The sequence below is a fragment of the Lolium perenne genome, chromosome 5, assembly GCF_019359855.2.
Source record: "Lolium perenne isolate Kyuss_39 chromosome 5, Kyuss_2.0, whole genome shotgun sequence".
Classification (NCBI taxonomy): Eukaryota; Viridiplantae; Streptophyta; class Magnoliopsida; order Poales; family Poaceae; genus Lolium; species Lolium perenne.
The window spans coordinates 250581338-250653426 of record NC_067248.2 but is presented as its reverse complement, the minus strand read 5'-3'; the positions used below and the strand labels follow the sequence as shown (position 1 = coordinate 250653426).

General features: G+C 45.7%; 1 protein-coding gene across 14 annotated transcripts; it reads right to left on the bottom strand.

Annotated features, from left to right (window-relative positions):
• Window positions 1-21505: 21505 nt before the first annotated feature.
• LOC127321589 (uncharacterized) lies at window positions 21506-46919 on the bottom strand. Of its 14 annotated transcripts, none has more exons than XR_011745767.1 (7): window positions 43770-46919; window positions 29226-29508; window positions 28301-29132; window positions 28024-28172; window positions 27038-27136; window positions 24170-24217; window positions 23182-24051 (listed from the first exon to the last, which is right to left on the bottom strand). XR_011745767.1 is itself a non-coding variant. In XM_071820423.1 (5 exons), exons 1-4 carry the CDS (start codon window positions 43856-43858, stop codon window positions 27085-27087), a joined length of 330 nt encoding a protein of 109 aa, XP_071676524.1. In that variant the 5' UTR covers window positions 43859-46911; the 3' UTR covers window positions 24648-26950; window positions 27038-27084. The 14 variants fall into 14 exon arrangements, 1 of the variants encoding a protein (XP_071676524.1); XR_011745762.1 differs by lacking the exons at window positions 23182-24051; window positions 24170-24217 and adding an exon at window positions 24648-26950 and having other exon boundaries at window positions 43770-43836; window positions 46117-46919; XR_011745766.1 differs by lacking the exons at window positions 23182-24051; window positions 24170-24217 and adding an exon at window positions 21506-22618 and having other exon boundaries at window positions 43770-46918.
• Window positions 46920-72089: the final 25170 nt, after the last annotated feature.

Here is a 72089-nt window from a genome sequence, read left to right as displayed (position 1 = left end):
GAATACACCCGATGGGTGGACTATGATGCACTCAACGATCAGTTTGTGAACACTGATTTCTCCCTAGGATCATCATCGGATTCAGATTACCAGCCAACGGGGAGACCTTATGTTCCAGGGTCTATCAGGAGGATGACACGTTCGACCGGATGGAAGCCTGGGATGTACCGGGAGTGAAGATCGACTAGAGTCCACCAAGGGAGGCGCGGCTATAATACACAAGTACCACGTGTATTATAGTTTGTAATATTTGTATGAATTTGTACATATACTTTAATAAGTGAGTTTGCATACTCACATCGACTTGAGTATTGTAATAAGACCACTTAAGTATGTATATACAGGGTATATGTTTTGTATGATTTGGATTTGCTTCTTGATTTCCATTGCGTGACTAGTTCTGTGCACAAAGTTGAGCTCAGAAAACTTGCGCATGGAGTAATTATGAGTATCATCTGGTGTTGCAGAACTAGGGGGTTATGTCGGGAACGCTAGGAGACGAGACTGAAGCGCAGCGCATGGAGCGCGAAGCAAAACAAAAGGAAGAGGCTGAGGGTGCAGCCAGAGATCAGTTTCCACCACCACCACCACCCATGACGCAGCAAAATTTTATCCAGTACATGCAGCTGGTGGAGGAGCGACAGCGTGTAACACTGGAGCAGCAGAACAAATTCTTTCAGGATTTGTTGCAGCAGAACCGGGTAGAGACCCGAGAATCGGGGAGTCACCTTAGCGGACTTCCGAACACCAAGCCCATATCTTTTGCATACGCGCCCGAGCCGATGGACGCGGAAGATTGGCTGATGGATACTGAGCGAAAGCTCAACACCGTTGGATGTAACGACCAAGAGAAGGTTCGTTATGCTACCCATCTGCTATGTGGACCCGCCGCATCATGGTGGGATAATATTGTAGCCGTTTATCCGGCGGGAAAGGTATTCACCTGGGAGGAATTCGCAAGGAAGTTCAGGGAATCCAATGTCCCTGAAAGTATTGTGGAGCTCAAACGTCGAGAATTTGAAAATCTCGAGCAGAAGGACAAGGCAATCCTGACCTATGTCAGGGAGTTCTCAAAGCTGTCCCGGTACGCTGTTGAAGAAGTCAACACCGAGGACAAGAAAAAGAAGAGGTTTCTGAAGGGGTTAAGTCCCCAGTTCAAGGTACAGCTACGTATGATGAGAGCAACGGAATTCCAAGAGTTGGTGGATGCAGCCATCACTCTTGAAGATGACTTCAAACAACTACAAGAAGAGAAGAGGAAGAAGGCCAAGTTTGAGCCTAAGAGGTTTGTTAGTAACAAGCCCAATACCAGCTTGAGTTTCAAGCCACGGTACAACAACAACAACAACAACAACCAGAGGAGGAACCAAGGATATCAGTCTGCAAACCAGATTATATGCCATTCCTGTGGATTCAAAGGACATGTCGCGAAAGATTGTAAGAAGCCAAAGATTATATGCTTTGGTTGTCGCCAGGAGGGGCACATGCTGAAGGACTGCCCCAAGAGAAACACTGGAGGAGGTCAATCTGGAGGAGGAGGAAATCGAGGAAACACCGGAGGGAGCTGGAAGAATAAGAAGCCCTTTGGCAAGCTGAACTGCACTAGTCTGGAGGAGGTGGTCAACTCCGATCAGGCGGTGATAGGTACGCTCCAGATACTCACTCATCCTGGCAAAGTACTTTTTGATACTGGTGCAACTACATCATTCATTTCTCAACAATTCATCATCAAACATGGGATTAGTTGCACTAAGTTAGATACACCCATAACCATACTTTCTGCGGGGGGAACGATAGTAGTAACCCATGCCAAACAAAAACAAGTCATTATGATCAATAAGTGCGCGTTTGACGCGGACCTGTTCATTTTACCGATGAAGGACATTGATGTCATTCTTGGTATGAACTGGTTAGAAGCTAATGGAGCATTGATCGACTGTGTAAACAAGACGGTGTCATTAAAAAGTCCTGATGGAAGTAGAATGATCTACCAAGGCGACAAACATACACAGATTGAAGTTGAGCTACAATTTGAACAGCATGAAGGAGGTGAAATTAGAAGATATACCTGTAGTAAATGAATTCCAGGATGTGTTTCCTGCGGAATTACCTGGTATGCCACCAGATAGGGAGATAGAATTCACTATCGACCTAATCCCAGGAACAGCTCCGATTGCTAAGGTACCATACAAGATGGGGCCCAAGGAGTTGAAAGAGCTTAAGGAGCAACTGGATGACTTAGAACAAAAAGGATTCATTCAAGAAAGTGTTTCACCATGGGGATCACCTGTGATCTTCGTAGATAAAAGGGATGGAGGAAGAAGGATGTGCGGAGACTACAGGAATCTGAACAACATCACAATCAAGAACAAGTATCCACTTCCAAGAATACAGGATCTATTTGATGAAGTTAGAGGAGCGGGAGTCTTTTCCAAGATTGATCTAAGATCCGGTTATCACCAGATAAAGATCAAGAAAGAAGACGTTCCGAAAACTGCTTTTGTTTCAAGATACGGACATCATGAATATCTTGTAGTGCCATTTGGATTAACCAATGCCCCAGCAATTTTCATGAATCTCATGAATAAGATTTTCATGCCATGTCTAGACAAGTTCGTCATCGTATTTATCGATGATATCTTGATCTATTCCAAGGATAAAGCTGAACATGCTAAACATCTAAGGATAGTGTTGCAAACACTAAGAGAACATCAACTCTATGCCAAGTTTAGCAAGTGTGAATTTTGGCTAGATCAAGTGGAATTTCTTGGCCATGTCATTAGTAAAGATGGAATAGCTGTTAACCCGAGCAAGGTAGCAGCAGTTCTAGAATGGGAAGCACCCAAGACTGTCAAAGAGATCCGAGGATTCCTCGGAATGGCAGAATATTATCGGAGATTCATTGAAGGATTCTCTAAGATAGCAGGACCAATGACTAAGTTGCTAAGGAAGAACACACCATTCGTGTGGTCAGAGGAGTGTGAAAAGAGCTTTCAAACTCTAAAAGAGAAACTCACCACGGCACCGGTGTTCGCAGTTCCAGAAGTTGGCAAGGACTACACCGTGTACTGTGACGCATCCAAGCATGGATTGGGTTGCGTACTCATGCAAGATCGGAAAGTGATATCTTATGGATCGAGGCAACTCAGACCTCATGAAGTGAATTATCCAACACATGACTTGGAATTAGCCGCAGTTGTATTTGCACTCAAAACATGGAGACATTTTCTCTACGGAGCTAAGTGTGAGCTCTATACAGATCATAAAAGCCTCAAATATTTCTTCACTCAGAAGGAACTCAACATGAGACAGAAAAGATGGCTAGAATTGATTAAGGATTATAACCTGACAATCAATTACACTCCAGGGAAGGCTAATGTTGTAGCAGATGCCCTAAGTAGGAAGAGTACCGGAGGAGTGGAACAAGAAATATCACCGGAGTTGAGGAAGGAAATAAGTCAAGCCCAAATACAACTTTGGGAGAAGGAAGCCCATGAAGGACTATCAGCTTTGCAAATAGCCGATGAGTTGAATGTTAACCTGAAAAATGAGATAATGATGGGTCAGCTGGATGATCCATTCATCGTGGAGGAGATGAGAAGGATAGATGAAGGAAGACCATCAGAATTTCACCGTGGAGAATCTGGATCATTATGGTTCCAGAAGAGAATTTGTGTTCCGGATGTTGCTGAAATCAAGGAAGTAATACTCCGGGAAGCCCATCAAACACCATACTCCATACATCCGGGGAGTACGAAGATGTACATGGATCTAAAGGAACTATTCTGGTGGAATAACATGAAGAGGGAGATAGCACAATATGTGGCAGAATGCCATACCTGCCAAAGAGTGAAAGCAGAACACCAGAGTCCGGCAGGGAAGTTACAACCTTTACCTATTCCAGAGTGGAAATGGGAGGAGATAGGAATGGATTTCATCACCGGACTACCCATGACTAATAAAAAGAAGGACATGATCTGGGTAATCGTGGACCGGTTGACGAAAAGTGCACACTTTTTAGCGGTAAATCAGCAAGATAAATGAGAGAAACTTATCGATCTTTACATCAAAGAGATCGTGAGTAAGCATGGAGTGCCTAAGAAGATAGTATCGGATCGAGGATCCGTGTTCACATCAGCATTTTGGAAGCAACTTCATGAAGCTTTAGGATCCAAATTGGACTATAGTACCGCTTATCATCCCCAGATTGGTGGACAAACAGAGAGAACAAATCAAATCCTAGAGGATATGCTAAGGGCTTGTGCCCTAGATTTCGGAGGATCATGGGAGGAGCACTTACCACTAGCAGAGTTTTCATATAACAATAGTTACCAAAGCAGCATCAAGATGGCACCATTTGAAGCTCTGTAGGGAAGGAAGTGTAGATCACCGATTTGTTGGTATGAAGCCGGAGCAAGCAAAGAGTTCAACCCTGATTATGTCAAGGAAAAACAACAAATCATTGACATTATCAGAGACAGGCTCAAGATAGCCCAAAGTCGGCAAAAGAGTTATGCTGATCAAAAGAGGAGAACATGGGAACCACAAGTTGGAGACATGGTTTATCTTAAGGTAAGCCCGATGAAAGGACTCCAGAGGTTTGGAGTAAAAGGAAAACTCAGTCCTAGATACATCGGACCTTTCAAGATACTGAGTCAGAACCGAGGTTTAGCCTTTGAATTGGATCTACCGGGAAGGCTAGCACAAGTTCACAATGTATTCCATGTGTCGCAACTCAGGAAATGCTTAAAGACCCCAGATGAGCCAATATCACATGCTGAGCTCGAGTTACAACCAGATTTGACTTACATCGAGAAGCCAGCTAAGATTCTCGAGGAGAGCTGGAAACAACTCAGAAATAAAGCTATCAAGTACTGCAAGATACAATGGAAGCATCATCCCGAGAGGGAAGCCACCTGGGAAAAGGAAGAAGACCTGAGGAAAACATACCCCGAACTGTTCAGGTATTACAACCACAACTTCGGGACGAAGTTTTCTTTAAGGGGGAAAGGCTGTAATGTCCCAGGTTTAGAGACGATCGAGGGGTAGATTTTAGAAAGAGATGTGCATTGCATAGTAAATTCAGGGGAAATTTTGCGCTTTTAAACAAAAACTGCATCGAAGAGGGACAAGTTTCTCTCTCGACACCTTACAGGGTTAGGGTTTCGAGAGTGCGACAAACTTGCTTCTTATCTAACTAAACTAGGGTTTTGAGAAGAGAGGGGAGAGTTTGCATCATAACTTAAGTTGCATGATTGAATTCAAACTTAAGTTGAATTTGAATTTCAAATTCAAACATCAAATAATTATCTCATAAATTCAATTGTGAGGAAATTTAGCAAGTAAATTATAAATAATAAACAATATGATCAATTAAAGTAAAGTAAAGCTCATTAGAGAAAACTTTGAGCTTTATTGATCATCACACAAATTACATTGTCATTACAATATTCATAATGAAAATAAATGAATATTACAACACATTACAAGAATTGGGAAATTGTAAAATAAAAGAAAATAAAAAGAAAAATACAAGTATGAATCCATCCTAAATACTACAATGTGAATATCATCTAATCTTGGGCTTGAAGATCATCTTGCCTATTTGATCATCATTTTGAACCTGCACATAAACATAACAAACACAAGTTATGCCAAGTGGCATAGCCACTTGGCAGGTCAGAAATCAAAGGAAAATTATGAAATGAGCCGATAAGATCAAAGTGGCCGAGCTGATCCATGCCACAGCCAAGTTCCAGGTCCAGGTGCACAGCACATGCCTACACACACACACAGCCTGCTCACAGGGCTGTGTGCATGCAGCACACACACACAGTGAGTCACCAAAGTGACAAGCAAGAGCTGTCGACCAGGGATGCAGGGGAGCACCACATATAAACTTTTCACAGCCAAACCCTAGCCATTCTGTCGACAGAACTTCCCAGGGTAAGATCATCAAGAACAGATAGAACAGGAAGAACACCAAGCTTCCCAAACAACCAATCTATCCATAACAGTTCCACTAGAACTGTTGTAGAACAAGGCACAAGCAGGAAATCAAGCACAGGCTAACCAGGAGGAGCAGGGCAAGCTCACATCACAATCCTGAAGCCAAATCCTCTACACCAACCACCATTTTCTAGGAGCTGGAGTGAGGTATAAACAGATCAACCTGAGCAAAACCCTGGTTTGCTCATAAATAAGCATTTGCATATGTCACAGAAGCCAAAACGGGTAGAATACCCAGATTGCATCATCATCTGGCTACCAAGTCAGTTGGTGCAAGCAAAAATGGGTGAAGCCAATAGGAAATCACCAAGGGAACACTGGCTAGACCAAAACAGTGGCATAACCAAGGCAATCCAGCAAGGAAATGATCCTATCTATTCAACCAAAGTCACCTAGCACCTAAAACCTAGCACACCATCAGATAGATAGACAATATGTGTCTATTCTTGTTTGTCAACATCAAAGATCACTGGAAATCCAACAAGGAATTACCCAGTGATGCATTCACTAAGCCATAGCAAGCCAACAAGGGTGGGAGCTACCTAAACAGCAATGAATTGCTGTCAAGGTCACCTCAACCACTGAACCCGCCCAAACTAATAAGCCATGCACAGTTATCATCACCCTGATGGGTTCAAAAGGAGGGCTAGGGTACCCAACCAAGTGGTGGCATCCATCTAGCCCCTCAAACTCAATGAAATGATCATTACCGCAAGCGATTCACATCACTTATCCATTTTAGTATATCCAGGTTATACTGATAAGTGAATCATATAAGGAATCAAAGCACCGAGTCTTGCAATGATCCAATGGATCATTGCAAGCATCAAGAATCGCTTGAGCCAGCAAAAGCCTGCATCAGTACAGATTTTGGTGTCACACAGACACAAAGATGAGCAGAAGAGAGGCACAGTCATAACACAGCAGCTTTTACAAGCAACTGATGATCATATGATCATCAGAAGCTTGCTAGAGCATGCTAAGACATGCTAGAGCCAAGCCTAGCAACCACACATTTAACCAGATCAACTATATAGCCACATCTCATAAATAATTGCATCACAGATAAGTAAATAACTTAAATACAATTGTATCCAGAAGCACACCATTAAGGGATGGTGTTATTTAGTCAACAGCCATGCTCAATTGAGCATTTCCAAGATTCACAGCCCTATACACATCACACCCAGGCAACGGCACTTGCATAATGCAAGGATCATGCATCATGATCAAGCCAGGGGCAAGGAAATGCACACACAGAGAGGCGGGATCCATATAGCAAGAGCAGGAACAATTTAATAGAGCATAAGCATCACAATTTTCTCTTGAGCAAGAGCTCAAGAGTTACAACAGCAAGATATAGGGAAGAGCAGCACACACAGAAGCAGCATATGCACAACAAGAAGATGCGCATGGCGCAGACATCACATCGCCTAGGATCCATGGCAACGAGAGAGCACAAAGAAAGATACACGCATTCACGGCAAGCACAAAGGCGAGCACATAGGTGTAGAAGCAGCAGCACAATCGGGTGGATGCCAGGGCATCCGGAGGAAGGAGAAGAGGTAGAACAGTAGCGAGAGGAGAAGGAGGAGCACATACTGGGAGGAGGTGGTCGACACGACCACGGCGGCCACGGCGGCGCACGCGCCAGGCACACAACGGCACCAGGCCTGGCCAAGCCAAGCCACGGCGACCACCACAAAGACCCCAACAGCACCACGCGCCCAGGGGAGCGCCAGGAGGAAGGTCCACGGCATCTCCAAAGCGCGGTGGCGGCGGACGCCAAAAGCCAGGCGCACGGGAGAGTCGATGGCGAGCGAACGAGGACGCACGCGTCAGATCGACGCGGACCACCATGTCCGCCGTCGAGAGGCGGTCCAGATCCGCACCATCTCGTCGCCGGCGATGGCCGGAGACGGCCAGATTAAAGCGGCGACGGCGGAGGCGATTTCGGCGTCGCGGGAGCCGAAAGGGGGATTAGGGTTAGGACACAGCGAGAAGACGACGCGACTGGGTCGGTTGGACCGAGCCCAGTGGGCTGGTCCAACCTAACCAGCTCGGCCGCCTGACAGGTGGGCCCGAGGGGTATTTTGGACATTTCCAAAATACCCATTTAAATGAGAATTTCCAAGAATTTTATAAAATAAAATACAGCTCTAAAAAAATAAGTAAAAATATGAAAATTAATCAGCATAAAATTCTCTATCTAAATAAAATATCAAAGAGAATTTTTGAAGACAAAGAAGAATAAGTCTTAATTTGATGATTTAAATAATGATTTAAAAGACACATATTATTTTCAATAATGAAAATAAGTCCATAAATGCATTTGGACTTTAAAAACACCTTGACAACATTTCAAGGTTGTATTTTACTTTAAATCAAGTATCCCCAAATTATTCTTAGTATTAACCTCTTACATGAAATAATAACGACATCGGAAGGGGGGAACAAACCCTAAAAATGGAATCATGCATAATTGCCTCTTTAACCATTGCCCTTATCGGACAATGATGCTATTTTTCAGAAACAGAGGACAAGGGTCAGTCCACACCTTCCAACTGCAAAACTTTGCAGTGTTCAGGCAAGTTCATCACTTGCTCATGTCATTTGAGTATTTCTATCAAATTACTTGCAAAGTATTATGGTTATCACTATTGCATAAAAACCAAAACCACTACTTTCATAACTATGAATATGACTATGTGGTGGGCAATGGAACCATGGATAGTGTTGATATGGTGGAGGTTCCATTGCAAAGGTTAATATCCATCTAGGATTAAACAACAAATGTCGCCAGTGATTCTTGTGCCGTAATACCCGTGTTAACCATAAGATCTGGAGTGGGACGGAGTAGTCAAAAGTGTTTCCACCTCTCGTACATCAACGGATGCGCTTACCGTAGACACTTGACCCAGGTTGGGCAAGCGGTGGGGTGGGGATCCCATTCTAATTCCCCACGGTAAGTGGTCTATGATGGGTTGCAGCTGCCGGCGAAGGAGTTTGGTTAACGAGTCCCAAACTGTTGTCGTGGTCGGGGTCCATCCTTAATTGGTATAAGAGGACCGACGAGGACCCAGGGTCGGGGTATGCAACAAAAGGGTGGGTGTGCGAGGTAGCGGAGGAACATGATTGGCTAGACCTTATACCGGGCCTCACACCGAAGGAAGTGTGGACGGGAAAGCTGCCCGGTTGGCATCAAGGTTAAGATCTCTTATGGGTAAAGCAACACACCTCTGCAGAGTGTAAAGAACTGTGACCTGTCACTCCCTGTTCCGGGATGAGGAACTACGAACGCGGCCGGAAAGGAGCTCCATGAAGTTCTAGTAAACCGGTGAAGGCTGACGGACATAGCTTTTTGAAATAAAAGCAATCTCTTGAAGAAATGTTTACCAAAACCTGCATTGGTATTAGACTTTCTAGTCTAATATCGTAGCTAGAGCATGAAACACCTCTTATCTATAATGAACTTGTTGAGTACGCTCGTACTCATACCACTCTTAAATCCCATGCTTAGATTGTCTGAATCGTCTGGAGGAGGACTACGACAACAATGAAGGAGCCGAGATCATCGGCTACGAGGAACCAGACCTCTCAGGAGGTGTTGAAGGCGTAGACTACATCATCGTCTACGGATCCGGGGAGGCTTCCGGAGGAGAACAAGCCTAGAGATATCCGATAGTAGTAGTAACCGAGCAGCCCGAACTCTTAGTATTTAGCTGCTCGAGGAAATAAATGTTTAGTTTAATGCGACTCTTATATTGTAAATTAAGTTGGGTTCGCCTCGAACCTAGGAGTATTCCTCTCCGGACCCAAGAGGAGCTCCAAGATGACATGTGTATGATAGTTGTAATAATCAATGAATGAGTTATGGACCCTGCTATGTTCTGTTGTACTACTCTGAGGGATGTAATATTTGCGGAATGGTACTTCGTGAATGTTATATCAACGACTGGCATACTACAACATGCAGTGGTATGCAGGGTCACCACAGTTGGTATCAGAGCAAAAGCTTTGACCTTAGGTTGGAACCTAGTAAATGGGACCAAACGTTAGGAGTCAAATAGGATTAGTAAAGAATTATCTAAAAATATGGTGTATATTCACTTGAGAATACAACAATCATATCTTTTAGTGCGATAATTCTTTATTATTTCTATTATGATGCATTATTACTAATCTTATAATCTTTCTATTTCTACAGCCAACATGGCAAGTTCACGACCGGGAAGAAACGTGAAAGTTATGGATTCCACACTGAACGAATACCAAGGAGGACTTGCTGATATCCTACGAGCCATGTTACTGGAATTTGGGTGCGATCCCCAGATTCCAGTAAAGAAATACATGTTCTATGATGGTCCGGTGTTGGCCAAGTGCAGGGTAGGACTGCGACTTCCCGAATCTTTGGGAATGAGCGTAGTCATGCCAGCTGGAGAAGCTAGGACAACCAATACAGCCTACCATATAGCTGTTATGAGAGCCATAACCGACATACGGGAACATAAGACAAAAGAGCTTATGGATTCCGAGTTCTCCCATATTCCTCATAATCAGGAGGAAGAAGATCCCATGCTCAACCACTACAAATATGCTAAACGCAAACCCATAGCAGCGGCAAAATATATGGATAATAGCCGTAACCTCATATCATTACTCTTTCAGTTGAACCATCATCTGATAGGAGCAATTGATACGATGCTTGAGGAATTCACTGAACCCAAGGAGGAGAGTAGGGGGAAAGAACCTATGGAGAATGTAGTGCACACACCAGTTTATTCAGCCGGTGACTACATCGATATTGATCCACTTGCACGTGAACCTACACCTGCTACACCTGGGAACTATCTGGGTAGTTCCTATGGGGGATACGAAGGCGGAGAGGAATCCGGAAACAACCAGCGTTCCGAGACTCCTATCGAGAATTCCAGGGGTTGGCGTTGGGGAGATGATACTGGAACTCATAGTACTTCTGTGTATTATGATGGTGAGATAAATGATGACGCAACAACCCCCGAGCAGGCTATCCTAGTAATGAAGGAGTGGATGGAGTATATCCGACACAAGTTGAGTCGGGTATGAGTTTTGGTAACCCTTATGGTGGGGCTACAGGAGAATACACCCGATGGGTGGACTATGATGCACTCAACGATCAGTTTGTGAACACTGATTTCTCCCTAGGATCATCATCGGATTCAGATTACCAGCCAACGGGGAGACCTTATGTTCCAGGGTCTATCAGGAGGACGACACGTTCGACCGGATGGAAGCCTGGGATGTACCGGGAGTGAAGATCGACTAGAGTCCACCAAGGGAGGCGCGGCTATAATACACAAGTACCACGTGTATTATAGTTTGTAATAGTTGTCTTCATTTGTACATATACTTTAATAAGTGAGTTTGCATACTCACATCGACTTGAGTATTGTAATAAGACCACTTAAGTATGTATATACAGGGTATATGTTTTGTATGATTTGGATTTGCTTCTTGATTTCCATTGCGTGACTAGTTCTGTGCACAAAGTTGAGCTCAGAAAACTTGCGCATGGAGTAATTATGAGTATCATCTGGTGTTACAGAACTACGGGGTTATGTCGGGAACGCTAGGAGACGAGACTGAAGCGCAGCGCATGGAGCGCGAAGCAAAACAAAAGGAAGAGGCTGAGGGTGCAGCCAGAGATCAGTTTCCACCACCACCACCACCCATGACGCAGCAAAATTTTATCCAGTACATGCAGCTGGTGGAGGAGCGACAGCGTGTAACACTGGAGCAGCAGAACAAATTCTTTCAGGATTTGTTGCAGCAGAACCGGGTAGAGAGACCCGAGAATCAGGGAGTCACCTTAGCAGACTTCCAGAACACCAAGCCCATATCTTTTGCATACGCGCCCGAGCCGATGGACGCGGAAGATTGGCTGATGGATACTGAGCGAAAGCTCAACACCGTTGGATGTAACGACCAAGAGAAGGTTCGTTATGCTACCCATCTGCTATGTGGACCCGCCGCATCATGGTGGGATAATATTGTAGCCGTTTATCCGGCGGGAAAGGTATTCACCTGGGAGGAATTCGCAAGGAAGTTCAGGGAATCCAATGTCCCTGAAAGTATTGTGGAGCTCAAACGTCGAGAATTTGAAAATCTCGAGCAGAAGGACAAGGCAATCCTGACCTATGTCAGGGAGTTCTCAAAGCTGTCCCGGTACGCTGTTGAAGAAGTCAACACCGAGGACAAGAAAAAGAAGAGGTTTCTGAAGGGGTTAAGTCCCCAGTTCAAGGTACAGCTACGTATGATGAGAGCAACGGAATTCCAAGAGTTCGTGGATGCAGCCATCACTCTTGAAGATGACTTCAAACAACTACAAGAAGAGAAGAGGAAGAAGGCCAAGTTTGAGCCTAAGAGGTTTGTTAGTAACAAGCCCAATACCAGCTTGAGTTTCAAGCCACGGTACAACAACAACAACAACAACAACAACAACAACAACAACAACAACAACAACCAGAGGAGGAACCAAGGATATCAGTCTGCAAACCAGATTATATGCCATTCCTGTGGATTCAAAGGACATGTCGCGAAAGATTGTAAGAAGCCAAAGATTATATGCTTTGGTTGTCGCCAGGAGGGGCACATCTTTGAAGGACTGCCCCAAGAGAAACACTGGAGGAGGTCAATCTGGAGGAGGAGGAAATCGAGGAAACACCGGAGGGAGCTGGAAGAATAAGAAGCCCTTTGGCAAGCTGAACTGCACTAGTCTGGAGGAGGTGGTCAACTCCGATCAGGCGGTGATAGGTACGCTCCAGATACTCACTCATCCTGGCAAAGTACTTTTTGATACTGGTGCAACTACATCATTCATTTCTCAACAATTCATCATCAAACATGGGATTAGTTGCACTAAGTTAGATACACCCATAACCATACTTTCTGCGGGGGGAACGATAGTAGTAACCCATGCCAAACAAAAACAAGTCATTATGATCAATAAGTGCGCGTTTGACGCGGACTTTATTCATTTTACCGATGAAGGACATTGATGTCATTCTTGGTATGAACTGGTTAGAAGCTAATGGAGCATTGATCGACTGTGTAAACAAGACGGTGTCATTAAAAAGTCCTGATGGAAGTAGAATGATCTACCAAGGCGACAAACATACACAGATTGAAGTTGAGCTACAGCTGAACAGCATGAAGGAGGTGAAATTAGAAGATATACCTGTAGTAAATGAATTCCAGGATGTGTTTCCTGCGGAATTACCTGGTATGCCACCAGATAGGGAGATAGAATTCACTATCGACCTAATCCCAGGAACAGCTCCGATTGCTAAGGCACCATACAAGATGGGGCCCAAGGAGTTGAAAGAGCTTAAGGAGCAACTGGATGACTTAGAACAAAAAGGATTCATTCAAGAAAGTGTTTCACCATGGGGATCACCTGTGATCTTCGTAGATAAAAGGGATGGAGGAAGAAGGATGTGCGGAGACTACAGGAATCTGAACAACGTCACAATCAAGAACAAGTATCCACTTCCAAGAATACAGGATCTATTTGATCAAGTTAGAGGAGCGGGAGTCTTTTCCAAGATTGATCTAAGATCCGGTTATCACCAGATAAAGATCAAGAAAGAAGACGTTCCGAAAACTGCTTTTTTTTCAAGATACGGACATCATGAATATCTTGTAGTGCCATTTGGATTAACCAATGCCCCAGCAATTTTCATGAATCTCATGAATAAGATTTTCATGCCATGTCTAGACAAGTTCGTCATCGTATTTATCGATGATATCTTGATCTATTCCAAGGATAAAGCTGAACATGCTGAACATCTAAGGATAGTGTTGCAAACACTAAGAGAACATCAACTCTATGCCAAGTTTAGCAAGTGTGAATTTTGGCTAGATCAAGTGGAATTTCTTGGCCATGTCATTAGTAAAGATGGAATAGCTGTTAACCCGAGCAAGGTAGCAGCAGTTCTAGAATGGGAAGCACCCAAGACTGTCAAAGAGATCCGAGGATTCCTCAGAATGGCAGGATATTATCGGAGATTCATTGAAGGATTCTCTAAGATAGCAGGACCAATGACTAAGTTGCTAAGGAAGAACACACCATTCGTGTGGTCAGAGGAGTGTGAAAAGAGCTTTCAAACTCTAAAAGAGAAACTCACCACGGCACCGGTGTTCGCAGTTCCAGAAGTTGGCAAGGACTACACCGTGTACTGTGACGCATCCAAGCATGGATTGGGTTGCGTACTCATGCAAGATCGGAAAGTGATATCTTATGGATCGAGGCAACTCAGACCTCATGAAGTGAATTATCCAACACATGACTTGGAATTAGCCGCAGTTGTATTTGCACTCAAAACATGGAGACATTTTCTCTACGGAGCTAAGTGTGAGCTCTATACAGATCATAAAAGCCTCAAATATTTCTTCACTCAGAAGGAACTCAACATGAGACAGAAAAGATGGCTAGAATTGATTAAGGATTATGACCTGACAATCAATTACACTCCAGGGAAGGCTAATGTTGTAGCAGATGCCCTAAGTAGGAAGAGTACCGGAGGAGTGGAACAAGAAATATCACCGGAGTTGAGGAAGGAAATAAGTCAAGCCCAAATACAACCTTGGGGGAAGGAAGCCCATGAAGGACTATCGGCTTTGCAAATAGCCGATGAGTTGAATGTTAACCTGAAAAATGAGATAATGATGGGTCAGCTGGATGATCCATTCATCGTGGAGGAGATGAGAAGGATAGATGAAGGAAGACCATCAGAATTTCACCGTGGAGAATCTGGATCATTATGGTTCCAGAAGAGAATTTGTGTTCCGGATGTTGCTGAAATCAAGGAAGTAATACTCCGGGAAGCCCATCAAACACCATACTCCATACATCGGGGAGTACGAAGATGTACATGGATCTAAAGGAACTATTCTGGTGGAATAACATGAAGAGGGAGATAGCACAATATGTGGCAGAATGCCATACCTGCCAAAGAGTGAAAGCAGAACACCAGAGTCCGGCAGGGAAGTTACAACCTTTACCTATTCCAGAGTGGAAATGGGAGGAGATAGGAATGGATTTCATCACCGGACTACCCATGACTAATAAAAAGAAGGACATGATCTGGGTAATCGTGGACCGGTTGACGAAAAGTGCACACTTTTTAGCGGTAAATCAGCAAGATAAAGGAGAGAAACTTATCGATCTTTACATCAAAGAGATCGTGAGTAAGCATGGAGTGCCTAAGAAGATAGTATCGGATCGAGGATCCGTGTTCACATCAGCATTTTGGAAGCAACTTCATGAAGCTTTAGGATCCAAATTGGACTATAGTACCGCTTATCATCCCCAGACCGGTGGACAAACAGAGAGAACAAATCAAATCCTAGAGGATATGCTAAGGGCTTGTGCCCTAGATTTCGGAGGATCATGGGAGGAGCACTTACCACTAGCAGAGTTTTCATATAACAATAGTTACCAAAGCAGCATCAAGATGGCACCATTTGAAGCTCTGTAGGGAAGGAAGTGTAGATCACCGATTTGTTGGTATGAAGCCGGAGCAAGCAAAGAGTTCAACCCTGATTATGTCAAGGAAAAACAACAAATCATTGACATTATCAGAGACAGGCTCAAGATAGCCCAAAGTCGGCAAAAGAGTTATGCTGATCAAAAGAGGAGAACATGGGAACCACAAGTTGGAGACATGGTTTATCTTAAGGTAAGCCCGATGAAAGGACTCCAGAGGTTTGGAGTAAAAGGAAAACTCAGTCCTAGATACATCGGACCTTTCAAGATACTGAGTCAGAACCGAGGTTTAGCCTTTGAATTGGATCTACCGGGAAGGCTAGCACAAGTTCACAATGTATTCCATGTGTCGCAACTCAGGAAATGCTTAAAGACCCCAGATGAGCCAATATCACATGCCGAGCTCGAGTTACAACCAGATTTGACTTACATCGAGAAGCCGCCTAAGATTCTCGAGGAGAGCTGGAAACAACTCAGAAATAAAGCTATCAAGTACCGCAAGATACAATGGAAGCATCATCCCGAGAGGGAAGCCACAGGAAAAGGAAGAAGACTGAGGAAAACATACCCGAACTGTTCAGTATTACAACCACAACTTCGGGACGAAGTTTTCTTTAAGGGGGAAAGGCTGTAATGTCCCAGGTTTAGAGACGATCGAGGGGTAGATTTTAGAAAGGGATGTGCATTGCATAGTAAATTACGGGAAATTTCGCGCTTTTAAATAAAAGCGCATCGAAGAGGGACAAGTTTCTCTCTCGACACCTTACAGGGTTAGGGTTTCGAGAGTGCGACAAACTTGCTTCTTATCTAACTAAACTAGGGTTTTGAGAAGAGAGGGGAGAGTTTGCATCATAACTTAAGTTGCATGATTGAATTCAAACTTAAGTTGAATTTGAATTTCAAATTCAAACATCAAATAATTATCTCATAAATTCAATTGTGAGGAAATTTAGCAAGTAAATTATAAATAATAAACAATATGATCAATTAAAGTAAAGTAAAGCTCATTAGAGAAAACTTTGAGCTTTATTGATCATCACACAAATTACATTGTCATTACAATATTCATAATGAAAATAAATGAATATTACAACACATTACAAGAATTGGGAAATTGTAAAATAAAAGAAAATAAAAAGAAAAATACAAGTATGAATCCATCCTAAATACTACAATGTGAATATCATCTAATCTTGGGCTTGAAGATCATCTTGCCTATTTGATCATCATTTTGAACACTGCACATAAACATAACAAACACAAGTTATGCCAAGTGGCATAGCCACTTGGCGGTCGAAAATCAAAGGAAAATTATGAAATGAGCCGATAAGATCAAAGTGGCCGAGCTGATCCATGCCACGGCCAAGTTCCAGGTCCAGTGCACAAGACATGCCTACACACACACAGCTCACAGTGTGTGCATGCAAGACACACACACGGTGAGTCACCAAAGTGACAAGCAAGAGCTGTCGACCAGGGATGCAGGGGAGCACCACATATAAACTTTTCACAGCCAAACCCTAGCCATTCTGTCGACAGAACTTCCCAGGGTAAGATCATCAAGAACAGATAGAACAGGAAGAACACCAAGCTTCCCAAACAACCAATCTATCCATAACAGTTCCACTAGAACTGTTGTAGAACAAGGCACAAGCAGGAAATCAAGCACAGGCTAACCAGGAGGAGCAGGGCAAGCTCACATCACAATCGAAGCCAAATCCTCTACACCAACCACCATTTTCTAGGAGCCTGGAGTGAGGTATAAACAGATCAACCCGAGCAAAACCCTGGTTTGCTCATAAATAAGCATTTGCATATGTCACAGTAAGCCAAAACGGGTAGAATACCCATATTGCATCATCATCTGGCTACCAAGTCAGTTGGTGCAAGCAAAAATGGGTGAAGCCAATAGGAAATCACCAAGGGAACACTGGCTAGACCAAAACAGTGGCATAACCAAGGCAATCCAGCAAGGAAATGATCCTATCTATTCAACCAAAGTCACCTAGCACCTAAAACCTAGCACACCATCGGATAGATAGACAATATGTGTCTATTCTTGTTTGTCAACATCAAAGATCACGGAAATCCAACAAGGAATTACCCGGTGATGCATTCACTAAGCCATAGCAAGCCAACAAGGGTGGGAGCTACCTAAACGACAATGAATTGCTGTCAAGGTCACCTCAACCACCGAACCCGCCCAAACTAATAAGCCATGCACAGTTATCATCACCCGAGATGGGTTCAAAAGGAGGGCTAGGGTACCCAACCAAGTGGTGGCATCCATCTAGCCCTGCCAAACTCAATGAAATGATCATTCTTTACGCAGCGATTCACATCACTTATCCATTTTAGTAAATCCGGGTAATACGAGATAAGTGAATCATATAAGGAATCAAAGCACCGAGTCTTGCGGTGATCCAATGGATCATTGCAAGCATCGACAATCGCTTGAGCAAGCAAAAGCATGCATCGGTCTGATTTTGGTGTCACACAGACACAAAGATGAGCGAGAAGAGAGGCACAATCATAACACGGCAGCTTTTACAAGCAAGCGATGATCATATGATCATCGAAGCTTGCTAGAGCATGCTAAGACATGCTAGAGCCAAGCCTAGCAACCACACATTTAACCAGATCAACTATATAGCCACATCTCATAAATAATTGCATCACGAGATAAGTAAATAAATTAAATACAATTGTATCCGAAGCACACCAATAAGGGATGGTGTTATTTAGTCAACAGCCATGCTCAATTGAGCATTTCCAAGATTCACACCCTATACACATCACACCCAGCACGGCACTTGCATAATGCAAGGATCATGCATCATGATCAAGCCGGGGGCAAGGAAATGCACACACACGGAGAGGCAGGATCCATATAGCAACAGCGGGAACAATTTAATAGAGCATAAGCATCACAATTTTCTCTTGAGCAAGAGCTCAAGAGTTACAACAACAAGATATAGGGAAGAGCAAAGACACACACGAAGCGACATATGCACAACGACGGCATGCGCATGGCGGCGACACATCACATCGGCTAGGATCCATGGCAACGACGAGAGAGCACGGCGGCATACACGCATTCACGGCAAGCACGGCAGAGCACATAGGTGTAGAAGCAAGCACAATCGTGTGGATGCCGGGGCATCCGAGAGGAAGGAGAAGAGGTAGAACAGGTAGCGAGAGGAGAAGGAGGAGCACATGCGGGAGGAGGTGGTCGACACGACCACGGCGGCCATGGCGGCGCACGCCGGGGCACACAACGGCACCAGGCACGGCCAAGCCAAGCCACGGCGACCACCACGGCACCCGGCGCAGCACCACGCGCCCAGGGGAGCGCCAGGAGGAAGGTCCACGGCATCTCCAAAGCGCGGTGGCGGCGGACGCCAAAAGCCAGGCGCACGGGAGAGTCGATGGCGAGCGAACGAGGACGCACGCGTCAGATCGACGCGGACCACCATGTCCGCCGTCGAGAGGCGGTCCAGATCCGCACCATCTCGTCGCCGGCGATGGCCGGAGACGACGGATTAAAGCGGCGACGGCGGAGGCGATTTCGGCGTCGCGGGAGCCGAAAGGGGGATTAGTGTTAGGACACAGCGAGAAGACGACGAGACTGGGTCGGTTGGACCGAGCCCAGTGGGCTGGTCCAACCTAACCAGCTCGGCCGCCTGACAGGTGGGCCCGAGGGGCATTTTGGACATTTCCAAAATACCCATTTAAATGAGAATTTCCAAGAATTTTATAAAATAAAATACAGCTCTAAAAAAATAAGTAAAAATATGAAAATTAATCAGCATAAAATTCTCTATCTAAATAAAATATCAAAGAGAATTTTTGAAGACAAAGAAGAATAAGTCTTAATTTGATGATTTAAATAATGATTTAAATCACACATATTATTTTCAATAATGAAAATAAGTCCATAAATGCATTTGGACTTTAAAAACACCTTGACAACATTTCAAGGTTGTATTTTACTTTAAATCAAGTATCCCCAAATTATTCTTAGTATTAACCTCTTACATGAAATAATAACGACATCGGAAGGGGGGAACAAACCCTAAAAATGGAATCATGCATAATTGCCTCTTTAACCATTGCCCTTATCGGACAATGATGCTATTTTTCGAAACAGAGAGGACAAGGGTCAGTCCACACCTTCCAACCGCAAAACTTTGCGGTGTTCGCAAGTTCATCACTTGCTCATGTCATTTGAGTATTTCTATCAAATTACTTGCAAAGTATTATGGTTATCACTATTGCATAAAAACCAAAACCACTACTTTCATAACTATGAATATGACTATGTGGTGGGCAATGGAACCATGGATAGTGTTGATATGGTGGAGGTTCCATTGCAAAGGTTAATATCCATCTAGGATTAAACAACAAATGTCGCCAGTGATTCTTGTGCCGTAATACCCGTGTTAACCATAAGATCTGGAGTGGGACGGAGTAGTCAAAAGTGTTTCCACCTCTCGTACATCAACGGATGCGCTTACCGTAGACACTTGACCCCAGGTTGGGCAAGCGGTGGGGTGGGGATCCCATTCTAATTCCCCACGGTAAGTGGTCTATGATGGGTTGTACTGCCGTGAAGGAGTTTGGTTAACGAGTCCCAAAGCATTGTCGTGGTCGGGGTCCATCCTTAATTGGTATAAGAGGACCGACGAGGACCCAGGGTCGGGGTATGCAACAAAAGGGTGGGTGTGCGAGGTAGCGGAGGAACATGATTGGCTAGACCTTATACCGGGCCTCACACCGAAGGAAGTGTGGACGGGAAAGCTGCCCGGTTGGCATCAAGGTTAAGATCTCTTATGGGTAAAGCAACACACCTCTGCGAGTGTAAAGAATCGTGACTGTCACTCCCTGTTCCGGGATGAGGAACTACGAACGCGGCCGGAAAGGAGCTCCATGAAGTTCTAGTAAACCGGTGAAGGCTGACGGACATAGTTTTTTGAAATAAAAGCAATCTCTTGAAGAAATGTTTACCAAAACCTGCATTGGTATTAGACTTTCTGGTCTAATATCGTAGCTAGAGCATGAAACACCTCTTATCTATAATGAACTTGTTGAGTACGCTCGTACTCATACCACTCTTAAATCCCATGCTTAGATTGTCTGAATCGTCTGGAGGAGGACTACGACAACAATGAAGGAGCCGAGATCATCGGCTACGAGGAACCAGACCTCTCAGGAGGTGTTGAAGGCGTAGACTACATCATCGTCTACGGATCCGGGGAGGCTTCCGGAGGAGAACAAGCCTAGAGATATCCGATAGTAGTAGTAACCGAGCAGCCCGAACTCTTAGTATTTAGCTGCTCGAGGAAATAAATGTTTAGTTTAATGCGACTCTTATATTGTAAATTAAGTTGGGTTCGCCTCGAACCTAGGAGTATTCCTCTCCGGACCCAAGAGGAGCTCCAAGATGACATGTGTATGATAGTTGTAATAATCAATGAATGAGTTATGGACCCTGCTATGTTCAGTTGTACTACTCTGAGGGATGTAATATTTGCGGAATGGTACTTCGTGAATGTTATATCAACGACTGGCATACTACAACATGCAGTGGGATGCAGGGTCACCACATAACTGCAGGCAGACAAGAATGTACAAAGCATCCAAATGTCAAGTACAGATGTAGTTACGATAGAAGATCAAACTACCCGCAAGAAATTCAAGAAGGTTGAGAATGGGAACAAAATCACTGATGAGGTACTCTAATGGCCTTATTTTAAGCTACTCCCTCCAATCCGTATTCATTATCGCTTATATGGATGTATCACAATTAATATGAATCGGAGAGAGTAATATTTTTTAGCAATGTTTTTTAGACAAAGAAAGTTTGCATTATAAAAGTCTATCTTACAGGTAGAAGACGAAGATAACTTCACCCATGTAAAAAGGTACTATAATGTGAAAAACATATTTATATAGTATTATCTTTGGGACAAAAAATGGTATATATATTATATTCAAAATTACAGTGCTCAATCTTGCAGGTAAAAGAGGAAGCTAATGACAAAATCAACAATATAAATGTTGATTCTACCTCTCAAGATAAAGTAGAACGTAAAAAATATAAGAAGGTAACTGATGAGCACATCTTTTATCTAACTTAATTTGTATATACGTTTGGACACTAACAATATTTTATAATTACAGAGAAACAACATCACTCATGTTCAGAATGAGAAGAATAGCATCACCGCAAATGAATATGCTGTAGAGTCAAATGGGAAGAGCAAAACAAAGAAGAAAACACGTGATTGCAGAAGCAACAACAACGAAACTTCGGAATGCGAGAATATGTTACCACTGCAACCCAGTCAGGATAGACCCAAGAGGGCAAGGAAAGCACCCGAAAGATTAACATACTAGCTAATCAATGCAATTACTTAGTCATTCAGCATATTAAGTGCTAATATTATATTTTGCTCTATTGTAAACTTATATTGGATTAAATACTTATACTTTGCTATGTTCAGGAAATCTTAGGCATTATATATATACCTAAATATTTAGTATTGATTATTATAAGCTCTACAAGACCATAGATTTTGAATTTTAAAAATGTCTACATGCAGGCATACAACTTGAAGTGTGCGAATATGAATTAATGGGCATCTTAAGCTGTACTTATGCAAACTCCGTCGGTATTATGTCTTGCTTTCAACAATATACTTAAACTTTCAAACCCTTAGAATTTTGTAAAGCCTTTCAATGTGAGTTGCATTATGTACCTCATTCAGTGTTAAAAACATTTATTAATCCTGATAATACAATTAAGAGCTATTTCAGATAAAAAAACATAATTATGAATGGTTTGTATATTAACTTGATTAAACACACTATGAACTACATAGTAATCAGAACAAAGAAACATGTCCTGTTGAGGTTAAAGCAAAGAAGAAAAGGTAAGCACGCACCGCTGCTGATTATACAAGTGCAGACGTTCTCGCTGCCGCTGGCAAACCGTGGTATTGCTCACTTCTCTTCATCTATGAAATAGCTTGTACAAAGACGCAGAGGTAGCCGCCATCATTGGAACCACACGTTGAGGTCCTACATGCCGTTGAGAAGGAGAGATTAGTGCCTAAGAGGAGTTATATTTGGATAATTCGTTTGATGATGCACAGGTCCTCATCAACATGGCCACACTGTACGAGGAATGCATATTTGAGGACTAATCTGAAGTAGGATTTGGAAAGAGTTCAAAGCTTCTCAGAGAGAGAGAGACACGATTTGGTTTGCACCAAGAAGATATGATATATTCCCCTCTGACCCACGAAGGTGATGTCAGTGACATATGAGATAGGGTAAAATAATATTATTTTAAGAATATGTCCCAAAAGGTTATGCCCATGGTTCTTGCTTAGTTAGATTATACAGTGGAGTTCTTTTTCGACTTTGGGAGTTAATTGGTGTCGGGATTCTAACAAAACTTACAACCACCAAACATACCTAAGATAATATATCACGAAATTTGTATTCAAAATATATCGAGAAATTAATACGTATATATAGACAACACCACATGTATGAAAATTTTCATCTATTAATTAATATACATGCAAAACATGAACTACCAGGACACCTAAACAAGCAGGACACGTGAACAAGCAGGAGACCAAAAAAAGTATTATATTATATCTTCATCCCCGAGCCCTGCTCCAGTGCTCCCCCCTAAACGAAGTTGAAGTGTCATAGTTTTTTTTTTCTGTGTTGGGTCCGCCGAATCTCATATATATCCAACCCATGTATATCCGTATGTATTGATAAGGTATGTGTACCTCACGTAAGAAAAATAAAAAGAGGTCACGTGACCAGTTAATGATCTCATCCGCCTAAGTACCGTCCACGTTGTTTAAAAATGAGTTACAACACAACACGAGCCATACGAGCCTATACAGGGCTGTACAGATGGTGGATCTACACTGAAATTACGATTGTACCCCCGCTTACGAACAAGTATAGAAAAATCTCCACTGTTGTTGTGTTTAATGCACCCAGAATATTTTCAGGGGAGGAGCACCGGAGCAGAAGTGCTTCATCCCCACGTCCAACCTTTCCAGAGATCTTGCCTATATTATATATTCATCCCCACGTCCAACCTTTCCAGAGATCTTGCCTCCCTGATCAGCTCAGGAGAGATTACCTCCAACCTCTTGGACCAACTACGGTTACCTTCATGCGGCTAGGTTATTACAACGACTGCAACCTATTCGCCATCTGAGTTCTGAAGATTGATCTCCAAACCGATCTACAAAATTGACCTCCAAAAAAGGTACTCAGAACGTCATCTTTTCCTTTTCTAAAACTTCAATCTCTCGAGAGATTACCTCCAAGGCTCCAACCACATCTTCAGGTAGCTCTCTGCATGTGCTAGGTCATTAGAGCGATTGCAACAGAGTTTGACAGTTCAAGATTGACCTCCAAACCCATCTCCAATCAAAGAAGGTAGGTCAATTTTCATCCTCAGATTCTTACAACAATTCCTAATCAAATAAGGAACTTAGAAGGTCACTTTTTGTCTAAAAAATCTTCCAAAACTTTAACAAAATTCGTTTTGGGTATCTGTAATTACACTTGCGTATCAAGCTCCCAAGAGATTACCTCCAACCACATCTTCAGGTAACTCGGCAATAGTCTCACACCAAACCCCTGCATATGCTAGGTCATTATAGTGATTGCAACAGATTTGCTATTTGAGATTTCAAGACTGACGTCAAAACCCATCTCCAGTCAAACAAGGTATACTTTGAAGGTTAAACTTTTATCTTCAAAATCTCGCGACAACAACCTACAGGCACTACGTAATTATAACAATTGTAACAAAGCTGTGATTTAAGTTTTCAATATTGACCCGCCTTAAAAAAAATTGTACAGTCTTGGTTTGACCATTTTGCATTGTCTATAGATTACAAAATTTTGGAGCTACAAATCCTATTTAACAGTAATTATATATGATTTCAGTGTCACGCATAGTTTTTTAAATGAAGAGGAAAGGTGAACCACATAGCAAGGAATGTAAAAAGGCCTCCAAGAAGCTCAAAACTGATCAAATATCCATACCAACAAGGTAACATTCTGCTTCTAATAATGTATCTTGAATATATATGGCTTACGTGCAAGTGAGTTCATTCAATACACTTGGTACATGTAAGTTGGTACAATAATTACCTAGACATGCCTGAGTTTTTAAGGATTACTTTTGCCAATCCAGAGAAACAATCCGATCGGCAAGATTAAATAGGATACAAAAAATTAAAGATAAGAAATCAGGAACACATTCCGTGATTTCTGGAGACGTGCAACAGTGCAATGTGATGCCAAACGAACAAACTTCAAGCCAGGACAGGTAACAGATGCTACACCAGAAAATATGTATTATGCGAGTGTCTATAATTTGGTATCCATGCATCGCTCTATAATCTACAGTAATGAACATGATTATAAATACAAAGTTGTAACAGGTCATCAAAAAGGAGTGACATGCAAATTTGGAACTTGGGAAAACCAACTTCCAAGTGTGAACGATGCGGTGCAATTTTCTGGTATGAAGAAAGAACTTCAGGAAGAGGAAGAAACACTCCGACTTTTGGAATATGCTGGCAACAAGGCAAGGTACACTTGCCAGATTTGAAGGAGCCGCCATCATACCTAATGAAATTGATGAGAAAAGAGAAAGGAAGGAGATCAAAGAACTACATGAAAAATATCAGATTGTACAACTCTATGTTTGCTTTCACACATCGATGGGAGGAAAGGTTGACAAAGAAATAAACAATGGGAATGGACCTTATGTATTCAAAATGAATGGGCCAAATCATCATCGGATTGGTACTCTGCTACCAGAAGAAGAAGGAGAAAACCCACCCAGACCACGCTGGGCACAACTTTACATTTATGACACGGAAAACGAGGTAAAGAACAGGATACAAGCATCAACATCTTCAGAGGAAACAAGGAAGTTGATAGATCCCCACATTGTTGAAGGCCTCAAGAATATGTTGGATAAAGAAAATATACTAGCAAAAACATTCCGAATGGCAAGGGACAGGTTCAAAGAAGGAGAATATCATGACGTGAAATTAAAAATAATAAATAAGCGTCAGAGAGATGGAAAAAAATATAACATGCCATCAGCATCTGAAGTGGCAGCACTAATTGTCAATGATACATCCGAAGATAGACAAGAACGTGACATCGTTGTTCAGTATAAAGATATGAGACCCAAAAGAATATCTGAGAACCATCCAAAATTCATGGCTATGCAGTACCCATTACTATTTCCCTATGGAGAAGATGGATACAGAGAGAAAATTCCATACATATTAAAAGAAGGTGCGACATGCAAGAGAAAGCATGTTACAATGCTCGAATACTATGCATATCGACTACAACAGAGAATCTAAAAGTCAATGCACTTGCTATAATGTGAAAAACTTACATTGCAATTTATAGTCGATGCCTTTGCATGTATTTTACAGTTCAGGCTCAACTGGATTAGAAGAAATCAAGGAAACCTAAGAACAGAACTATATGATGGCTTGCAGGACGCAGTTGAAAGGGGAGATACCAGTGCTGAACAGGTAGGAAAGAGAATACTGCTTCCATCCACTGTCACAGATAGCCCGAGGTACAAAACACAAAACTACCAAGATGCCATGGCAATATGTACATGGGCTGGATATCCAGACATATTTGTGACCTTTACATGCAACGCAGCTTGGCCGGAGATTCAATCTATGCTACAGGATTTAGGCCAAACAGCATCAGACAGACCTAACATTGTTGATCGAGTATTCCACATAAAACTCAAGGAATTCATGAGAGACATAAAGGAAAGGGAATACTTTGGAAAAACACTCGTAAGTAATGCCATGCACACTTATTCTCAAGTAATAATTACTATTCTATTACTAAATAGATTGACATTTATTTATTTAACTGGCAGTTATATACACAATAGAGTTCCAAAAGAGAGGCCTCCCGCACGCCCACATAGTCATATTCCTTCATAAGAAAGAAAAGAACAGATGCCCTGAACCTGAGGAGGTAGATAAGATAACATGTGCTGAAATCCCGGACAAGGAAACTGATCCAAAAGGATATGCAGCTGTTGAGAACTTCATGATGCATGGACCATGTGGGCAAGCAAATCCAAATTCACCATGCATGGTCGATAACAAGTGCATAAGAAAATTTCCAAAACAAAATAACAGAAATACAACCATTGATGAAGATGGATACCCGATGTATAGAAGACGCGAAGATGGAAGATACATACAAAAGGGAGAGGTCAAGTTGGACAACAGATACGTGGTACCATACAATAGAGATTTACTGGTCAAGTATCAAGCTCACATAAACGTTGAGGTGTGCAACAGATCGCTGTCAATAAAATATCTTTTCAAATACATAAACAAAGGTAATGACCAAGCAACAACCATGATAGAAAATGATGAGATAAAAAGATACCTTGAGTGCACATACATGTCAGCATATGATGCATGCTGGAGGATATTTCAATATGAAATGCACTTCCGAGAACCCTGTGTTGAAAGGCTTCCTTTCCATCTGGAGAATGAGCAACAAGTTATCTTCTCAGACTCTACAGACCTTACAAAGATTGTAAGCAAGGAAAGGACAGGAATCACTAAATTTACACAATGGATGCAAACAAACAAGGAGTGTGAAGAAGCAAGAGAATTAACATATGCACAGTTCCCATCAAAATGGGTCTGGAAGAGGGCACAATTAAAATGCACCAAGCGGAAAAAAGGAAGATCTGATGGAAGAATTTATTATGCGCATCCAGCAAGTGGTGAAAAATACTACATGAGAATGCTCCTTAACGTCGTTAAAGGGTGCACATCTTTCGAACAAATAAGAACTGTAAATGGAGTTGTCCACAAATCATACAAGTCGGCTTGTGAAGCATTAGGATTTCTAGATGACGACAAAGAGTGGATAGACTGCATTAACGAGGCATCCAATTGGGCGATCGGAAACCAGCTACGACAACTTTTCACAACCATCTTATGTCACTGTGAAGTTACAAATCCAAAGATTATGTGGCAATCATGTTGGGAAATTCTAAGTGAAGACATGGAATACAAACAGAAAAAATCTTGAACTATCCTACACTTCAACTAACTGATAAACAGAAGCAAGGCTACGCATTGGTAGAAATGGAGAAGCAAATGAGACAGGATGGAAAAACACTTAAGGAATACCCTGGAATCGAACTGCCAAACTCTTCAATTCTAAAAGAACTTGGAAATAGGCTGCTCAATGAAGAAATGAACTACAACAAGAATGCCCTGAAGGATGAACATTGTAGGATCTTTAATAATCTAAACTTAGAACAACAACAGGCCTTTCAAACAATAATCAAATCAGTAGACAAGAATTCAGGAAATCAAATATTTGTAGATGGATATGGTGGTACAAGAAAGACTTACCTCTGGAAAGCAATAACAACAAAATTGCGTTCCGAGGGCAAGATAGTACTGGCAGTGGCATCATGCGGGATTGCAGCATTGCTTCTACAGGGTGGTAGGACAGCACACTCAAGGTTCCACATACCTCTTATCCTTACAGAGGAGTCAACCTGTGACATCAAACAACGATCAGACTTAGCAGAATTAATAACTAAAACATCACTTATTCTATGGGATGAGGCTCCCATGGCAAACAAGATATGTTTTGAAGCACTAGACAGAAGCCTAAGGGATATACTAAGGAATACGAATGAGAACAGCGGCAAGAAGCCATTTGGTGGCATGACCGTTGTTCTAGGAGGGGACTTCCGCCAGATTCTTCCGGTTCTGCCAAAGGGAAGAAGACACAATATAGTCAGTGCATCAATCAAAAGGTCTTACCTTTGGAACCACTTTCAAATCTTGAAGCTTACATAGAACATGCGACTCAATAGCATGACAGATAATGAGACTGAGAAGAAAAAAAATCGCACAATTTGCAGACTGGATTTTAAATATTGGCGATAGAACAACAACATCATCAGAAGGTGAGGATTGGATAAAAATACCAAAAGACATACTATTGAACAAAGGACATGACCCAAAGGAAACGCTCGTGGAAAGCATATATCCAAATTTAAGACAAAGATATCGAGATCAAGAATTTTTGGAAGAAAGAGCAATCTTATATCCAAGAAATGAAACAGTAAGGGATATCAATGAGTACATAATGGATTGTCTAGAAGGGGAGGACACGATTTATAGAAGTTGCGACACAGTATGCAAAGCTACAACTTTAAATGATGATACGGACGATATGATGTGTACAAAAGAGTTTCTAAACGGGCTAAAGTTTCCTGGAATCCCAAATCACGAAATAAGACTAAAAATAGGACTACCAGTGATGCTCATGCGTAATATCAACCAGAGTGCCGGATTATGCAATGGTACACGGATGACAATTACTCAGCTTGGAAAAAGATTCATCGAAGCCCAGATAATAACAGGAACACATGTTGGTGACAAGGTATATATTCCAAGAATAATCATGTCGCCAACTGAATCACCGTGGCCATTCTCTGTCTGTTTTGCTATGACAATAAACAAGAGTCAGGGGCAATCTCTAAAAAAGGTAGGGTTGTATCTACAGAAACAAGTTTTCACGCATGGACAATTATACGTACCATGCTCAAGAGTCACACAAAGAGATGGATTGCGGATAATGATTGACGACGAAGAAAGCAATGAGGATGACAAAGTGAAGAACATAGTGTTGTTGCCTGCCAAAACCCACCGGCGAGCAGCGACGAGCAACACGAAGAGCCGGGAGGCTCCCAGAACTGCTGGTGGGCCCTGGTCCCTCGGGCAACGGCCCGCAAAACTCTGGCACACGTCCTGGCTGTTGCGAGGGCGTGCCACCTGACCTATACCTGGTCAGGAAGGTGATGGATTGCTTCAATTACTTTCCTGCATGGCAGACACGTAAACATTAAATCCGAGCCTCGATCGGCTCTCAGGTTACCCTGTGAATCGGCTCAAGGAGCCGATCGACCCATGGTTCGTATTGGATCTACGATAACATGGGGGTCCTGCTTTATCAAAACCAAGTTAAATCGACCTACGACAGTCTAGGGTTTTCACCGCGTAATCGGAACGTCCTACACGTAGTTGAGCCTGGCAGATACGAAAGATAACAGAAAACTAGTCCTAGAAAAGGCCTAAAAACCAACATAGGGTCGATTCTCGGAACAACTCCTCTAGGATCGGCAAACCATACCTTACGCACTACTGGATCATTCAACCCGTTTGCAAGGCCTAACCATGCGGATATCAAACTAATCCTTGGAGAACAAGGAACAACCATAACAGATCAGATCTACTAAATAAAGACCAAGCAAGCTGCTACCTTGTGCAAAGGCAGCTAGATATGTAGGGGTAGCCTAACTAAGCAAACATATCAAAAAAGTATCGATGTTAGCCCCAACACATCCATGATAACGGTGTTACTCGCCATCAACAAGGCTTCAGTACGAGCAACACAAAATAACGAATAAACTGATACTGCCCAGATCGCATCTTGCGATCTGGGCAGCATGGCGCTTACCCGGAAGAAACCCTCGAAACAAGGGGTGGCGATGCGCCTAGATTGTGTTTGTTGTGAACGTGATCGTCCTTTTCCTCAATAACCCTAGGTACATATTTATAGTCCGTGGACTTTCTATCTTTGGAATAAACCTAACTGTGTACGAACTAATCTCTATCTCTTAATTCTAACTGAGACGTAATCTACCATAATGTACAGATACACGGGCAATCTAGCCCAAACTCTCGCAGGAGGCCGATTCAGAAACACTTTATGTGCATATCCTCTAAGCCCATCTCAATCACGGCCCAACTCCCAATGTGGCTAAAATCCGGCTATAACACATGCCCCCCTGGTTTTGGCAATAATAATTCCAAAACCACTCTGTTTTTCTTCATCGGGTTACGCGTTGCAGAGCAGAACCGCTACAGTGCCCTTCCATCATGATGCCTTGCCTTCTCAACTTCTCCGTACTGCACGATTTGACAGTTTTGGCACCGCACCCTCGGAAATCGCCACAGCATTGAATCATCTTCCACTATATCCCCTTTATTTAACCGCATCCGAGCAGTTCGCCTCCTCATCCTCTTGCTCCACATTAGCAATCAAAACTCCCCTCCTCTGCAACCATGGACTCCTCCTCTGCCTCTTCGGGTCTCTCCTTCCAATCTTCCTCCTCCCGTGAGCCGACGCCGGAGTACGACCCGATAGCGGCGTACGAGGCCCTCGCCCCACCGCATTGGGACGAGGCGGATTGGGATTTCTCCGTCTAGCCAGAGGATGACGAATCCTTGACCGACGGGGAAGATGACCTCCAGTTCCTCATCGACGGGGAGTTGGAGGAAGAGAGCGACGATGACGCCTTCTCCTGGGGCGAGGACATCTCCTCCGACGAAGAGGACGAAGCGGAGGACGACACCTCCTCCGACGAGTACCCGCCGGTGAAGCGCTTCCGCGCCGGGTCGGAGGACGACGATGACGACGACGAAGAAGAAGAAGAAGCCCCTGCCGGCGGCTTCAACAGCAGCGACGAGGACATCACCGGCAGCAGCGCCGATGGCAGCAAGGACGGCGATGACGAGGGCAGCGACGGCAGTGACGGCGTCGGCCCCTAGACTAGGGACTACTAGAATAGGGCTAGTAGTAGTACATTAGGTAGCAGATCTTCCTTTTGTGAGCAATCGGCTCTTCTTGTAAAAAAAAAAACCCTCTTCATCAATGAAGAATGCTTCCATGTCTAATTTTTCCGATTGTCAAAGTAGGTCAACGCACAAAGAGCCGATAGCAACGCATCAGTCTTTTACCATAAAACGCCAGTAAGGCCAGACTTCAAACGGTAACCTGCGACCCTCGTCTAAAGGACCAAACTCAGATCCCCAATTGCTCATCGAACAGATTCGACTCGCGGCGACGCGAATCCTAGATCCCCAACCGCGCAGATTCATATCCGCCAGCAAATCAGATGGCGGAATCGTCCAACGCCAACGCAACGATCTGCAGTCTCGAAGGTAATCTTTAATCGCCCCTCGCCATCCGAGCATATGGATAGAATTAATAGTAAACAACTGAATTAAAGCATTAGTTCACAATTAATTTTAGGTACCAGACATTCTGTTGCCGCATCCTTCTCTTCCAAACTCTCTTTGTCTTGGCCCCCGGACTGTCGAGAGTCCTGCCCATCTGATTTCTTGCGAGGCCAATAGGATTCCCTTCGTGAACCAGAACTTAGATTTAACTTCTTGGGTCGACTGCTTACGAGCCTGGCCTAACCCTCCTGAAGATTGGGTTTCCTGGTACAGTAGAGTATCCAAAACTCACCAATCCAAATGGGAAACCACAGGAATAGCCGATGCTCTGTCCTTATCATTGTCTCCCCTTGAGAAGCACGAAAATCTTCTAAAAACCATCGGCTACTTACGGTCCGACGCCCGCTTGCTTCATGTTTGGCCACGGCCCCATGACACCAACTCTGCTAGATGTGGTAATGATCACCGGCCTAGACGTCACATCCCCCACCCCTCTGCTTTTATCTTGCCAAGGGTTCCTTTCAAACTCTCTTCCAAAACAGAGTGCACAAACCGGTGCTTACCTTCGACGCCACATGAAAAATAAAGGCCACATATGAGAGAAAGAACACACACTTTCCCGAATTTCTGGTTGGAACACTTTATATTCTCGTGGCCCTTCACTTGCTCAGACCAAGAATTATCTTCCCTTGGCCTATGAACTTGCCAGAGGCACCCACCTTGGCATCGGCAAAGCTGTTCCTTGGAGAGGTCTATCGATATCTCCAACTAATGTCTCACAAATTATCTTCCCAACAGTCAAAAACAGAGGTCCCCGGTGGTTTATTCATCTATGGGCTCACCAGTATTTCCAGAACCATATCCCAAACTTCCCACTTTTGGCCACTTGCACCTTTCCGTGATGCTAACGGAAGCAGATCCGATGCACTAGCTACGGCCAAGCCTTGTATAGCCTTCCAGGTAGTAAACTGATCCCCAAGGAAGCGTCAAAGTGGTTCAGGATTTTCTTCCAAGGCCTGGACAATCCTCTCTTCTTCCCTTACACGGAATCTAAAATTTTTGAAAATCCAGTCTCCTTCAAAGCTAGACAGCTTTGCCGATGACACCAAGACCGGCAATTGTATTCCACCATGATCCGTCCGCTTCCTTCCAGCTTGGCATGAGCACATCAAATGTAATAATCAAACCTGGTTATGAGTCCTATCGGCCGGTCGTAACGGCCGTGATAGCTTGGTCTTGGGCGGTGTCTCCTCACTTCTTCCTCCATCACTTAACAGAGCGAGCTGATTTGCCCGATATCCTCACCGGTCAGAGGTGTTACTCTTTCTTTGATGCTCTAGCCATCCCAATCCCCAATAACCTCTCTTTCACCTCATCAACCGATGGTTTTGAGACCTGGTGGTCCATGTGGAAAACTCATGCCTTCAGGAGAGCTCTGGGACCGTTCTTTGAGACAACTCGATGCCGAATATGATATCCCCACGTAATGTACTACCACTCGCAAATTTTCTTGAAGTGGCTTACAATGATTTTTATAACCTTGCTCTGTCTCCTTGCGACAACAAGATGGTCCTAACCTACACATGATGATGGCTCCCCCTTTGAATTCCTCCCACCGGCTCCGGTGGTCCTCTTCTCGCAAAGCTCGCCACCCTTGAAAAAGGTCGTGATGCGAGAACCGGCCGATTTCACCAGAATCGGCTTCCAAGAGCAAAGTCTCTTCCGGCCACGCCCCGCGCCCCAATCAAGGCGAGAATGGCGGTGAAGAAAGTAGCCGCCAGAAAACTTTGAAGCGCAGGAACCCTTCTCCGTATCAAGAGAGCTTGCACGTACGTTGATCCATGCAATCGACCGGTTTCATCTATCCTTATGGGCTTCGCAAGCATACTTTTGCTTACTAACTCTTCTTTTATAGGCCTCCACCGAAGACAACTCCGGCGAGGAAACACAATCCAGTAGGGGATTCGAGCTCGGGCAACTACGGGAAAATCACCACGCAGAGCCGCCGGATTTGCCACCATCGGCTTCCGGGAAAAGACCGGTTCTGAACTCCGTTGCCCCCAAGCTCCAATCAGAGCGGGGCAGGGCGGTCAACGCACAAAGAGCCGATGCATCAAGAGGGCTCGAAAGGAACTGCAAGCCCCTTCATCAAACCAAAAGGCCTCAAATGTAATTACCCTCCATACTCTCCCCGGCTCATCTTTCATGCTAATCCATTGCTGCTCGCATCGGCTAACCACCTCCTTTGCAGACTGATGACACTTCTAGTGGGGGAGCCGAGGAAGTATTGATGTCCTTCACAAACCTGGATCTAGCAATCCCTATAGGTGCTGTTGACAAGGTCGCCAATTTGGCCAAGCCCCCAGCAGAAACACAAGAGCCGATTACCTCATCATCGGCTGTCCCCTGGTCTCAGGAGAGGTATACTCCTTTCGTTTGGCTTACCCTTCCCTTTTCTTTGCATCTTGACGCTGTTTATGTTTGTCAGGGTTGTGACCTCTCGGGCTTGCTAACGTTCGACCCTGAATCCATCGAACCAGCTCCTTCTACGGCATGCGATGAACCACGACCCAGCGCCGTCCAACGTCAATTCCAGCGTCTCAAGGCCCTGCTTTCCTCCTCGATCGAGACGTTGGTCGAAGACCCCGAGGAAGTGAAGAGTGTTCTTGAAGAAATCCAGCACCACCTCCCGGTAACATTGCAGGTGAAACTACGGCGGTTGTGACTGTCGCCTACAGGTCAAGGGTGAAGTTAGCTCGTCAGAGAATCGATTTACGCCACGCCCAACTTCCGTTGAAAACCGATATTGCAGACAAATGTCAGCGGCTCAACGAGAAAAAGGCGGCCTTAGATGCCAAAACTGACACCTCTGTCAGCACCGCCGAACTTGAGACCTTGCGAAAGGAATTGGAGGACCTTGAATAGAGGGACCGGGCAACCAAACAGCTTATTTCTGATAAGGAAGCTCTTATTGCCCGCTCCCAAGAAGAAGTAGAAGGCCTCAAAGCTCAACTGAAAACTGATCTGGCAGAAATACGTGACCTGCACAAGCAGCTAGTGACGGGCAAGGACGAAGATGATGAGGCCGAGATCGCCGAGGTGGATCGTGTCCGTGCCGACGCCCTCCGTGCCTTCGAGGCATTCCTTCCATAGAGCCTATCCATGTAACCCGATAAGCGCTCGTAACAGCTTGTACCTCTAGAGTCGATGGCTGCGCATCGGCTTTTTTTTAATCTAAAGTCGATGTCTGTGAATCGGCTGTACTTTATGTCCTGTTGCTTTGTATATTTTTTCTAAAGTCGACGTCTGTGCATCGGCTATGCTTTGTATATATATTTTTTTACCGGCCGATTTCATGCATCGGCCCCCATATTTCACTGTCCGTCATCCCACATACTTGGGAAATATTTCTTGAGATGCTGACCATTGACAGCCACTGGGAACTTCACACCGCTCAGCTCCTCAAGCATGTATGCGTTACCCTTTAAAACTTGGTCGACCCTGTACGGCCCGTGCCAATTTGGAGACCATTTACCATACACTGCATCCTTAGTCCCCAATGGCAATACAGCTTCCCATACCAGATCACCAACGTGGAACTCCTTTGGTCTCACCTTCTTATTATATGCGCGAGCTACCTTGGCTTTGTTCTCTTTAATTTTCTCAAGCGACCAAAGTCTAAGTTCCGTTAGATCCTCAATACTATCACTCATCAGGGTTGCATATTCTTCAGTTGTTAGATCATTCTGAAACGTAACGCGTCTCGACCCAGTAGTGATTTCCCAGGGCAATACGGCTTCTTGTCCATAGACCAGATGGTATGGCGAGGTTTTTATCGCTCTATGACATGACATGCGATAAGCCCACAAAGCCTCTGACAAAACCTCGTGCCAACGTCTAGGGTGCTCGTCGACTTTCCTCTTAATCAGCTTGATAAGGCTCTGGTTGGACGCTTGACTTGCCCATTTGCTTGAGCATAGTATGGAGATGATCGGATCAACTTAATTCCCATGTCCTCGCAGAACTTTCTAAACTCGCGAGAAATGAAGACCGAACCTCCATCGGTCGTGATCGTCTGGGGAATCCCGAATCTATGAATGACATGTTCCTTCACGAAATTGATAACATCTTGTGATGCCACTTGACTTCATAGGGACGGCTTCCACCCATTTAGTGAAATAATCAGTAATGGCCAAAATCCAATTATGGTCTTTGCTCGATGGAGGATTGATTTTGCCGATCATATCCATACCCCAACCTCGAAATGGCCAAGGCTTGATGATGGGGTTCATTGTCGATGCGGCTACCGTCACGAATTTTCCCAAACATCGACACGCTTGACACCCTTTATAGTACTTAAAGCAATCCTCAAGCATGGTGGGCCAATAAAACCCCGATCGCTGATCAACCATTTCATCTTATGAGCCGATTGGTGAGTTCCACAGCGCCTTCGTGTACCTCGTGTAAGAGCCGATTTGACTCGGCGGTCCCGGACATTTGAGAAGTAACCCTTCCAAAGTCCTGTAGAACATGTCATCTCCTATAAGGACATATTTCATGGCCTTGTACCTTATCCGTTTAGGTGCCCCCCGAGCCGGATCTTTCAAGTAATTGAAGATATCGGCTCTCCAGTCATGCGGTTCCAGGAACTGTACACGAACATCGGCTCCACCGCTACGTCCTTGTAGCACGACGCCATCTGTGCGAGATCGTTGGCCTCGGTATTTTGCGACCTCGGGATCCAAGCGAAGTTTATGTACCTAAATTGTGCCATCACTCACGGCATTGCATCCATAAAGGGAAGAGCGACTCGCTCTCGCATTTGTATTCTTCCGTGAGTGGGAAATCACCAATTTTGAGTCTCCAAAAAGTTCCACCGTCGCCCCGCCTCCAAAAGCAACTCCATTCCCTTGCGTATTGCCTCATACTCAGCGACATTGTTGGTGCAAGGGGTAGGTAGCCTGATGGAGAAGGAATATGTTGCCCCCCGGGGCGACACGAGTAGAATGCCGATGCCGCAACCATCATCACAAGCCGATCCATCGAAAAACATGGCCCATGCACGCACGAGAGCAGTGCTTGCTATATCGTTGTTGATTCGTTCGGCAATAAGATCGGCCAACGCTTGTCCCTTGATCGCTTTCGCAACCGGAGATCAAATTCCGATAATGCAAACATCCACTTACCGAGTCGGCCTTTCAACACAGAGCCGACAAGATATGTTTGATGACATCGATTTGCATATGATGACAATTTCCGGCGACGGCGGGATGTGACGAAGCTTGGTGCGGGTAAAAAATAGGCGAGGCACAACTTCTCGATCTCGGGGTACCTAGTTTACGCATCCAACATCCTTCTGGCCGAGGTAGAAAGCAACTCTCTCAGGACCATCATAAAGTTGCACCACCACCGAGGCGATGGAAGTGTCGCCATCGACAAGTAAATATAGAATGGTCTGTCTTCTTTGGGGTGGAACCAACACAGTGGCTTCGTTAGATACTCTTTAATCTCGTCAAATGCTCGCTGTTGCTCTGCCCCCAATGAAACTCCTCATCGATTTAATTTTTACCGGTCCATGAACGGCTCGATTCGCCCGACAGTTGGAGATGAACCTTCGACGAAGTTGATTTTGCCGATGAGACATCGGAGTTCCTTCTTCGTGGTAGGTGGTTTCATTGTTAAATCGCCTCCGACTTTTCGTGCCGATCTCAATCCCGCGTTCATGAACCAAGAAACCCAAGAATTGACCGGCCGTTACACCAAAAGCACACTTCTTTGGATTCATTCTTAGCCCGAATTTTCTAGTTCGGTCCGGGATGCGTCGCAGATCCTCCAAGTGTCCTTTTCAAAGCAGACTTGACTACCACGTCATCAATGTAAATCTCCACCAACTTGCCGATCAGATCATGAAAGATGTAATTCATGGCTCTTTGGTATGTTGCGCGGCATTTTCGGTCCAAATGTCATGACTACATATTCAAACAAGCCCACTGAACCTGGTACTCTGAATGCGGTCTTGTGTATATCTTCTGGAGCCATAAAAATTTGGTTGTAACCGCATTGCCATCCATGAAACTTAAAACCTTATGACCAGCAATTTGCATTGATCAATGTATACGCTACCGCATTGGATATTCATCCTTTGGAGTGGCTCTATTGAGATCCCGAAAATCTATGGCGACGCGCCATCGGCCGTCCTTTTCTGTACGAGGCACGATACTAGAAATCCACTCAACGTACTGCATGGCACGATGAATCCGGCGTTCAACATTTTCTCGATCTCTTTCTTGACTTCTTCTAAAATTTCGGCCTTCATTTGTCGTGCTCGTGTTGGAACGGCCGAAATCCTTTCTTAAGAGGGAGTCGATGCTCAATGATGCTCTGTCTAACCCGGGCATCTCTGTGTAATCCCGAGCAAAGCAATGCGGGTATTCTTTCAACAGAGCTATCATCGTGCCCCTCGGATGTGGATCTAGCTTTTTCTTTGATAAATGTTGGTCGCGGCTTATCCCCAGGACCAATGTCAATCTCTTCTAGCTCATCACCGATGTAAATCCATACCCTAGCTTTCCGTCGCTCGCTAGATCGATGTGAACACACAGCAAAACGTATGGGGAGGATAATTTGGGCCGATTCTTTGGAATCGGCCCCCTTTTGATTGTATTGCTCAATGAAGGTTTACAACTTATTTGTGCTCTACTACGGGAGGGAGTCTCCCTACTACAACTACGTGACATGCTTGAGGTGAGATCATTGCTTTTTATGTTTTGGGACCGATCGCAGGGATCGGCCTTGCCACGTACGTCTATTGACTTTGCTCTTGCTACTCTGTCAGGCCGGTGGATAAGACCAGCCTCACCCCGTTTTTTGTAGCTTCGATGCGCTCACAGCCGTCCAAACTGACTCCAGAGATCGGCTCTTGGTCGTCTGCGTCCCAAATATTCATGCCGGCTATTGAGATCTCGATCGAGTCATCTGCATGAACGACCTCCACTTCATCTCCATCCCACCAGTATCGGGCATTGGTGCATTGTGAATGGAATGCGGCGATTGGCGTGAATCCAATCCCTCCCTAGCAGACGGCGTAGGTGCTTTTCTTTGTCGACGATGAAGAATGATGTAGGGATGGTTTTTCGGCCCACGGTTAGATCCACGTTCAGAACGCCTTGCGTTTCTGATGCTTGGCCGTTGAAGTCGCTTAGTGTGACGTTGGTTTTGATCAGATCTGCGTTAGAGCATCCCAAACGCCGTAGCATGGAGTATGGCATTATATTGACTGCCGCTCCCGTGTCAACCAACATCTTGCTGACAGGCTGCCCGTTGATATAACCTCTTAGGTACAGGGCCTTCAAATGTTTGTAGCTCTTCTCTCGTGGCTTTTCAAAGATAACTGGCCGTGGGCGCAGTCAAAGCTGTGCCACCTGCGCCTTCGATTCTTGGAGCACAAAACTACGACGGAAGAATGAACACCATATTTGTGCCGGCCGATGCCTTCGCATCGGTTTTTATTTGTTTGGGGCGCCATTCTTTCTTACGTGGACGCATCTCCGTGTCCAAGGTTCGCTGAATTTTCACAGCCCGATCGGGCCGCGCCTTCCTTACCGTGTGCAGGTATTGCGCCTCGGCTTCCTCCAAGCTACGTAGCCGCTGAACCCTACGCTTTTGGGAGTGACTGAGTCCATCAGGGCACCACCTTGGCCGGTGGTATCTATCTTCTTCTTCATCTTCTGACTCCTCGAAATCTTCCATTCGAGATGACTCAGCTCGTCTGTTCTGAGATAGGAGAGGCCCTAGACGTTTGAATACTGAAACCTCACCTGTGTCCTCCTTCTGCTGTCTACATTCCGGGCAGTTGTTGATTGTAGGCAATCGGCTCATACCTGAATCCCAGCAGTGCTTAAAGAAAGGACAATCCCAGTGTCTGTCCATGTCTTCCTACTCTCTTGACTTCCCCTTAGCGCGACGCTCATACCCTTCGTCGTCTCTATCATACCGACGATATTTTCCATTGTCTACATCAGACCGACGATATCTTTCGTCATCTATATCGTACCGCCGGCGTCGATCGTACTGATGCTCATATTTGTTAAGGAGATGCTCGGAGAGCGGTCGTTGATACCGCACGTTTCTCACTTGTTCCTCGGTGATGTACCGTCTGTCATCATATCGGGGCCGGTCGCGTGGGCCGGCCTCCTCCTTTTCCTTGCCACGGGGGTGACCGCTTTCTTCTTTATCCCTGCTATGGTGGTATACGAGCCCCGCCATGTTAACACCGAATGAGAAATCTAGGCGACGCCTCGTGGAGTGATTGTGCTCCACCATGTTGACGCCGAGAAACGGTTGCGTGTCCACCTTCATGGCAAATCGACCAAAGATCAAACGGCCTTGTTCTATCGCCGTTTGGATCTGCCGACGCAACTCTTTGCGGTCATTGGTGATATGGGTGAACGAGTGATGCCACTTGCGGTACGGTCTCCGTTCATCTCTTGCGCCGTAGGGATTTTATGGCCTTCGGGTAACTTCACTGCTTTTCCTTAAGCAATAAGTCAAATATTTGCTCGGCTTTGCTTACATCGAAGTCGAACCCTTTTGCGAGGCCCTTGTTGTTTCACCCATTTGCGGGACACGGGATCTGCCCCCGAGCCCATTCGGCCACGGCTACTTCCTGGTCTTACGGAGAGTCCCCAACTTCTTCGCCTCGACCAGGCCTATCGGGCGTTTGAACTTGTCTTGGTACAATTACGGGTGGCGCCGCTCATACAATGTTAATTTCTCGAGCCATGTGCGCCGGTGAATTGTATTGCACTTGGAAAGCCGGATCCTTGATCGCGGCTGCGAGACCCAACACCGCCGGATCAATCGCTTCTTTCTCGGTTAAACGAGCCGAATAACATCGGTTCTTGAGCGATCTGAAACGCCTCGGATATATTCCGACACCGTTTCTCCACGCTTCGCCGCACTGCGCGCTGATCGGCAATGTCGACCTCGGTAGCTTCGAGTGATATTGAATATGAAATTGCTCTTCCATTTGCTTCCACGTCCGATCGAATCTGGTGGCAACGAGGTGTACCACCCAAAAGCTGGTCCTGTGAGAGATTGCGCAAAAAACCTTACACGTAACGGGTCCGATCTTGAAATCATGCCCAATCGTGCCAAATATCGGCTCACATGCTCAATTGAGCTGGACCCTTCGATCCATTGAACTTTGAGAACTCGGGGAGCCGATACTTGGGCGGCGGTGGAATCAAATCGTAATCGTTGGGGTACGGCTTGGAATAGCCGATTGTTCTCCTCTTTGGCAGGATGCCGAACTGGTCTCTCAAGATTGTACTGATTTGTTCCACGGTATTAGCTGCAGGGGCTGAGCTTTCATGACTCGTTCCGGTGGCATATTTAGCTAGCCACGCCTGTTTATCGGCGTCCACTCCAGAAATCCCTCATGTTGCAATCTGGTTCGTGCGCGCCAAGTTATTGCAGTCCGGCACGTATGTGCACACGTATCCATGTGGGATCTCTTTAGGCGGCTCTTGCGAGGCGGTAATCGCCGGGATCGCCTCCAATCTTGTAGACGACGTATGCTTGAGTGAACCGTGACTCTGGAGCTGCAAGCGCGAATGGCATGTGGTCAGTTTGGAACGGTATCTCTCCCTGGTGAGTTCCTAGGGCAGGCCACGACGGAGAATCTTGATGCTTCATGATTTCTGAACCACGCGAACCGCGATGCGCTCGAGCGTTTACCGGGCTCTCGTAATGACGGTGTAGAGAATGAGCCACCATGTAATTAACTTCTGGCGCGAGCTGCGGGTGCGTTCTTCGAAGGGGTAGACAGATCTACTTCATCGAGAACGCCCTCAGGTGAGAACCCTTTCCACCTAATGCCATGTGTACGGGTCCTCTCGAAAGAGCCGATGAGATCGGCTTCGAAGACAGCTTTAATCTCATCATATTTCTTCTTGTGCTCCTCAGGCAGTCCTTCGTACGTGATTGGTGCCTCCGCCATCTCAGCTGCAGATGTCGATGCGATTCTTTGTAGAATGTCCCACCGGCGTGCGAGAATGTGTTGCCTGCCAAAACCCACCGGCGAGCAGCGGCGAGCAACACGAAGAGCCGGAGGCTCCCGAAGCTGCTGGTGGGCCCTGGTCCCTCGGGCAACGGCCCGCAAAACTCCGGCACACGTCCTGGGCATTGCGAGGGCGTGCCACCCGACCTATACCTGGTCGGAAGGTGATGGATTGCTTCAATTACTTTCTGCATGGCAGACACTTAAACATTAAATCCGAGCCTCGATCGGCTCTCAGGTTACCCTGTGAATCGGCTCAAGGAGCCGATCGACCCATGGTTCGTATTGGATCTACGATAACATGGGGGTCCTTCTTTATCAAAACCAAGTTAAATCGACCTACGACAGTCTAGGGTTTTCACCGCGTAATCGGAACGTCCTACACGTAGTTGAGCACAGCGTATACGAAAGATAACAGAAAACTAGTCCTAGAAAAGGCCTAAAAACCAACATAGGGTCGATTCTCGGAACAACTCCTCTAGGATCGGCAAACCATACCTTACGCACTACTGGATCATTCAACCCGTTTGCAAGGCCTAACCATGCGGATATCAAACTAATCCTTGGAGAACAAGGAACAACCATAACAGATCAGATCTACTAAATAAAGACCAAGCAAGCTGCTACCTTTACACCTAAGATAGGTGCAAAGGCAGCTAGATATGTAGGGGTAGCCTAACTAAGCAAACATATCAAAAAAGTATCGATGTTAGCCCCAACACATCCATGATAACGGTGTTACTCGCCATCAACAAGGCTTCAGTACGAGCAACACAAAACAACGACTAAGCGATATCGCCAGATCGCAAGATGCGATCTGGGCAGCATGGCGCTTACCCGGAAGAAACCCTCGAAACAAGGGGTGGCGATGCGCCTAGATTGTATTTGTTGTGAACGTGATCGTCCTTTTCCTCAATAACCCTAGGTACATATTTATAGTCCGTGGACTTTCTATCTTTGGAATAAACCTAACTGTGTACGAACTAAACTCTATCTCTTAATTCTAACTGAGACGTAATCTACCATAATGTACAGATACACGGGCAATCTAGCCCAAACTCTCGCAGGAGGCCGATTCAGAAACACTTTATGTGCATATCCTCTAAGCCCATCTCAATCACTGCCCAACTCCCAATGTGGCTAAAATCCGGCTATAACAAGTGTACAAAGAAATATTTTGAGGTATGGAAACTATGATATCATACATACATACGCAAGAAACTTATTAAAATTAAAATGCCACCGTCAAAAAACCATGGTACATGAAAATATGAGTATTTCATTCACTTCCATATTGCCTAAATTACCATTTAATTGTATTTCAATGCCTGACAGGATTGATCTATTCTGCTATTCTACAACACCGAATTGTTGCAAAAATACTACAACCACTTGGTGCCCATACAGATATTAGTAGTAAGTTCTACGTCAATTCATATGTTTATGACACAGAAACAAAATTATTTACAGTATTAATGTATTTAAGAATACTTATGATTATATTGCACCACTTATCTCCTATTTTCAATTCCAATTTCTATCAAACTTTAATTGGGTCTACATATGGGGAAGGGGGGGTGCCTAACACTGCCGAGGCCGGTCCCAAGCCCGGGAAAAAGTGGAGGGGGCACAATATAGTATTTACGGTGGGAAAATTTACATCGCCTTACCATCGGATTGGAAAAAAATAAATCTCATACAATTCAAACAATTCGATGCTGCCCAACCATAATTTCATACAATTGAAACATTTCAATGATAATAGAGAAGCTAACACACAAAATCCATACTACCAAAATTACTTCAAATCCGAATTATGGCTTCAGTACAATGAACAGACAACCACCTCAGACCTAACGTCAAACCCCAAATAACAGCCACACGCAGGGGCACCCTACAAGCAATTGCTCGCGCGCGCCCACGACAATCAGAGGCAACAAAATCCAACAAGTCATCTAACTGTGTGCCTCTTCGCACACCTCGAATCTGAGGAGTCATCAAACGACAATCAGGAAAAAGCAAAAGAGGATCTCCAATAAAAAAATTGCTGAGAACTTACCGCATGTCCGTGAAGTTCATATGGATGGAAGAGTTCTGCCTATACAATGGGGAATCAAGTTCTAGATCTGATGGAGAACGACGGCGCATTTAGATACAGACAAAGAAAACAAGGAAAGACTGAGAGACACCCTGCAGATTATAATATTGTACGGCCACTCTTTTGCTTGGTCGGTCAAGGCTGAGGCCAAAATAAATTGGCAAACCTACTTAAGAAATAGTAATAAGCAGCGAAAAGTGTTTTGGCTCTCGACATGGCTTTTGAGTCGTTGTATAGTCGGTGTATAGTCGCCGAGTCGTTTTCTAAAAATCACGGCGACTCGCGACTATACAGCGACTTATGGCGACTATACATCATTTTTGGTCGACTATACATGAGTTGCAACCTCAGGCGACTCACTTTTGAGTCGCGACTCAAAAACCATGCCCGTGTGCTCTCGCCATTTTTTATAAGTTATTAAAAAATCTGAAAATAATTTTGGGGATTGTCAGTGATACATCTCATAATCATGCAAAATCTCAATCCAAAATTATTTTTATTTTGTGCTAGATAAAAATGGAGATTTCAAAATGACTACTCATATCTACACTTTTTGTCATTTTTGTGTAGCTCGGAATATAAAGTATTTCAAGTTCATATTTTACACATTTGCGAGATACATCATTGACTATATGCAGGTTTATTTTCTGAATTTTTTGAAACTCATAAATATGATTTTCATTTTTTTAAACAACCAATATCACTGGTGCCCATGTGCACCAGATCTCTGTCCAATAAGGAGCGACTCCATTTTTCACTTGCTTCTCTTCACTATTATAAAACATTTTAGCTATTTAAGTGTGTAGAATGCGACATGTACTCTATTAAAATATACTACCTCCATCCCAAAGCTTAGCGTTTATATTATTTTTACAAAGTGAAACTATGTCAAGTTTGATAAAGTTTTTACCAAAAATCATTAACATCTAAAATACATAATCAATATCATGGAGGTAGTAGCAACAAAAAATATACATTCCCTAATATCACAATATACAATGTTTATATCATTATAAACTTCATTTTTGCTATTTCACGTTAGTGTAAAAATTAATTGATTAAAAAGTTAAGCGTAAATTAGGAAATATCACACATAATTACTTTTTGAAAACATATATAAAATATATTAATGACATTAATTGTTCCCAAAATCTTTATCTAATTCCACGACTATAAACCTTACAATATTATCTAATGGCACTAAAGGGGGCTATACAATATTTACGATGTAATAGCCAAAAAAAGTTAACATTATTATTTTCAAACCAATATCAATAATGTTGCCCGAAACAAATAGTCAACATTCATAAATGGTTATAACTCCATACATGATTACAAATATGAACTGACAGTCGTTGTAAGACTCAACTTAGCACGGGCTACCTTGCTAGTTCAGGATTAACAAGGCCACGATCTAAGCGCTCATAAATAGGAGTGGAAGAATAACGCTTATTTGTCCAAGTATAAGCATGGTTACTAAAGCCTAGATCAAAGAAGCCACAATTTTTAACAAGGGAACGGAAAGCATGCATACGAGTGGAGTTAACATAAGGGGAATTCTTGTCCATATCATATAGCAGCTCATTCATATCACCCATACATAGCACGTGTTTGCCCGGATTATCATACACAAAAATGGCAATTTGATCCCATATGGTACTAGTCTGCCTATGATATGGAGGGAAATGCATAGGGACTCCCGGGTGCCACACACCCCTATAGTTGGAAAAATAAAAAGATAAATTAAAAAAAGTTTAAAAAAATTCAAACTTTTTTGGGAATCAAAGATGACCAGGTATTGTACTTGAAACAAAATATTTCTCTAGGTAATTACTTTTATTGTATCCTGGGTTAAAAAAAGAAACTCGAGACGCCCCATGACCAGATACTATTCACTATATATTTGTAATAATTTTGTCTTTTTTGCCCTGGAGACCATGGGAATAATTTCGTTTCCAAACATATTTTTTACGAGTACAAACTTGATCATTCTTGGTTTCCAGGAAAATTCAATTTTTTTTTAACTTCTTAAAATTACTATAATTTTTTTAGTCTATATGGGTGCGTTTCACCCGGGAGCCAAAAATCCGCTTGCATGATAGGGATCCCTATAGATACAAACTAAACCGAATTCCTCTTTAGTAGGGATATGTACAACCGAAGCTAAAATAATATGAAAATTTGCAACTTGAACAGAAACACAAAGCTCGTCATTCCACATAAGCCAGAGCCCACCCGATCTTCCCCGAGAAGGCACAACAACACAATCAGCCATATCAAAACGTGGAATCAGATAAGAGGATTTCACCTTAGAAGATTTTATCTCGGAAACAAAGGCTACCTGCCCCTTTGTGGAGTAGATGAGCTTGGCAAGGTAGCACATCTTCGTACTGTCAAGGCCCCTGCCCTTGCCTTGACAGTTCATCCTATGGCTTTCATGACGCCGGTGATGCCTTTCGACCTAGTGCCGTTGCATCGTCGTCCATACTTTCTCGTCCCCTATCTTCCTGCAGAGCCAATTTGTTGCCGTTGTTACCGTCACAGCTGCCACAATTTGATCCTTTGGCGTCAGCAGGTTGATGACTGTTTCGGCTAGGAGTTCTTCCAGCAGAACAAGAAATCCGAGCAGGTCGAGCCTGGCCTCGCTGTCGCAGCTCTGATCTTGCTCACTGAAGAGGAGGCTGACGCGCGCCAGGGGAACCGAGAATCCCAAATAGTCGGTCGATTCGATTTGTACAGGAGAGGATCTGACGAGAACAAGGCTGAAGGAGCTGATGGTGGAGTGAATCAGAGGATGGATCGAGCTAGGGGATGCTGGGCACGAAGTGGTAGTCGGCGGCGGTGGCGGTAAAGGAGGCAGCGGCGGCGTAGAACTAGCTTTGTACCTTACTACTATCCTCAACAGGGGAGCACAAGTTTGGTGGAAAGGAAGATACGGATCTGGATTGAGCTGAATCTGGGGAAGATGAGAGGAGTGAAGGCAGCTTGAGAAAGAATTGAGAGGGAGATTAGAACGGCATCACGCCAGTCGCCGCCAATCGCCAAAGTCGCCACGGAGGGTGCTGTAATCTGTCCTAAATGCCCGGAAATTCAATTTGGCTCCCGGGTGCGTATGCTCCCTCTACCAAGAAAATATATTTTGAAGTGTCGAAAAATTTTGACAAAAAATTCTACATGTACATCTCCATAGTATATGTGCGTACGCCAAGTTTCGAGAAAACCCGATATTTTTTGTGATCTATATAGAAAAGAGAAAATTTATATTGTGACAAGTCTTATTTTAAGCACCTAAATTTGTCTTTTTACACACGCCACAAGACAAGTCGACTTTTCATGAAACAACTTCGTGGGCGTGTAGCACGCGAAGATGTACGTGCGAATTTTTTGTTTCAAATTTTTTGATGTTTCAAAATATATCTAAGATGCATTTAAAAATAAAGGGATCATATGATCCCATGTTCCCAAACACCACTCCACCTAAATGCCATTCAATAAAACTTTCAACCAAACCTAGTCCATGAAAAAACTTTCAGCTAAATCTGTTCCCTAGAAGTCGTGCCAGTGGCATTTTAAGGGTTTGAGCACTTTTAAGGGACCCCCTAGAATTTCTCTAATGTTAGATGTGACTAATTCTCAGTCGACAATTGGTTCTTAGTTAGATGATGCCTCATGTTTCAACTCATCATTGGCATGAGTCACAAAACAAACTAACGGTTAGGAGGCATTTTTTCTGGTTGCAACTAAAAACTAAAAAATCTCAGTTGTAAATCAACTTGCAACTCTTTTGGTATAGGACTCAACTAAGAAATAGGTGAGAACTAGCAAAACCGTTTAATGTTTATATATCTTACGGTCCAATTGACTGAGATTTAACTAATTCTCGAATGATCGATTATTAGCAAATCTGATTTCAGTACGATAGCAACACACTTATTTTATGATAGTGACCAAAAAAAAAATTGAAGGAGCCATGGCTTTCAATTTTGCCTTGGGAACTCTCTGATTGTCAGTGTAGAGGACGCTATAATCGACGAGATTGGAAATGGCATTAATGGTGTTAAATCGCCGTAGCGCGAGAGCACGACACGCTGACCATCAGCCTTTGTCTTCTTATGTTCCTGTATATGGGGGCTCTTCTTGTTTTCTGATAGGGGACTAGTACACTACAGGCTACAGCTCAGCTGCACTTCACTTCACCAGTACTAGTACTTTCGTGTAATTTCATCAGAACTTTCAACCAGATCGATCTAGGCCATGGAAAAAATTTCAGGTAAATCTGATCCCTAGGAGCCGTGTGAGTAGCGTTGGCAAAACATAGACACCTAATTAGCATTTGCTAGTTTATAAAGGACTCGTCACAAACCTTGTGTAGGCGGAAATAAGCAGAGGAGGTCAAAACGTTTCGTGATGTCCGTACAGGTGGGCTCTGGCAACGCGGGGGGCGATTCAAATTTCGAACGCTCCTCGCCGGAACTGCCGGCGGCGAGAAAGGCTTATGGCGGTGGCGAGCTGCTGTCCGCGCCGTCTCCAGGGGAGGGGATGGGCCGGGGAAGATTCTGGACGCTGGCTCCGCTCGTGGAGGACTGGGAGTCCGACGAGGGGGGGGGGGGGGGGGGGGGGGGGTGTCCGAGGACGAGGTGGTGGCGTCTGGGTCAGATCCGGAGCTTGGGAGCTCGTAGAGACGACCGTCGCCGGTTGCCACCCTCGACGGTTTTGTCCAGCGCGCGGCGGAGCTTGCGGGCTCCTTCCGCCATCGGAGAAGGATGGCCTTTGCGCCGGGGGGCAGAGGCTCGAGGTTCTACTCAGCATCGTCGCAATGCTTCCCGTGTTTGGGAGATGGGGAGGGCTCGGGCAGGAGTGGTGGCAGCAGGCGCAGGTTTCGTCCTGGGGAGGAGAGTCCGGAGCGGCCCAGCGGCAGCAGCGTTGTCGCGGTGGAGGGAGCCGGTCGCCTCCCAGTTGGGGGATTCACTCTCTGGCGGCGTGGTGGTTGGGGCTGGGCCAGGAGCTGGTGGGCCTGAGCCTCCTGGGCCGCTGGGGTCTGAGCAGGGGTTTCGGCCCGCACGTCCACGTGGCTTGAGGGGCTGGCTGGGCCAGGCCGGTGGCCCGGGTCGCCTGGTGCGGTTGTTGGGCCGTGTGGCCTAGCCCGTAGCCTACGCTACAAGTGGCGTCTGGGCGGAGGTAGCAGGCAGGAGGGCGGTGGTGGTGGTTTCCGCTACGCCGACGAACAGGGGCCGCGCGGGTCGTCGCGTGGCCGGGAAGAGTGGAGCTCGCCGCCGCCGTGGTGGCGCGAGCAGCAGCGGTGGGAAGAGGAGCAGAGGGACCGGTTCAAGCATGCATAGGTGGGTGCGGGACAGGGTGAGAGAGATGCCGGCGCTGGTCAGGGAGACCGCGGCGGGCAGGGGCAGCGGCAGACACAGAAGAACAGGGGCAAGAAGCCGGTGGCGGCGACGGGCCCGTTGCAACCAAAGGGCAAGGCAAAGACCACAGTGCAACGAGCAGGGGCTCCGGCCGGTGGAGAATGCTTCAAGTGCGGCAGGGGTGGCCATTTCCAGACCGAGTGCACCTTTGAGCCGCTCTGCGTGCTATGCAGTGGAGAGGGCCACTCCTCAGCTAGTTGTCCGACCAGGGGAAGGTCGTTCAAGCTGTAGACCATGGGTCAAGCTATCACCGGGTGACATAGGCATCCCCAATGGGCTTGCCGAAGATGGTACCCGGGGTTTACTGAAGGCCCATGACTCGAAGAATATGAAGCCCGGAAGCCCAATTAAGTCTCGACATATTTGGAAAGATAGAATTGTATTAGGAATAAGAACTTGTAACTATTACGGGACGAACTCAAAGAGTCTCCCGATCTTTGTAAACTTGTACATCACGAAACCCTCGGCTCCGCCTCCTATATAAGGGGGAGTCAAGGGACGGAGAAAGGATTGATTCATTGTCAACATAACCCTAGCTTTCTAGCAGTCGAGTACTTTTCCGGCTGAAACCCTCGAGATCTACTTGCCCTCTACTTCCGCTAAAACCCTAGTCTACAATCCGTAGGCATTGACAAGTTAATACCTTGTCAATTAGCGCCGTCTGTGGGAATTAGAGGCGACAAGGAGCTGATCTCGATGGCACGTTCAACATCGTCGACATCTTCGGTGGCAAGCAATGCGATGGACGGAGGTAAACAGATCGAAACTGATCTCGTTGATTTTGTTCCTCACCCTCCCGCCCGTTTGGATGCATATGCCTATCTGGAAGAGCCAATGGAGATGAAGTTTGGGAGTTTCTACTTTTGCGTCGGGAGAGAAGGATCACGTCGTTTAGCGGCACCGATCCGTTCGGGACCGCTAGCGGTTGGTTCTGATTTCTCGGGATCATCATCGTCAACAAAATCAAGCGGGAAAACCTCGTCGACAAGCAGCGTCACGCCCGCCGTCGGCGGAGATCTCGCCAATCTATTCGGCGGGATGTCTTTCGGGTCGTTCACGGATTCCGATCTGGACAGCGACTCGGAAAGCATCGACAGCTTCAGCTTCATCGACAAATCTACCCTTATTCGGGAGGTCTTCGCCGATCGTTACGACGGTGTCACCGACCCAGAAGAGGACCACTCAAGGCCAACATACCATCAAGTATACGTGATTGGCGAGTCCAGTCATCCGGAGAACGAAACATCAGAGGCTTTCGATGATTTGGGAAATCCATACGTCGACCCCGCTGATCTCACGCGAGGTTTAGGCACCAAATATGTCGGGACTACACCACGCCAGAAGTTTCAACTACCGCAAGCAGCTTGGGACAGAGCGACAACAGCCTTGAACGGTACAAATCTGTTGACCACTGCCGCTACGGTGGAGGAGTTGCAAGCGTACCAATATAGGCTCGCGCGTGCTAGTCGAGAACTGGAGAAGCAAAGGGTGATATTTGAGCAAAGAAAAGCGGCAGCTTCCGCGTCGAGTAGGCGAAGAGCTGAGCTGAGTCGATAATCAGGAACTTCGGGAGATAATCACAGGGAAGCCCATAATAGAGGAAGATCTCGGCTGCAGCATATACCTGAGAACGAGAGGGAGCATCTGGTCCAAAACCTCGACATGTCTTTTATGTCGATAGACACAAGAGGAAACATTATTCCCAAAACACCGGAAGCTGGATACATTGTGACTCAGGCTTACATACTGGCATCCAGGCCACCTCCCGGAGATCCAAGAGAAGCGTTGTACAATATGGCTATGGTAGGAGTTGGAGTCATGGGAACAGCGTTTGCAAGCACAAGTACACCTCCCGAAGGTGCTCCAAGGCAAAATAGTCCACGACCCGCGGCGGTAGTGCAAGATCCTCCCAGAATGGGTGATGTGAGAAATATAGCGACACAGGCGCGGATCGATAGAGCGCGGCAAGAAAGAAGAGAACATCGGCACTCACCAGAAGTAGACGAGGAGGATATGTGCGGACTCCCTTGCTTCACTCGACGAGTTCGTAAAACTCGGGTCCCATCTGAGTTTGAATTACCCGACAACTACAAGAAGTTCGATGGTCTGCAAGATCCTGAGGACTGGTTAGTCGACTACCTGGAGACAGTAAAATTGACGGGTGGAACCAAAGCAACTGCCATACAGAGTATTCAGGTACACCTAAGTGGGGCAGCGAGGTCATGGATAAAAAAGTTACCACCTGGATCCATCGATAGCTGGGAAACTTTCGAGGACATGTTTGTAAAGAACTTCCTATCCACATGCAAGAAACCCGCGTCAATAGAGCAGTTGAGGGCCTGCAGACAAAAGTACGATGAGCCAATGAGGACGTACATCCAGAGATGGAACATCATCAAAAATTCGGTAGAGAACATATCTGACGAAAGAGCAATAGATGCGTTTGTTGCTGGTATCCGAAGGAAGGACTTAATCGAGGATTTGGGAAGGACCAATCCGAAAACAATATCAGCACTCATGGAAATAGCGAATCGCTGGGCAGATGGAGAAGATGCTGTTCAAAATAAACGGCATAGGTCGCCTGAGGACGACCGCAACCGAAATAATCGAAATAGACGACGTTTTTCTCGACAGTTCTCAGATTATGATGGTCCTGGCCAAATATCGGCTGGCTTCCGAGGAAACAATGGAGAAAATCATCGAGATGACTATCAAAGGGGTAATGAACAGCGCAGCGACTACAGGGATGCTCCCCGTTCTAACAAACAAAATAGTGGACCAAGGTTCCAAAGACCGTATGTATCACCCGAGGACCTTTTGAATGGACCGTGCCAGATGCATTTCTTTCTCGATAATACTGGGAAAAGACAGTCGGGTCATCTTCAGAAGGACTGCCGAACTTTCCTAGCATTACATAGATATGCGGGACATGCCAATGCACAGGCAGCAAACAGAAACCCCCAGGGGCCAAGGAGTGAGATTCACCTTCCACCTCCACCCGCAATTACAGACGAAAATCGACACCAGTTGCAATTGGCGGCAGCTCCAACCAACGGTCCTTATATCGACACCAATGGGAAGTCTCGATGATTCAAAAGGGCAGACCCTCCAATAGAACTCAAAAAGTGATCTCGCGGCAAGTTTATATGGCGGAGAAGATGCCTCCACCAACGATTGAGTACCTGAATTGGTCGGGGCAAGACATCGGCTTCACCATAGCAGACCACCCACAGCAAGTTCCACGACCAGGGCAATCAGCTTTGATCCAGCGGCGGTGATTGCAGGATTCGACGTTTCACGGGTGTTCATAGATGGAGGCAGCAGCTTAAACCTCATGGAGATACATTGAGGAAGATGAACATATCTTTGGCAAATCTAAAACCAACTGACACGCGTTTCCATGGTATCACCCTGGAGAAGCCAAGTTATTCATTGGGAAAGATCAGTCTCGACGTTCAGTTCGGAACCCAAGAAAATTACAGAAGAGAGAAACTAGAATTCGAAGTTGTGGATTTCCCGTCACAGTATCATGCTCTGCTAGGACGACCCGCTTATGCCAGATTTATGGCAGTACCACATTACACATACTTATTGTGGAGACTCCCTGGACCCAACGGCCCAATTACAGTAAAAGGCAGTTTCGCGCTGGTAGATAAGTGCGACAAAGATTTCCATCGGCTGTCAGAAACTTTCGGGATGCAAGCAGAATATATGGCGTCAAGGCTAACAACTGATTATGATGTGTTGCCTGATGGAGGGAGGCCGCAGAAGGAGCCAACCTTTGACACCACCAAGAACTCAAAGGAAGTACAGATTCACCCGACAGATCCCAAGAAGATGACAGCTATCACAACAAATATGGATAGCGCATAGGAAAGCGCGCTCGTCGAGTTCCTCCGTGAGCGCTGGGAAATCTTCGCATGGTGTCCAGCTGACATGCCAGGAGTACCCAGGGAACTTGCCGAGCACCCTCTTAATGTGGATCCAATGGCTAGGCCAATTAAACAACCTTTACGGCGTTTTTCGGAACCAAACCGCAAAGCTATGCTGTCGGAAATTAATCGACTTCGAGAGGCAAACTTCATCAAGGAGCTGCATACAGAAGCCACATGGGTTGCTAACCCAGTCCTGGTCCCGAAGAAAAACACTGACGTCCTTCGCATGTGCGTCGACTTCACGTGTCTCAATAAACATTGTCCAAAGGATCACTTTCCCTCCCGAGGATCGATCAAATTATCGACTCCACAGCGGGATGCGAACGTCTTTCCTTCCTGGACGCGTATTCTGGTTACAACCAGATCCGCTTAAAAGAAGAGGATGAGGTCAAAACAGCTTTCATAACACCTTACGGTGTGTTCTGCTATAAAACGATGCCTTTCGGGTTGAAAAATGCGGGAGCTACTTATCAAAGGATGATGCAAAAGTATCTTGCCGCGCAGATCGGCAGGAACGTTCAAGTATATATCGATGATGTCGTGATTATAACAAAGCAGGGGTTATCTTTAATCGATGATCTCAAGGAAACCTTCGACAACCTTGACAAGTTTCGCCTCAAGCTAAACCCGACGAAGTGTTCCTTTGGCATTCCTGCGGGAGAGCTCCTTGGATACTTGGTATCAGCCAGAGGAATTGAGGCGAATCCTGAGAAGATACAAGCAATTGTGACAATGAGAAAGCCAACGAAGCTTAAGGAGATACAGCAGCTGATAGGACGTGTCGCGGCTTTGAGCCGATTTGTCGCCAGGCTAGGAGAAAAAGCGCTGCCCTTTTATGCGCTGATCAAGCAAGGAGAAAAGTTCGAGTGGAACGAAGAAGCAGATAGGGCGTTTGAGCACCTCAAGCGCACAATCTCGACACCTCCAATACTGGTGGCGCCCAAGGAAAAGGAACCTCTCCTGTTATATATCGCGGCTACACCTCAGGTGGTCAGCACAGTACTTGTGGTAGAAAGAGAAGAAGAAGGGAAACTTCATGGAGTCCAAAGGCCGGTATATTTCATCAGTGAAGTTTTATCGCCTTCAAAATAGCGGTACCCGCACTATCAGAAGTTAGCGTATGGAGTGTTTACAACCGCAAGAAAATTGCGACACTATTTTTCGGCGCATCCGATAATAGTGGTCAATGAGGCGCCTTTATCAAACATCCTAAACAATCCAGAAGCTACAGGCCGTGTCTCCCTTTGGGGAATAGAGCTTTCCCCTTGGGACATCACGTATGAAAAGCGAAAAGCAATAAAGTTGCAAATTTTGCCAGACTTCGTCGCAGAGTGGATGGAGCTGCAAAATACGGGACCCCCAGATTTGTCGAGTACCTGGACCATGAACTTCGACGGGTCCAAGAGGTTAGAAGGAGCTGGAGCAGGCGTGATATCAGTATCACCTCAAGGAGATAAGATGAAATATGTGCTGCAGATGACGTTTCCCAATGCATCCAATAATGAGGCGGAGTATGAAGCACTCATACATGGGATGAAGATGGCGAAGGCTTGTGGAGCAACTCGATTAAAAATTTTCGGCGACTCCCAACTGGTGGCTCAACAGGTGATGAATCAGTGCGATGCAGTCAATGACAGCATGATAGCGTACAAGGAAGTATACAATGAACTCGAGAAACTCTTTGATGGGTGTGAAGTGAACCACATTAGTAGACTCAGCAACGATGAAGCCGATGTTTTGGCAAACATCGGGTCGCAATGCTTAGCAATACCACCTGGCGTATTTTGGGAGGAGATAAGCGAAAGATCAACTAAGGTGAAGAAAACATCGAAACAGCCAAAGAAGAAGCTAGAGAAAGACTCGGGGGCTCCAGCAGAATCAGAAGCAAATACATCTGAAGAGGAAGAGGAATGACATGAGGTGATGATGGTGCAAGTTCCTTGGATGCAGGTTTACGTAGCATATATCCTAAGGAAAGAGATACCCGAAGATCCGGTAGAAGCAAGGCGAGTTATTCGATGATCCAAAGCTTTAACTGTGGTCAAAGGAGAGCTGTACAAGCGAAGTATATCGGGAGTATTGCAGAGATGCGTTACATCTGAAGAAGGAAGAATTATCCTGAAGGATGTACACGAAGGAGTGTGTGGACACCACGCAAGCAGTCGAGCAATAGCAGCCAAGGTCTTCAGGGCAGGATTCTATTGGCTAACTACAATAGAAGATGCGAAGGACATAGTGTGCACTTGTGATGCGTGCTAAAGATTTGCGGCAAAACCTCATTCTCCGGCAGCAGAGCTGATGCCAATACCTTTCTCGTGGCCTTTTGCACAATGGGGTCTCGATATGGTGGGGAAATTACATAAGGCATGGCCAGGAGGATACGTATATATGCTCGTGGCTGTCGACAAGTTTACTAAGTGGATTGAGGCAAAACCAATAACTTCGCCAGATGCAGCATCGGTGGTAAGCTTCGTTAAGGGCATCGTTTTTCGTTTTGGTGTCCCTCACAGCATTGTCACGGACAACGGCAGCAATTTCACCTCCAAGGAATTCAAGGCATATTGCGCAGAGGTAGGCATCAAACTACACTTTGCATCAGTTGCGCACCCGCAAACCAATGGTCAAGTCGAGAAAGCAAACGGTATCATCTGCAATGGTATCAAGAAACGATTGTTGACACCCTTGGAGAAAGCTCGACATACTTGGGCAGAAGAGCTGCCTAGCGTGTTGTGGAGTATACAGACAACACCCAATACAGCAACACAGGAAACTCCGTTCTTTTTGATCCATGGGGCCGAGGCAGTGCTACCGATAGAAATAGAACACAATTCCCCGAGAGTGGCGGAATATGATGAAGAAACTTCAAGAAAGGCACTAGAGGACGATGTCGACGCACTCAACGAAGCTAGAGATGAGGTGTTGTCAAGAGTTACCAAGTACCAGCAAGACCTGAAAAACTATCATAGTCGATGTTTGCGTCCAAGATCTTTTCAAGTTGGCGACCTCGTTCTTCGACTTACCCAGGACAACCATGAAAAATTTGAGTCACCATGGGTAGGACCATACATTGTCACCGAGGTGATCGCAGGAGGAGCGTACAGAATAAAGGACAAGAAGACAGGGGTCATAGAGCCAAATCCATGGAACGTGGCGCAGCTTCGGCGTTTTTATGTGTAGAAGTCACAATATAGATATGCATGCAAACATACAATGTACTGAAAAGCTCGCGAGTTTTCAGACGCACTCTTTTCCTTTCAGGGCACCGAGTGGGGCTGGAAGGTTTTTAATGAGGCGGGCTCGCGATGCTGCAATATAGTAAAGATATTGGTGGTATACATCTTTTTGTTCGACGGGCTCGGGGGCTTGCAACCCGCAAGTTGAACAATATATACTCGGTCCTTACAATATAAACTCAATTCATTTGCTTTGGTTTGAATACCTCGCAAATAACATACATACACTCGGGGGCTAAAGGAAAAAATACATAGTTCTCGCAACTTACAAGATATTTCTCGCAATATACAAGATATCTCTTTATTTCAGGAAAAATTCGACAGAAGAAAAAGAACTTCAATCATCTCCTATAAGGTCATCTATGTTTAGCCTTTCATCTCCCGCAGAAGCACCCATGGAATCAGCATAATGGTTCTCTGTGAAGCACGCAACATCCATCCGAAGAAGATCTTCAATCATCTTTTCGGCTACGGGTGTCACCGCGTCATTGATCTTGTCGACGTTCCTCCTTCGTTTTCTTAATCGTTCATGGCAAAGATCAACAACATTGGACATATCAAGTTTCGGGTAGCAGATTTGGAGCATGATCATAGAGAACCTAGCACCAGCCATTAACTGAGCTTTCACAAATCCATGGATTCGACGAACACTCTTAAACTTGTTCATCAATTCAGGAAGAGTTTTGGGTTGCAGATTCCGAGGAAACATGGCGTTGTAAACCATGGCTGGTGTCTTTGTGCAGAAGTCAAGATATTCCCGAACCTGAGAAGCACGATCCTGAAATCGTACAATTTGTCGGGTCCGGTCCGGGGAAGACCAAAAGCTGGCGTTGTTCTGCTGAGCAAGTCGAATAAGAACCTCGGCTCTCGCATCAACACGCTGGTCTTCGGCAGCAGCATCCAAGAAGGAACCTAACCGTATCAGGAAATATGATGAGGATCGAAAAACTCATACGCGAATAAGGAAAAGAATGCAAAGGGCGAGACTTACCTGCCATATCTAGACTTGCGTCAGTCAGCAGTTCAAGCATATAATTTTCTCGAGAAGTGGCTTGTAAAGCCTCGGCAACCGCAGCATCTTTCAACTTTAAAGCTTCTTGAGCCTGCTGAAGAGCCATCTTTTCCCGCTCGAAAGATTTGTGGGATTGATCCATGACAATAAGGGATTGTTTCTTCATGGCTTGGAGTTGTTGTCGAAGTTCAGCTATTTCTAGTTGATTCAGGTTCAAAGACGAGGAATCATCCAGCAAAACGTTGTCAGCTATCCGTTTAGAGCGAGAAGTGGCAGGGGAAGCAGATGATGGTCCAGCAGTCTTAGAGTAATTATCAAACACCAACTGGAAGAAAAGGAAAAAGTCGACATCAATTACCACAAAAGGATTCTTTCCTTTTTCATTCATAATGATGAAATATTTACATAAGTGGGGGATCCATTACAAAAGGTCGACTCCTAGTGAGTCGACGAATGACAGTCATACATCATGAAGATATCGGCAACTACCAAAAGAAAAAGAAAGAAACGGAGGAATAAGTTGGTCTACTTGACCTCCGGCTTGGCAGAACTGGAGGAAGCAGCTGGTTTGTATCTGAGGAAGGAGAGAATCTTCTTAGAGTGTGGCTTGGTAGCCTTCACCAAGGACTTCCACTTCTCCTTGTTCATTCCCTTCGTTTCACCAGCCTTCGCCCAGTCGACGTTTTGCTGGCTTTCGGCAACCAGGGCTATGGTTCCTTCAACCCCAACCTTCAAATTCTCCTGCCGAAAAGCCAATCCAAGATCTTCCTGGGGAAGGAAGCGCCTGGAAAGTTCAGAGAAGGTAGTTGGTTGTGTTTGCTTGGGGAAGAAGTAGGGGAAGAGGTGCGTGAACGCGGTCCGCGCATCGACAATACTGCTACGCGCTAGATCCCCGTGAAGTTCAAGGATGGAGAGGGTGTCGAGAAGACGATCATCCTCAGCTTCCTGAAGGGCAAAATCTTCACCCATCTTCCCTGCTGAAACAAAATTCGGGTTCATCAAGACATATGCGGAGAGCCAATTCTAAAAGAAGCTTGAGAAAAGTGATCAAAGAACTCACTGACAAAGCGCCGATTTTGCGACTCTAAGCGGCCTATGATGGCCTCTTCACGCGCAATCTGTTGAGTCGTCTTCTCGCTCAAAGCATTCTCAGCGTGGTGGAGCATCTTCCGAAGATCTTCAAGAGAGGCAGCGTCTTGCTCAGCCTTTTTGCGAGCCTTCTCGCTTTGATCAAGCTTGATAGCAAGATCATCAGCGCGTTTGTTGGCTTTGGCGAGAGACTCTGGAGAAAGGAGATGTTGCAGGAATTTGAAATCAAAATATAACATAATCCAGTCAAGGAAAAACAAAATATCCTATCTGCAGGAAGCAAGGTTTACCTTTCAAATCTTCGACAGTATCTCGATACCCAATAAATTGAGTACCGAGATTTATGAAATGTTTCATCAGAGGCTGCAAAAAGAGAGTCGACAGACAGGCTCAGAAAGAAAACCTCGACAAACGATAAACAATATAGTTGCAAGAAAACTTACATCATTCAAGGAAGGAGTCATCGAACTTCCGGCCAAAAAGTCGTGGCTCTCGCCAAGCCCAATCCTTGGTCTTTTTGGTGAAGAGGCTCGGGGGCTGGCGACAGGAGTCAACATTTCCAGATCTTGATGAGGGGGAGGCGAGTTTTCCTCCGCAGCACGGCGGGCTTCCGAAAGAACTAAAGTATTTGACGTGCTCGTTGGAGCCGTCACGTTAACAGCGAGTTCTTCTTCTTCTTCACCACTGTCAAGAAAGAAACATGAGGATGTTTAAAAGATAAATATGTAAAAAAAACTGAAACAAAAAGGCGACACTTACGAGCTAGTGATGGCACTTCATAAGGGCAGAAGCCACCCTCTTCCTCGGGAGAAGTTTCCTCGGCAAGTGACCCACTGGGTTTGGAGGTGCCGCAGTCTTCGACTTCATCCCTTTTTCGCTTGTTCTTTGGAGAAACAGCGGAAGGGGGAGAGTGCACGGATTCAGAAGCTTCTAATTCCGTGTCTTTTTCAGAGGAAGCCACGAATTTGTGAGATCTCGCGACTTCTGCTTCAGGGTGAGAGGATTTTTGCGACTCATCAGTAATGACGGTTCGCTCATCCACTTCTCCACCCTCAGGAAGAGGAGGAAGAGAAGAAAGAGGTTGATGGTTCTATTGAATAGGCAGCAAGCAAATATAAGGATACAAGGAAACAATATAGCAGTCGAGAAAAGTAAAGAACACAACTTGAAGGAAAAGATTACTTACTTTGGGAAGGGCGTGGCTACCGCTGTATGGCTCCACGCGACAAGAGGTTGGAACCTTGTCCTTCTTGCTTAGCGACAAAAAACATCGGACAAGCTTCTCCAAGTCCTTCACAGAAAGGTCCTTGGATACGTGGTCGACATCTTCTTCACCAACATACATCCAGAGGGGGTTTTTGCGAGCCTGTAAAGGCTGCACCCTGATCCTAAGGAAGTGAGCAGTGATTTGAACACCCGACAGTTCTTTACCGCGGGTGTTCTGAAGCTCGCGGATGCGCTTCATCAGTGCATTTGTCGCCGTTTTTTCTTCCTCGGAAGCTTCGTCGTCCCACGACCGGCGCCGAAGGATCTTCGCGGCACCATCAAAAGGAGCGATGTTGTATTCTTGCGAGTCGACATGCTCCTCTTGAATGTATAACCATCTCCGGCGCCACCCTTGAACGGAGTCAGGGAACTTGACGTCGAAGTAATCAACTTCGGGTCGGACGCAGATAACAACGCCACCCACATTGTAGGCGACGCTACGAGAGCTGTTGCGCCGAAGGTAAAAGATGCGTTTCCACAGGCCCCAATGAGGATGGGTCCCGAGAAAGCATTCGCATAATGTGATAAAAATAGAGATATGGAGGATGGAGTTGGGGGTTAGCTGATGTAGCTGAATCCCATAGACAAAGAGTAGCCCACGAAGAAACTCGTGGATGGGGGTGGACAGGCCGCGAATGAGATGGTCAACGAAGGTTACCCGGTATCCAATGCGTGGCGTAGGGAAACTTTCATCGCCAGGGAAGAGTAGTGCTTCTTCCTTCTTCAGCAGCCCGAATGTCTTGAGGCTCTTCAGATCTTGATTGGAGATTTTAGATCTCTCCCACCAGGAAATCTCCGCAGGCTCCATCAACGGATTGGTTCCTGGCGTGGTGTGTCTCAGAAGCTTCGTGCGCGGTGGCATCAAAGTGAGCTTTGGAGATGAACGGAAGCACGTGGAGCTTGGGGGACAGCAATGGCGATTTTGGAGAGAGAAGGGAAAAATGAGCGGCGCAGCGAAGGGGGAGATTGAGGAACAAGGGGTAACTTTATAGCAAGCCACCGAACCGTCGCACCGTTGGATAAAAAGGAAATAAACCCGATGCCTTACACGTGTTATCGAGGGTATAATCGTATATTTACTGAGAAGTTACTGGACGGGCGCCGCAGTGCGCGTGCCGGAAAAAGCGGAGGACGTGTGTCCCCCACTCCCACGACGTATCAAAGGCACAGCAGTTTGGACCCACATATCAGAGACATGACTGGATTCGCGCCTTCCCAATACAGAGTTCATGGCTATCGTTAGCATCGACGTCGTCATTGGAAAATCTCGAATAAGTATTTCAAAATAACGGCAGAAGAACTGTCGAGGTTTCCAATAAGATAAACTTCGAGAGCCTTTGATCAAATACAAGTGTTTGTTCAAATGCTCGGGGGCTACTCTTATCCGAAGTTGAATGATAATTTCTGATAAGAGGATGGCACAAAAGGCGTAAGTATATGGTGGTTCAACAAAGATAAAAAAGGTGAGCCTACAACCAAGTACAAGCACTTGGCTGTAGCCTCGGGGGCTACTCCCATTGGGAGCGCTGGTCGCGCACCCGATAAAGATGGAAAATGTACTTGCCCTCTACTTCCGCTAAAACCCTAGTCTACAATCCGTAGGCATTGACAAGTTAATACCTTGTCACCGGGGGTGGTTTTTTCAATATCGACGTTGAACCGCTCAAGTCGGGACAGTGAAAAGGGGAAGTTTTTTCGGCTGTGATCAAATTCAACACGGTGCCACTGTCAGAGGAGCAATTGTCTGATGCACTGAAGCATCTAGACGACAAATTGTGGGACTGGCAGGTGAAGCGGGTATCGAAGACTGAGTTCTCCGTGGTTTTCCCGACCAGACAGACGCTACGACTCAGCACGGGCAGCGGCAAGCTTTACCTACCCCTGTGCAAGATCGAGACCGAGATTCGTGAGGCGTTCTGCGCTCCTAAGCCCTACCTCGTGCTTCCTTCAGCGTGGGTGCAGCTCACAGGGGTCCCGGAGGATCTGCTTGAGAGGGAGCGGCTGATGGCGGCGTTCTCCATGGTGGGTCGGGCCATTGACGTCGACGAGCTCTCACTGCTGAAGTGGGAGACGGAGCCGGTGAGGGTTCGGTTTCAATGCCGGTACCCGGAGAGTATCAAGGGCTCGGTGCAAGTCTTTGTCAATGGGGAAGGTTTCACGGTCGGTGTGCAAGCGGAGCGTGGTCCGCGGGGCGGGTCGGGATCGGGGTTGGGAGCACCCCCTCCACCGTTGATACGTTGCAAACGTATCTATAATTTTTGATGCTCCATGCTTGTTTTACACCAATTTCTATATGTTTTGTTTACACTTCGTGGCTCTTTTATGCATTTTCTGGAACTGACCTATTGACAAGATGCCACAGTGCCAGTTCCTGTTTTTTGCTGTTTTTATATTTCAGGAAAGTTGTACAGGAAATATTCTCGAATTGGACGAAACAAAAGCCGAAGTTCCTATTTTACTGTAACGAAGACGGAGTCCAGAGGAGAGACGGAGACGAGCCAGGAGGCGGCCACACCATGCCTAGGCGCGGGCCACCCCCTGGTCACGCCTAGGGGTGGTGTGGGCCCCTCGGGCGCCCACCAACCTCGCCCTTCCGCCTATAAATTCATCTCATCGGGAAAAACCTAAATACCCGAGCCTCCATCCATGAAAAGTTCCGTCACCACCTCCATCGTCGACCCTAGCTTGGGAGGGTTCTGAAGCTCTTCCCGGCACCCTGCCGGAGAGGGAGATCATCACCGGAGGCTTCTACATCGCCATGCCCGCCTCCGAAGTGATGCGTGAGTAGTTCATCTCTGGACTACGGGTCAATAGCAGTAGCTAGATGGTTATCTTCTCCAATTTATGCTTCATGTTTAGATCTTGTGAGCTGCCTATCATGATCAAGATCATCTTTATGTAATGCTACATGTTGTGTTTGCTGGGATCCGATGAATATTGAATACTATGGTTGAGATTGATTATATACTTGTCATATGTTATTTGTGATCTTGCATGCTCTCCGTTGCTAGTAGATGCTCTGGCCAAGTATGTGCTTGTGACTCCAAGAGGGAGTATTTATGCTCGATAGTGGGCTCATGCCTCTAGTAATCTGGGAGAGTGACAATAAATCCTAAGGTTGTAGATGTGTTGTTGCTACTAGGGAGAAAACAACAATGCTTTATCCAAGGATAATTCTATTGTTTACTTTACACACTTTACTTGATGCAATAATCTGTTGCTTGCAACTTAATACTGAAAGGGGTGCTGATGCTAACCTGAAGGTGGATTATTAGTCATAGACGCAGTTGGATTACGGTCTATGTATCTTGTTGTAATGCCGAAATGAATCTCATAGTAATCATCTTGTCATGTATGGTCTTTATTCTGTCAATTGCCCAGCTGTAATTTATTTACCCAGCATGTTATTTATCTTTATGGAGAGACACCTCTAGTGAACTGTGGACCCCGGTCCTTTCTTTTACACTGCAAATACATGTTCTTTTTATTGCCAATTCCCACGGCAACAAATCTCTTTATTTCACTGCAAACAAACATCTCTTTCCACACTATACGTTTAATCCTTTGTTTTAAGCAAAACCGGTGAGATTGACAACCTCACTGTAAGTTGGGGCAAAGTATTTTTGTTGTGTTGTGTGCAGGTTCCACGTTGTTGCTGACACCGGTAGTGCGCCCTGCCAAAGTCAGCTAGCAACACCTTCAGAAGTGATTTCTTTCTCCTACTGGTCGATTAAACCTTGGTTTCTTACTGAGGGAAAACTTGCTACTGTGCTCATCATACCTTCCTCTTGGGGTTTCCCAACTGTGTGCTTTGCACAACATCAAGCTCTTTTTCTGGCGCCGTTGTCGGGGAGAAAGAGGATTTCTGCAAGGGGAGTCTCTCATCTCCAATCTCTTTAATCATGTTAGTAAGCACAAAGATATTGAGGAAAGATCCTTAGTAGAACTTGCTCCTAATTATGAAACTGCTGCAGCTTATTTAGTTCAAATGTTGGAGGCTAGGTTTGTTAACCTTAACCCCATAATGCAGCAAATGCTTCTTAAACTTCATGAAGTTGAGGATGATTAAAAGAGAGATTTTATTCTAGAAACTTTGCTTAAAGAATTTAGAGATTTTGTTATAGAAGCTAGGAAAGTTTTTGATCGGTTTAAGATGCTAGGCTCATGTGTAGATATTATTGGTACAGTTGAAAAGATATACAAAACCAAACCTAAAAATAGGGAGGAAACCAAAATACCAATACCTTTCAGACTCGTAGGAATGCATGAAGCTTTGGAAAAGAATTTTGATTGGATTGTTCCTGAAAACCCATTTGATGAAAGAAGTGAACCCAAGAGTGTTGAGAGAGGGTCTTCTAAAACTTATATGGATAAAATACAATTCCTTGTTGAAAAGACTTCTAGCATTGATCTTGATGCTTCTTCACTTGAAAATACTTGATTCAAGCTCTTTTTCTGGCGCCTAGCTGAAAGGCGTTAACGAAAAGCACTCTTGGGAGATAACCCATGTTTTATTTCTGTAATTTTTATTTTGTTGAGTCTTGCAAGTTTTTACCTCTGTAATAACCTCACCTTATCCTTTTTATTTCGTTTTTGTGCCAAGAATAGCCTCTAAAAGGAAGAAAGTAAGATTTGGGGAAGTTGCTGTCCTGAAACAGATTCTATGCTGTCACCAAAAAAATTTGTATTCCCATCCAGAATGTCGTATTGATCTGATAATTTTTCATCATATGCCCCAGGTTATTATCTAACTTTCGTTAGTTTTGCACTTTTCGATTTGAGCAACAGAGGAATTTCGAAAAAATCGATCTTTACCTGCTCTTCTGTTTTGACAGATTTCTGCCACTATTTGCATTTGCCTGTTAATCTTTTTCTTTTTGAGTTCTTTTGAGAGAAAGAGCTTTTTGAAGAAGTTGCTATAGTAGATAATGTTTTAATGGATGTTTGACTTATGTTAGAACTGAAACAAAGTGGATTTGTTATTTTGATTGCACTAATGCTGCTAATGAAAATTGTGTGAAGTTTTGTATGAAGGAAGTTTTCAAGTGTAGGGAGAGAAAAATGATGTGATGAGATGAAGGATGGACAAAAGCTCAAGCTTGGGTATGTCCATGTCACCCCAAGAAATATCCAAGAGGTACAAGCGTCAAAGCTTGGGGATGCCCAAGGCATCCCCTTCTTCATCAACAAAGTATCAGGTCATCTTTCAAGACGCTATATTTTTATTGCTTCATATGTTATGTGTTGTTCTTGGAGCATCTTTATTTATTTATTTAGTTTTCTTTTGTTTTGTTTGCTGTAGCATATGGTTGGATCCCAGCATATTTTTTTTGGAGAATGACACACTCCATTTTCATTGCATAGAACACTCTAGTTTTCACTCTTATTGTTCTGCGAGTGTTCTCTTTTGCTAGTACTGCGTTTAGCTCTGGTTTTCCACTCGTATTTTGTTCAGAGCTTATTAGTTTTATTTAGTAAGGTATGATTGGCTCGCTGGTCTTTATTGATTATTATCTATGAGAGTTGTTTCAAATAAATTGATTGGTGTTGGAGACGAGTAAAATGTTTCATGCTTATAGTGATGCAAAAGGAAGCTTGTTTAGACTGTGGCTTAGACTTTAGCATGTCATGTTAGATGTTATTTTAATAGTATGCTTAGTATTTATTGTTGTTGCATGACTTGTCTCAAATAGCTGAGAGTGCTTAATGTGCCATTGAAAGAATCATGTGTTGTTTCCATCATACAAAGCATAATATTGTGGTATTCTCCTTTGATGATTTAATTGGGTTGACTTGGCACATGCTTACACCATGTTATGACTACAAACCAGTCACCTCAAGCCTCTATGATCATTTAGTTTTTGAATTATAATATCACTTTATGCTTTGATTAATAATGTTTTGTCGCTATGCATGATTATGGCCATTATTGCTCTCTTAGTTGGTCGCTCCCAGTCTTTTGCTAGCCTTCACCTGTACTGAGTATGAGCTCTACTCGTGCATCCAACTCCCAAAAACCAAAGTTGCCAATTGTGTCCACCATACCTACCTATATGTGGTATTTCACCGCCACTCCAAAGTAAATTGCTTGTGTGCTACCTGTTATCACCAGAATTTGACCGAGCCAGAGGTGGGCCGCGATCAGGATGAAATTGAAGAATATACATGGAAGAATTACGTGAATCGGCCTGTTATGCTGAGTTTGGGCTAGTCTGCCTTTGTATCTGTAACATATTAGGATACGTGTCGGTTAGTTGGAATTTTACTCGTGCACGGTTAGGTGCACGTCTAAGTTAGAAAGTCCCCTGGACTATAAATATGTATCTAGGGTTTATGGAATAAACAACAACCAACGTTCAACCAACAAATCAATCTGGGCGCATCGCCAACTCCTTCGTCTCGAGGGTTTCTACCGGTAAGCAACATGCTGCCTAGATCGCATCTTGCGATCTAGGCAGCACAAGCTCCACGTTGTTCATGCGTTGCTCGTACTGAAGCCTTGTTGATGGCGAGCAGCGTAGTTATCATAGATGTGTTAGGGTTAGCATAGTTCTTCGCGTAACATGCTATCGTAGTGCAACCCTTGCATGTCTAGCCGCCCTCACACCTATCTTAGGTGTGGGGGCGGCACCCCGCTTGATCATTGTTTAGTAGATCTGATCCGTTACGATTGCTCCTTGTTCTACAAGGATTAGTTTAATATCTGCAATAGTTAGGCCTTACAAAGGGGTGGAGGATCCAGCGGCACGTAGGGTGTCGTTCGCTGGCCCTAAACAGGATGTTCCGGGGATCAACCTTGTGTTGGTTTTTAGGCCTTGTTTAGGATCGGCTTACGATCACCGTGCGTGGCCGCGAGGCCCAACCGTGAGTAGGATGATCCGATTATGCGGTGAAAACCCTAAATCGTCGTAGATCTCATTAGCTTTATCTTGATCAAGCAGGACCACCATATATTCGTGCACCTCGTACGAATCATGGGTGGATCGGCTCCACGAGCCGATTCACGGGATAACACGAGAGCCGATCAAGGCTCGTATTTAATGTTTACGTGTATGCCATGCAGGAAACTAAGCGAGGCATCTCCATCACCTTCCGACCAGGTATAGGTCGGGTGGCACGCCCTTGCATCGGCATCGGACGTGTGACCGGGAAGGCTTTGCGGGCCGTCGCTCGGAGGGACCTCGGCCAGCCGCAGCTCTAGGTTGTTCCCGGCTCTACGGTGTTGCCCGTCGCTGCCCGCCGGTGGGTTTACGACGACAACACATTCGGCACGCCGGTGGGACAAGCTTCTACATCAACCACATCGCCATCTACATCTGAGATGGCGGACGGCACGCCGATCACGTGCGAGGATCGACGGACGAGCTCGGGAAGAAGTATGACGAGATCAAAGTCATCCTCGAAGCCGACCTCATCGGCTCTTTCCACGTAACCCGTTCACATGGCATCGGGTGGAAGGGGTTCTCGCCTAATGGTGCACTAGATGGGATAGACCTCTGCCCCGTCGGAAGAACGCACCAGGTCCACTGCGGCAGGAGATCAACTACTTGGTGGCTCACTCGCTACACCGCCACTACGAGAACCTGGTCAACACGTTGGAGCGTGTCGCTCTTCGCGTGATCCAGGAGATCATGAGGCACCGATACTCGCCGTCGGGACCAGCTCTCGGGACGCATCAAGGAGAGTTGCCACTCCGAGTCCCGTCCACCGCTGCCATATGCGTTGGCGGCACCGAAGTGCCGGCTACACCGGCATTCGTCGTCTACAAGATCGGTGGTGACCCTAGTGACTACCGGTTCTTGCCCGAGGCGCCTAAGGAGATCCCTCACGGGTACACGTGCACGTATGTGCCAGATTGTGGCAGCTGGGCACTCACAAACCAGGCCACAACATCGGGGACTTCGGGAAAACGGGAGGGACGTCGGCGACGAGCTTGAGAAGCGAGACATGGCTAACTAAGTACGCCACCCCGACGAACCTCCGCAGCTCAGCTCCTGCGGTTGGCTCGAGCTGGAAAAGCAAACATGGCTGGCTAAGTACGCCACCCCGGCGAATCTTCGTAATTCAACTCCTGCAGCCAGCACGGCGGATCAGATCGGTACCATCTTGAGAGACCGGTTCGGCATGGTGCCGAAAAGAAGGGCCATCGGCTATTCCAAGCCGTACCCCGACGACTACGAGATGATCCCGCTACCACCTAAATATCGGCTCCACGACTTCTCCAAATTCGGTGGATCGGATGGTTCCAGCTCCATCGAGCACGAGGGCCGATATTTGGCGCAACTAGGACTGGCTTCGATGTCGGATCAACTACGCGTGAGGCTCTTCTCACGGTCCCTCACGGGATCGGCTTTCGGATGGTACACCTCTTTGCCACCGGACTCCATCCGGACTTGGAAGCGATTGGAAGAGCAGTTCCATATGCGGTACCATTCGGAGGCTTCCGAGTCGGCATTGCCGATCTAGCACAACTACGTCGAAGCGCGAGAAACCGTGACGTAATACATCCGGCGCTTCAGAATCTTAGGAACCGATGTTATTCGGTTCGTATAAGCGAAAAAGAAGCGATCGAGTTGGCGGTGGCAGGCCTTGCAACACAGCTCAAGGACATGGCCTCCCAAGCAGATTATCCCTCAGCCGCGCACATGGTTCAGAAACTATCGGCATATGAACAGCGCCACCCGGACCTGTACCAAGACAAGTTCAAGCGTGCGATAGTCCTGGTCGATGCGAGAGGAAGACGAAGTTCATGCGGGAGACCAAGAGGTAGCGATGGCTGAATGGACTCGGGGAGGAACCCCGTATCCACTGCAAATGGGTAAAGCCACCGGGCCCGCCCGGGGATTTGATTTTGACGTGACCAAGATCGAGCAAATCTTCGACCTCCTGCTCAAGGAGAAGCGATTGACGATTCCTGAAGGTCTCAAATTCCCCACGGTGCAAGAGCTGAACGGAAAGCCATACCGCAAATGGCATAACTCGCTCTCCCATGCCACCAACGACCGCAGGGTATGGCGTCGCACATCCAAGCGGCGATAGAAAAAGGGCGTCTAATTTTCAACCAAGACGCTATGAAGGTCGACACCCAGCCCTTCCCCGCCGTTAACATGGTAGAATGCACTTACCACTGAAGGTTGCCAGCCGGGATCCTTGTTCAGCATCAACATGGTAGGACCTGGGCACCACTCGGCAAAGATGGAGACGAGGGCAGCTGCTCTCGTAGCAAAGACACGAAGGAGGCCGCTCCATGCGATCGGCTCCGTCATGATGGCAAGCGCTACGTCACGAGAGGGAGAAGTGAAGAACATGAGATATCAAAGACCCCTCTCTGATCACCTCCTCAACAAGTATGTGAGTCGGTATGATCAACGCCGACGATCCGGCGATGATGATGAGAGAGATCGTACGGCTAGAGAAGCCGTAAGACATCGTCGGCACGATCGCGATGAGGAGGAGCACGAGCGCCGTGCCACGGAAAAATCAAGGGAGCAAGATGACAACGACAGGCACTGGGACTGCCCCTTCTTCAGACACTGCTGGGATTCAGGAATGAGCCGATTGCCCACAATCGGCAATTGCCCAGAATGCAACCAGAAAAAGAAGGAGGCAGCCAACGTGTCTGTGTTCAAGCGCCTAGGGCCTCTCCCACCACGAAGCAAACGTGCTGAGTCCCCTCGGTGGGCAGATCTCGAGGAGTCCGAAGACGAGGGACAAGAAGAAGAAGAAGACAGGTACCACCGGCCAAGGTGGTGCCCTGATGGACTCAGCCGTTCACAAAAGCGCAGGGTTCAGCGATTGCGCGGCCTGGAGGAAGCCGAAAGGTTATACTTGCATACGTTAAGGAAGGCACGACCTGATCTGGCTGCGAAAGTTCAGCGAACCCTGGACGAAGAGGGTCGTCCACGGAAAATGGAGTGGCGCCCAAAACAAAGGAAAGCCGATGATGAAACATCGGCTGGCACAAACATGGTGTTCATCCTCCCTTCGGAGTTCAGTGCTCCAGGATTAGACGAGGCACCTGTTGCACAACTTGACTGCGGACAGAGGCCGGTTATCTTTGAGAAGAGAAGATATTGATGCTACAGACATCTGAATGAATTGTATTTGCGAGGTTATATCGATGGGAGGCCTGTAAATAAGATGCTGGTGGACACCGGAGCGGCAGTCAACATCATGCCATACTCTATGCTACGTCGGCTGGGACGCTCTAGCTCAGATCTAATCAAGACCAACGTATCATTGAGCAATTTCAACGGCCAAGCGTCTGACGCACAAGGTGTTCTGAACGTGGATCTGACCGTAGGAAGGAAAACTATCCCTACAATGTTCTTCATCGTCGATAGCACGAGCACTTTTGCTGTTCTGCTAGGAAGAGATTGGATCCACGCCAACTGCTGCATTCCCTCCACGATGCACCAATGCATAATACAGTGGGATGGAGATGAGGTAGAAGTCGTCCAGGCCGATGATTCAGCCGAAATTTCAACGGCTGGCATGAACGCATGGGAAGCAGCAGGCCAAGAACCCCTCTCAGGTATCAATTTGGACGACTGCGAGCGCATCGACGTGACGAAGGGAAGGGTTAAGCTGGTTTTATCCACTGGCCTGACCATGTAGCTGAGGCAAAGCAATGAGCAAACGGGGCGAGGCTGATCCTTGTGATCGGCCCCAAAAATTATGAAGGAGCATTACAGAACCTTCAGTCAACACTTCAATAGATATGGAGGCCGATTCCAGCGATCGGCCAAAATTATCCTCACCACATGTTCTGCTTGTGTTCGTCCTTGATCCTATCAGGAGCCGACGTGCGAATTACAGAGCCGATATCTGCCATTCCCTGACAGATTCGGCTCGGGGGGCACCTAAACACGATGAACATGGGAACAGGTGCAGGAGGACATGTGTGCAGCGAAATATTGGGGCCGATAGGAGAAAATCGGCCAGTAAAAAAAAACAAAAAAGACAGCCGATGCAAGGGCCATCGACTCTAGTGGAATTATGCGAGGTTTACCGAATCTCCACCAAATCCAGGCCAACTGTGGTGCCTTCTGCTTCTTCGCAGGAGTAAAACAATGGAAATTTCTTCAGCTGCTTCGAGCCGATCCGGGTTCCTGAACCTTCTTGTCGAGGATTTCCAATCTTTGGTGCTAGTTCAGCCGTGTTGACAGAAGGGGTTGTCGGCTTTCTAAGGAGGAAAGGTGATCGGTTTTGGTACGTCCTCTCTGACATTCTCGCCTCGAGTAAGGCTCGGGGGGCAGCAGGCCTGGTGGATACTCTGTTTAAGAGCCGATTGGGGTACCATCGGCTGGTCTTTCGTCGCCACCTTCTTCACAAATGATGAGTATTAAAGAAGACTATTAGGTTTGGTTGGAAGAATTCAAAGGCTTCCCTGAAGATGCTACATTATCCACCAGATTTCAAAATCATCAGTTGAAGGATGGAAGGGTGATTTTTAAAGGACCGATGCGTTGCTATCGGCTCATTACGCATTGGCAAAGGGGACAAATCGGCAAGATCAGTATAAGAAGAAATCGGCTAAATTAAACTCAAAGGAAATCGGCAAGATCAAATTGGGGAAAGTTCGTCATTGATAGATTTCTTACATAAAGAGCTGATTGCTCTCAAAAGGAAGTACTAGGGGATACATTGCCCCATCTACTACTACTGGTCCTATACTAGAGGTCCTATCTACGGGCCGTCGCTGCCCTCATCGTCGCCGTCGTCGCCACTGTCGGCGCTGCTCCCGGCGGGCTCGTCGTCGCTCCAGTGGCCGCCGACCGGGCCCTCATTGTCCTCGTCTTCTTCATCAGCGTCGCCGTCGTCGCTGTCGAAGTCGCTGAGGTTCCCCGGCCAGGCGAGAACCGCTTGGCCGGCGGCTCGTCGGAGGAGGTGTCGTCCTCCTCCTCCTCCTCTTCTTCCTCCTCCACCTCCTCGGGAGAGGTGAAGTCGCAGGAGAAGCGGTCGTCGTCGCTCTCCTCCTCCGTTTCCCCGCTGGCGAGGAAGCGGAGGTCGCTCTCCCCGTCGGTCAGGGACTTGTCGTCCTCTGACCAGATGGAGAAGTCATGGCTAGACTCCTCCCCGGCCTCAATGGCGCGGCAGATGTTGGCTGCGTGGACCTCCGCCGGATTCGGTTCCGGCGTCGGCTCGCGGGAGGAAGAGGACTGGGTGGAAAGATCCGATGAGGCAGAGGAGGAAGAAGACATGGTGGCACAGGAGGGCTTTTGGAGTGCTAATGCGAAGAAGATGCGGAAATAAACTGTGCGGAGCGGTTAAATAAAAGGGGATATAGTGGAAATTCAATGCCACAGCAGTTTCCGAGGAAGTGGTGC

Excerpts from the sequence above, each read along its gene's own strand:
- LOC127321589 (XM_071820423.1), bottom strand. The coding sequence starts at position 43,858 with ATGCGCCGTCGTTCTCCATCAGATCTAGAACTTGATTCCCCATTGTAT. Across the intron at positions 28,173-28,349 it reads AGTCCCCTCCTAGAACAACG|GTTGACTCCTCTGTAAGGAT; the intron begins GTCATGCCACCA and ends TTGATGTCACAG. Across the intron at positions 27,137-28,023 it reads GTTGTTATTGCTTTCCAGAG|ATGGAAAGGAAGCCTTTCAA; the intron begins GTAAGTCTTTCT and ends CTCATTCTCCAG.